The sequence below is a fragment of the Amphiprion ocellaris genome, chromosome 3 (assembly GCF_022539595.1).
Source record: "Amphiprion ocellaris isolate individual 3 ecotype Okinawa chromosome 3, ASM2253959v1, whole genome shotgun sequence".
Lineage (NCBI taxonomy): Eukaryota > Metazoa > Chordata > Actinopteri > Pomacentridae > Amphiprion > Amphiprion ocellaris.
In genome coordinates, this window is record NC_072768.1 from 30718520 (window position 1) to 30790608 (window position 72089).

The 72089-nt window shown below is 39.3% G+C and overlaps 3 protein-coding genes and 1 long non-coding RNA gene across 5 annotated transcripts; 2 read left to right on the forward strand and 2 right to left on the reverse strand.

Moving 5' to 3' along the window:
* Positions 1–3852: 3852 nt before the first annotated feature.
* On the forward strand, positions 3853–6032 carry LOC129347951 (uncharacterized). The gene is made up of 3 exons (XR_008600308.1): positions 3853–4014; positions 4100–4163; positions 4876–6032. It is a non-coding gene; the product is annotated as an uncharacterized LOC129347951 (long non-coding RNA).
* A 6848-nt stretch (positions 6033–12880) lies between these two features.
* Positions 12881–14641, forward strand: LOC111566193 (uncharacterized protein C14orf93 homolog). Its single transcript, XM_055009277.1, has 4 exons — positions 12881–13321; positions 13707–13803; positions 13937–14055; positions 14194–14641. The coding sequence occupies exons 3-4, from the start codon at positions 13996–13998 to the stop codon at positions 14380–14382; spliced, it is 249 nt and encodes an 82-aa protein (XP_054865252.1). The 5' UTR covers positions 12881–13321; positions 13707–13803; positions 13937–13995; the 3' UTR covers positions 14383–14641.
* A 14168-nt stretch (positions 14642–28809) lies between these two features.
* On the reverse strand, positions 28810–56397 carry LOC111566194 (ceramide kinase-like). 2 transcript variants are annotated; one of them, XM_035946586.2, is made up of 14 exons: positions 56041–56397; positions 50662–50700; positions 47976–48116; positions 43691–43813; positions 43477–43602; positions 43317–43383; positions 42945–43090; positions 41700–41774; positions 39538–39690; positions 39314–39419; positions 37665–37744; positions 36797–37002; positions 36463–36683; positions 28810–36358 (listed from the first exon to the last, which is right to left on the reverse strand). In XM_035946586.2, the coding sequence occupies exons 1-14, from the start codon at positions 56174–56176 to the stop codon at positions 36271–36273; spliced, it is 1707 nt and encodes a 568-aa protein (XP_035802479.2). In that variant the 5' UTR covers positions 56177–56397; the 3' UTR covers positions 28810–36270. The 2 variants fall into 2 exon arrangements, with proteins under 2 accessions (XP_035802479.2, XP_023122434.2); XM_023266666.3 differs by lacking the exon at positions 50662–50700 and having other exon boundaries at positions 56041–56396.
* An 8679-nt stretch (positions 56398–65076) lies between these two features.
* On the reverse strand, positions 65077–71275 carry LOC111566197 (zona pellucida sperm-binding protein 3-like). The gene is made up of 9 exons (XM_023266670.2): positions 71097–71275; positions 69360–69658; positions 68263–68381; positions 68048–68151; positions 67748–67925; positions 66237–66354; positions 66075–66154; positions 65692–65780; positions 65077–65217 (listed from the first exon to the last, which is right to left on the reverse strand). Exons 1-9 carry the CDS (start codon positions 71248–71250, stop codon positions 65141–65143), a joined length of 1218 nt encoding a protein of 405 aa, XP_023122438.2. The 5' UTR covers positions 71251–71275; the 3' UTR covers positions 65077–65140.
* Between the last annotated feature and the right edge of the window lie 814 nt (positions 71276–72089).

Below are 72089 nucleotides of genomic sequence, written 5' to 3' on the forward strand. Positions count from 1 at the left end.
TGATTAGAAATCACGGCAACAAAGAATGTGGCCATTTAATAAAGATGTACCCACAAACAAAATGACCTTGCACTGAGCACAGGCGTGTGTTATGCATTTTGATGTTATGTACAGATACTGAATCGTGTGACCTAAATAAGTAGCGGGTGGCAGGAATTGATGGGACTTGGAAATACCCCCACAGTTGAATCAATTGTTCATGGTATCATTTCCAACGGAAAAGTCCCGATAAGTCCGCAACGGTGGATTTGTAGAAAGATCGGTATCATGTGATCATCAGCAGGCAGCTGACGTAGTGTTCACTTGTTGTCATAGTTACAGTGACGTCGCGCCGCTATCTCGCAATTATACAGAAATCTTTAACAAATCGGTGGAACCAGACTACAAGTCGCATCACTGTCAAAATCTAATCAACTAGTCCTTGTGTCATTTCTGACCTTTCCTGAAAATCTCATCTAAATCTGTTTAGTCTAAGTGTGTTTTTGAGTAATGTTGCTAACAGACAGGCAAACACAAACCAGTGCCGATCGTCACATAACCTCCGCCGTGCTCCTTGGCACAGTAATAAAGCAAAGAAATCAGTTCTCGTTCTCCAGACGTCAGTGCCACATAACTCTCATTTAAACTAATTTTCAATGAATTTGAAGCACGAAGGAAAGAACACTGGTGTCATCCTTGGATGTAGTCTTTGAATAGCAGATGAGAAACATCACTAGAAATGTATTTTAGCATCTCAGAAATATCACCTGCATGCAACCATCCTGTCAAAGAACTACTCTGGAAGACTTTGAGATTCATGCTTTTGTTTCAACCAGACTTGTCTCTTATAATCCTCTTTTTTTTAGGCTTCCCACAGTAAGTTTAAATCAAATTGTGGTGTTCCAAAATGCAGCAGAACATCTCCCTAAAACTAAACTCAAACAGCTCATTATTACCAGTTTTACTCCAATTTATTCATTTTAAAACTCATTTTAAGATTTCTCCTGACTATTTATGTGATCCGTTGATCTGGTGTGCCCCTTCCTGATCTCTGAGCTCCTCTGGTATCCTAAATGTTGCCCAGAGTAGAACTAAGACGTTTTGGGATGTTGCCTTCTGTGTCTTGGGTCCTCTGGAGAGCTCAAGAAGAGGTCTGAGCATCTGACTCAGTAGATAGCTTCAAACAACACCTAATGAAAACTGATCTTGTTGCGATTGTCCTGATGCAGGTTCCTGTAATTTACTGACATCACACCTTATTATCTTTTATTATCTTAGGTTTATTCACTATTATTTTTAGTTTTTTCTGCTCTCTTATTGATGTGAAGTTCTTGCTGTATAAACTGGACTACAAATAGTAACTTTTATTATTATGATTGTTATGTAGGAAGTAGTTATTAAACGTTTCAAATTTCCAACAGCATAATAATAAAGAATCACTTATTAAACTATGACATGTATTGACATGCATCACTCTGATATTAATTGCCTGTAGTGTCTCCCACCTCTTCTTGACAGCCTGCATGCGGCGCAGGAAGGCGCAGACGGAGCTGTGTTTGGCTTTAGATCGCAGGAACTCTGCATATCTGTTGGAGAACTCAATATCTCCCAGCTGTCTCCTGCGGTCCAGACCTGCAGACAGAAGCTGACTGAAACACAGTCACACCAAAAGTCACATCAGTGGGAGTCAAGATCAGATTTCTGATGCACACTCACTCTTTCACATGTTGTTTAATGTTGAATTAATGCTAGTTTGTTTCATAGTTTTTCATAATCAAATTCTGACAGCTGTATATTTATGATCTAAATGGCAAAATAAGCAGTGCACTGTACACCAGTATCAGTTAAAGGGTAGTCCTAAATGTTAAACCCTACTGAACAAAAAGATTAAGTACAGTTACAATGTTTTGACATTAAATCTTTATCAGAAGATGTTTTTATCGTTTTGCTTATCCATCTGATAAACTCACCTGAGTCTGGCCTCGAGCAGAGCGTCTGCAGGGTTTCCTGACACAGACCACGGTGCGTTCGGGTGTCTGATCTGAGTCAGTAAGCTCTCCACCTCCACATCTTCATCGCTGATGTCACATGACGGGAAGACACATTTCAAGAAACACAAACAACAAAAAAAGAATCAGGGGAAAGCATAACAGTTTATTTTTTTAAAAGCATCACAGAGAAGTAAACGTTTTCATATTGCCACAACTGTAACAGTTTTTAACATCGCTTGTAATCTGAGATCTGTGGCTTGCTGATGTGAAGGTACCTGACAGGGAGCGCTGTGCTGAAGTGGAGAAGGGCCAACAGCAGGAACAGCTGAGAGACACTGATGGATGGCATCGTGTGGAGGATGAAGATGACAGTTTCCTGCGTAAACAAATACATTTTTAAACCTCTTTTAGTTTGCTTTTCAATAGTTTTTTATAGGTTGTTTTCACTGAATTCAATAATATACAATCAAGTGACAAATTAAAAGAAAAATCAACATAACGTGTCTTAGTGAGGTGTTGTTATGCGACTTGGCATTGGTTTTCCAAATCTCTGCCAGTTTATTGAAGATATGTGTAGTATGTTTGGGTACAATGTGCTAAAAGTAAAAGATGATATAATTATGGCAAATGCTATTACACTGAAGAATAGAGTTAAAACGTGTATAAAATACATAAGAATGAATATTCTAGTAATGACTGATGTTTTGATGGTATGGTGTGTGTCTGTGGAGGACACACACACACACACACACACACACAGCTGGACGATCATAAAATAAAACATGTATTTTTGGAGTGAAGACAAATCACATGCTTTTTAGAAAATGAAATATGGAGTACTCAAAACATTATGGTGTAAAGTTGATGCAAAAATGTTTTTAAAAGAGGTGTATAAGAATCTTAACAATGCATAATGGTGTATTTGCATGAAATCTGTCACAAAATAATAGGGGTAAAATGTGCAGGTGGAATAAGGCAGAGTGTGAACAAGTCTGGACATGTTTTCTGTCAAACATGACCTAATGTTAACCTAATGTCCTCTGTAGGGAGTGATCTAGTAGTGAAATATGGTAACCTGATGTCAAGATTTGACCAATGCATTTAGAAAAGTATAACGGTTTCAGAACTGTCTCTCTAAAAATACGCGCTTTAGATGTGGAGAAAATGACCAACTCTCACAGCATAAGAGACGATACGCAGCTCAGTATCTTCAGTTTTTCTTGGGGTGTTATCACTGTTAAGAACTGCTCCTGGATTTTCTGTCGACAATAAATCCTGCTGCTGACTTCTCCTGCTGATTTTTTTTGAAGATCTTTAAAGAAGCTTTTTAGCATTTGAACACGGGCCAGCCTTAGACTCTGCCCCATGATTTGAAATTAGTTTCCATGTCAGACGAAACGCCATTCTTCCTACACAGATTCCCTTACTTGGTGTTTCAATGGTGGTGATAAAGTGTGCTGTCAGACACGTAGGACCAAAATGTCACATAAATGTTCAGCTGAGTTGAGATGTGATGACTGTGAAGGCCCCAGTGTTCAGGTGTTGCCTTTAATATGTTACCCATCTATATTAGACAACAGTGTGCCCCAGTTTGTTGTGGGAGACCTTGAATGGTCTGCATGCACCCCTCACCTGACCCTAATCCAACATGTCAGACCTCATCACACAGCATCTGTGCAGAACTGCACAAAGACTTTTGCTTCTGAAAGGGAGCAAATGAGGATCAGCTGAACAGTGTTTTTAAGAACAGAGTTTTGGACCTGTCATCTTAGTTTTGTAAGCATATAATCTGTAACCCAGGCCATGTAGGGCTCCACTTCCTGTGCCGCTCTTATTTTCCCGGGCCAAGTTCCTTTTACATTGCCCGGTCCCATACGCCACTTCCTGTCTGTCACTGCTCTGCACTCAGCCCTGTCACAGCACCACGCTGTATCTGGCGTTTGTTTCCTTTCCAAAACTGCTCCGAACTCCGATTAAAAGTAGCAATTGGGCTAAAACAGCTCCACGAAACTCCTCATCCTCTCATCTACCTCTCTGGCGATCGGTGAGTGCGTGCGTCGCATAGTTGTTTACTTTAAATGATTTATCAATACAATACGTTGCGCTGACTTTAAACCTAACAATTGCAGATACATCTCCCCATATCCCGGCGGATCCTCGTATTAAACCCCCCCGTGTTCGCACTACTCACCGGTGAGTCCTCGATTCTTGCGGTTGTGTGATTCATGTTTGTTAATACCGCAAATCTTAATGCTGCTCTGCAGCTAGGTTAATGCAAACTTAGCATGTAGCTTCAGCCGGCTAGCGCGGCTATTTATGTGCATATTCTTTCAATCCTAGCCTTATTTGTTAATCTACTCCAGCCGAATCTTAGGCAACATTGTAGATACATTAAAGCGGTGCCTCACTTTCTATTAGTTTAGACTTTTAGGTCACTTTTCGTTACTTTTGAAACCGGGTGCCCCCGCAGCCATCTTTGTTTTGAATGGATGCAGATGCATTCACATGAATGAGATTCAGACCTGTTGCGCAACAATACTCCTAATACTTGAAATGAAGTATTTGTATATTTAATACAGTTTAACGCAAGGCTTGAGGCCTATTTGAACTTAAAGTGCACTTTTATACATTTGACTTTATACATTTGACTTTACACCTTTGAAATTAATTCGCATTTAGATATTAAACTTCTAATGAAGCTTCATATTAGATCAATGGATGTAATGTCTATTCACATTGAATAGAGTAACTAAATGCTGTGCATTATAGCATTTCAATGGTTCTGGTTATTTAAAACTGTATTTATTTTGGTTAATTATTTTGTAATTTACTTTTACTGATTTATTGTCTTGGTTTATTTTATTGCTTTACTAATTGGGATTTTTTCTCCTGACTCCTGTTTTAGGTCAGGTTGTTTTTTTTCCCCCCTTCCTTCTGATTAATTCTCTTCGATGGCGAGCTATCCCGTCCCCTACCTCCTGCTGCGGTAGGACACCTTTTGTTGTTTCATCGAACCTGGATCAAGGATTGTTTTGTTCATGGACACTGAACTGAAAAAAAGACTTTGAATTCCGAACCTCTCAAAAGGAGGCTTTGAACTGAACTTTGAACTGTAATTCCCGACCTGGTGATCTTTTGTTTGGTTTTGAACTTTCGAACTGTATTGGTTTTTGTTTTATAATTAATATACATAATATAATATTAATACCATAACTAATATTATATTATACTATATTAATTGATTATACCTGTTTATTATCTATATATTTATATTATACATACCTCATACTATTTCACCCTTACTATTGTTATTATTACTCTGGTTATTATACAATACCTTTTATTTATACGCAAATCCAATTACAAATTTTGAAAAAATACATCTACGAAACTTAAATCAACCGTGTCTGTCCATTTTTCATACCCTTTGGCTCCAGCAGACGAACCTGGTCTGATCACTCATTATAACATCTACTTGCAGTCAGTTCCCTAGCCCCTAGGGCATTACAAATCACATGTTTTTTTGTTTTTTGTTTTTGCCTCTAAACTCTCATTTGTACAATAGCACATTCTATGTTGCTGGCTTCATTTATTTCTTTTTTTTTAATTCAAAGTTTTATCTTTCAAAGCTTGATCAGATTTTCTGTTCAAAACAAAGAGGGAAGATCCACAAACATTTTTGAGAAAAGTATGAGAAACTAACAAAATTATATGACACAAAGAAGAAGGTGAATAAAAATGGCTAACGTGTAATGGGGAAAATAGTAACCATTATTAAATTATTGTGATTAAATAGTGACATAAAGGTTTGGTTAAGTTTTGGTGAGATTTGGTTTGTAATACACTGTAAAAAAAATACTACATCGTATGTTGTTCAGCATAAATATACATTACAAATTGTTAGGCCTTAAATGTAATTCATTCAGCATAAATATACATTACAAATTGTTAGGCCTTAAATGTAATTCATTCAAAAAAGCAAGTAAAAATGTAAGAAATCAAGCTTGTCTCTTGTTGTAGTGAATGTGACTCCTGATCTCTCTGAGTCTTTGTGACAATAAATGGAAATGAGAAAAGAAAAAAAAACAGACTCAGTGGTAATTTTGTCCGTTGTACTTTAAAATATCACAAGTTATATATTTGTAACTTTTTGTAATTGTATAAATGTATTGATTTAAATTATTAGTTTAATTCATTAGTATCACTTTTAAACTTAAGTCACTAAGTTATTTAGAAAAATTGTTGCTTTTAGGTAAAACATATCCTTCTCAACATGAATTGCATTCAGGGTTTTGTTCTTTTGTAAACTGAGAATTTAAAGTGGACACAGCAGACAGAGCTGAGTTACTTTAACTTCCAGTAAATTAAAGCAAAAATTCAGACTAGTGATAATGTAAAATTCTATGCTATTCTAACTTGGAATAAATGAAGCTTTTTAAACTGGATAAACAGAAAGTCTCAACTAAAGATTTTCAGTCAAAATGCCACACACAATTTTACAGATGTCTTCTCATTTTTTTCTCAACTTTTTTGCTGAGTACTTTTTACAGTGTATTAAAGATCAAAAGTTGCTGAACTGCTACCGATGGGTAAAAAATAATCAGATCATTTTTTTATAAAATGTCTTTTTTGATATACAGGACTCTACCTAGTGGATACCCAGTATTTGCAAAAAATATTACGTGTACTAGACTTTCTATTTTCAACTGTACTCATTAACGTGCTGTTACTTCCGTGTTCTTTGATCATGTTCTTTTTTCACTGTCCCTACATTCAAATATCTGTATTAAAATTAATAGGAATCTATTGGCCATATTGATTTCAGTTGCAGTGTTGCAACATGAACAAACTCAGATGAGCCTTTGAGAATAACTCTACCTGCAGTTTAATACTAAAACGAAGAATGTTCGTGAAAAAACAGGTGACTTATTCAGCATTAACCATGTGGCCAAAAAGATCCACACAATTCTCATCGAATTCGCACTGTCAGTTTTTAAAAACATACTCCACGGTTGGATATGGAGGTAAATATTCCCAATGTGAGCATTGTTGCTCACTGTGGGCTGAAATAGTTGTGTGGTAGACACACATCTCTTCATTGTACTTAATGCATCCTGTTTTTAAGAACACCTCCACAGTGTGTGGACATTCTTTAGGATGTGTAAGCAATACATTGCTGAAATAAAGAAAACAAAAAACAAAGACCGTTGACCTCTGCTTGCTTCAGTGAAATGAAAATTAACCTTGTAAAGCTTTAGTAGGCCACCAGTTAGAATTTTTTTTCTGCAGGCCTTTAGGAAAAAAAGGCATCTTAAATGAATACAAGATTGTCGTGATGAAGCAAAAGAACGTCAAAATGAACAAATGCTGTCAACAGTTAATGTATAAGGAGACTCACCTGGACCGATCCTGCTCAGAAACCAGATCAGACCTGCAGACTGGATGTCCACTCCACACTATCTCCTTTTGTACCCCCTCAGGTATCGACACCCTGTCAGACTGCACTCTGAATTATTGGTCTGGTTATTTATCGTGTCAACACTTTGAGTTTGGAGATCTTCCAGCTGCAGTGTTGGTTTGCTGACTTCCTGAGGTCTTGATGTAATTATTGGATCTGACTTCCCTAATGAGCTCTAATCACCTGTGAGAGCTGCATGGTGTTTGTTCACATTAAATCATCCACACGTCGGTACAGAGTATTGATCCACAACACACATTCAGATCTTTTTATTACTGTGGTTTGTGCTTTTGTTTGCTTAATCACCATTACGCTCAAGGGAAAATTTGACCTCAGGCCATTGGAAGGTTTTTTTCCATCTTTGTGAGTTTAGACTCAGCTAACTAGGTATTACCTAAATAAGTGTAATATGAGTAACTGTGACAACACCACACACCACTTGTTCTAATTTCTTTTTTTTTTCTGGTATTTTAAAAGGTGAAGTGTCTGTTGTGTTCCAAGGAGCTAGAGAAATATTGTCCAAAAAAAAGAAGCCGCCTGGATCCCAGCACTGTGGAAAAATTGATATTTTTGAATAAAAACAAATAAAATGTGGTCACTACTTTTGTTTTACAGGTTGTCACTGGTACCACACGCACAGTCACAAAACAACAAGTAGCAAAAGCACAATAAATTTTATTTATATAGCCCTTATTACAATTAAAAGTATCTAAGCACTTTACAGAAAGCCAGAACCTGACATCAATCAAGCAGTCAAGCTACAAATCTCAAATCTCTCTCCAATTTGTTTCCATTTCCCCCTCTGTCTCTGCTATCAGGAAAAGCAGACACTATATTAAATATATTACTTGTTTATTGGCATTATCATTTAAGCACAATTCAAAGCTTCACATAGCAAAGCTAGTGTGTCATTATAGGCACTCTGCCTGTTTTATTTGTCCAGTTGATGGCGCAGTAGAGCAAATGAAGCACCATGAAGCTTTGAACCATGAGTGAACCAGTTGGATGGAAAGCCTCAATGCTTCATGAAGCTTCATCTCGCCATCACTACCTGAAAAGAAAGAACTCAGTGTTAATCATAAGAGAGGCCTCACTGTCTCTGCCTCATTAAAACAGTGAAGCTGTGTTCGAACCGGGGCTTAGGGGCAAAACGAAGAAAGGAATGCATGTATGTGTGTGTTTGTCCTATACAGTAAGTCTAATTCATTGTGCCTGAATTGTAGTTTTGTAGCTGCTTTCTTTCTGACTTGAGGTTTCTACCCTGTGTGTGGTAGTGTGTGGTGTGACATGCAAACAGGGCTTTTTATACATCCATCAGCTGAAAGTTTCCCTCTGATCTCCCACACCACCCACCCTTTGTTCTTTTTCTAATTACTTTCTTCCTTGCATTTTTGACTATCTGAGGCCTTCATTGTCCCACTGCTCTCATTCTTTCCATCTCTTCTCAATCCATGCTTCTCTGCGCCATTTTCTAGCGGTTTGCTATTTTTCTTTGACTCGCTGTTTGCACACGCACACACTGACCCCGGCCTCTTTTTTTTAACATACTGGCGTGTCTCTCTAAAAGACTGTTAAAAAAAAAAAAAAAGCTCTGTCATAGGACGAAAGGGAGGGGTAGGGGGACACGTATTCCGGTACAAACATCTGTTGGGGGCATGATAAGGCGGGACTTCCGGTTGTGACATGCAGCTTCTGACTGGGACCTGTCAAAATTTGATGAAAAGTGGTTTATTACAGCTCGGACCTATGCATCACATCTTGTGACCTCCTGTTGTGCGTATTCTAATCATTAGTACTGACCTGTTACACTGTACTCTGACTTTTTTTGAATTCGAATACAGGAGAAGATCTTATGTAGACAGTTTTAATGTTTGCTCACAAACTGATGTTGCTGCAGATCTGATATGACCAGAACCAAGATATGATGAAATGTTGTTGAGTGACACTGGTGGACAGAAAGATGGATTGTATATACATTATCAGTCAAAAGTTTGGACACTCCTTCTCATTCAATGTTTTTTTCTTTATTTTTACTACTTTCTGCATTGTAGATTCTCACTGAAGGCATCAAAACTATGAAGCAAGATATAAAGAATTACATAGCAAACACATTATTGTGAAATAAGTCTAAATAGGTTTTACATTTTAGATTCTTCAAAGTAGTCACCCTTGCTACTTTGATGACAGTGTTGCAAACCCTTGGCATTCTCTCCATGAGCTTCATGAGGTAGTCACCTGAAATGGTTTTCACTTCACAGCTGTGCCTTGTCAAGGTTCATTTGTGGAATTTCTTGCCTTCTTAATGGGGTTTGGACCATGAGTTGTGTTGTGCAGAAGTCAGGTTGATACACAGTTGACAGCCCTATTTGACACCTGTTAGAATCCATATTATGGCAAGAACCAATCAGCTAAGTAAAAAGAAACAACAGTCCATCATTACTTCAGAACTGAAGGTTAGTCAGTCTGGAAAATTGCAAAAACTTTGAATGTATCCCCAAGTACAGATGCAAAAACCATCAAGTGCTACAACGAAACTGGCTCACGAGCCAGTTTGGTCTGATGAGTCCAAATTTGAGATCTTTGGTTCCACCCACCATGTCTTTGTGCGACACAGAAAAGATGAACGGATGGTCTCTACATGCATGGTTCCCACCGTGAAGCATGGAGTAGGAGGTGTGATGGTGTGTCGGAGCTTTGCTGGTGACACTGTTGGGGATTTATTCAAAATTGAAGACACACTGAACCAGCATGGCTACCACAGCATCCTGCAGCGACATGCCATCCCATCTGGTTTGCATTTAGTTGGACCATCATTTATTTTTCAACAGGACAATGACCCCAAACACACCTCCAGGCTGTGTAAGGGCTATTTGACCAAGAAGGAGAGTGACAGAGTGCAGAGTCTGATGTCCCGGGGGGGAGCTTTCCAGTGTCAGTGAAAATGCTGTGAGCTATACAAATGCAAATCAGAGTGGTGGGTGTGGAGGGTGTAAGGTAGGGGGGTTAGGGGTGGGGGTTGACTTTTCACACTTGCATTAGTTTTTTTAAGAGAAAAAGGACACACAAACAAAACTATACAGTTTATACTTTATTTGAATCAGGGTTCATACAGCTTTTATAAAAGTAAATAAAAGCACATCACAGGCACTTTTCAACACTGTCAAAATCCTAAATCTCAAACACCATGCAGAGCAGCATGACTACAGTCACCTTTTCTCTTATGTTGCTTTCCTGTACAGTGGATGTGTTTGCCACACATCTTCCAGCAATGCCCTCAACAGGTAGAAATGATGATGGACATGAGGTGTCTGTTCCCCTCAAGTTCCAAACTTCTACCGACTTTCCATAAAAATGTCTGTTGGGATGGTGATGAAGCCTGGAAACTCCTGCAATTACGCGTCTATATATAGTACTCTCTGACCTGACATTAATAGCTATGAACTGCTTCATAATGGCTGGTCTTGTTTCTGTCAGAGGTTCAAGGATGGATTCCTTAAAAAACACCATCTAGCAAATACAGACCTGATCAAAATCTTAAGACCAGTTGAAAAATAGCTAGAATTTACCTTTTGCACATTTGGATCTTACTGAGGTTTTAAGTAGAGCTACAATATGCAAAAGCAAGAAGGAGGAGTGAGACAAAAAGCACTTTGAAAAAGTAATTTATTGAAAACAACAAGTAAACTGAAATAGGCTGTTTATCAGCTGATCAAAAGTTTAAGACCACAGGCTATAAAAGCCCAAATCTGCTCAAAATTCTCATTTTCTGTCAGGCATTCACACAGTCATGCCCTCCTGATGGCTAAAGCTAAGAAGCTTTCTCCTCTTGAACATGGTCAGATCGTAGAGCTGCATAAGCGAGGCCTCTCGCAGCGTGCCATTGCTGCTGAGGTTGGACGCAGTAAGACAGTCACTCTAAATTTTTTGAAAGATCCTGAGCATTATGGAACAAAAAAGTCAAATGGTAGACCCAAAAAAATTACACCTGCGCTGAGCCGGAGGATCCGATTGGCTGTCCGTCAAGACACAGGGCGGTCCTCGACCCAAATTCAGGCCCTTACTGGTGCCGACTGCAGCGCAATAACCATCAGACGACATCTGTGGGAAAAGGGTTTCAAAAACAAAAAACGAATTCAAAGACCTCGTCTCCTACAACGCCACAAAACTGCCCGTTTAGACTTTGCCAGCGAGCATCAAACATGGGACACTGAAAGGTGGAAAAAAGTTTTATTCTCTGATGAGAAAAAAATGTAACCTTGACAGTCCAGATGGCTTCCAACGTTACTGGCATGACAAGGAGGTCCCACCTGAGATGTTTTCTACCCGGCACAGTGGAGGGGGGTCCATCATGATCTGGGTGCTTTTTCATTCAGTGGAACACTGGAGCTTCAGGTGGTGCAGGTCGTCAAACGGCGGCTGGTTACATGCAGATGTTGCAGCAGGCATCCCTCATGACTGAGGGCCCTCGTCTGTGTGGTAACAGCTGGGTTTTTCAACATGACAACGCTGCAGTTCACAATGCTCGCTTGACCAAGGACTTCTTCAGGGAGAATAACATCACTCTTTTGGACCATCCCGCATGTTCCCCTGATTTAAATCCCATAGAGAACATTTGGGGATGGATGGCAAGGGAAGTTTATAAAAATGGCCATCAGTTCCAGACAGTTGATGCCCTTCGTGAAGCCATCTTCACCACTTGGAGCAATGTTCCCACCAGCCTCCTGGAAACACTCGCATCAAGCATGCCCAAATGAATTTTTGAAGCGATTAACAAGAACGGTGGAGCTACTCATTGCTGAGTCCTACTGAGAACAGTTTTTGTTCTGGTTTGGAGAGTTTTTTGTAATTTTTTGAGCAATGGTCTTAAACTTTTGATCAGCTGATAAACAGCCTATTTCAGTTTACTTGTTTTCAATAAATTACTTTTTCAAAGTGCTTTTTGTCTCACTCCCCCTTCTTGCTTTTGCATATTGTAGCTCTACTTAAAACCTCATTAAGATCCAAATGTGCAAAAGGTAAATTCTAGCTATTTTTCAACTGGTCTTAAGATTTTGATCAGGTCTGTACATATGCTGACCTTTCTGCTCTAACTCTGTCATTCAAATATGTTACAAGTTTGCATGAAATGGCAAAATGATCAACTGTAGTTACAGTGTTCAGGGTTCATCTGATGATACATCATCAACACTGCATGCACACTACCAGACAAAAGTTTGGACACACCTCATTCAATGGTTTTTATTTATTTGTATTATTTATACATTGAGATTAATACTGAATATTAACTCTTTTTGTTTACAACATAATTCCATATGTATGTATGTACTGAATGAGAAGGTGTGTCCAAACTTTTGACTGGTTGTGTAGATCAAGCTCATCTAGGATGATATGACAGAGGCATCACTGTAAAGGGCAAAGCCTTTTTTTCTTTTGATTAAAGAAGTTCATCTTGCAGGCATAGAGAAAATCTGTTGACCTGGAGAAGTCGGCATGTTACTTTAAGGAATGCTGCGTCACTGACGTCATCACGTTAGAGTTGCTCGTCCAATCACACGCGTCGTCTCGCAAGAACCGCGCGATACACGAACAGACAAAGAAGTCGTCTTTGTGAGTTTCTACAATGGCGGCCCGGTATCGCCATTCCGACTCACCACAAACTCCTCGCATAGAACAGCCTGGACATGACCGACTGGTTCCAGTCAGACCCGCGACAGACACTGAGAAGAAACTATTGAGCGTTATCAGCCGGCTGTCTGGCCAGAGAGGACCGCTGGAGGAGAAGCTGGAGCAGAAGCTGGAGGAGAGGATAGCCGCCATGGAAGCCAAATTAAACACTTTCTCCAGCGGCGAGGAAATTCAGCGGAAAAGAGGAGAGCACAGTCCTAAAATTGCGGTAAGAATATATTCCATTTGTAGGATATTTTTAGTGAGTTTTAGCACAATGCTCTGAATTGGTAACGTTAAGCAGTGATAGCATGTAGTCCTCCATCTTTGTTAACAAACGTGACTTTATTTTTGCCTTTTTGTACTTTTAGGAACAAGGGTGAGACTGTTTATTCTTTTTCGTTTCTTTTTTGTGAGAAAAATGTTTACTGTAAGCATGTATAATAATTCTTTGTCAGCTGAATGCACACAAATTGTTGTACTGTAGATTGTAAACCATTCATGCATCCATTCAAATTGTGTCTGCTAATTTAAAACGGTTTTAAATGACTTTACAGTTGACTGCAGTTATTCTGCTGTGAGTAGTAAATGAATGTTCTGATTTATTTTCACAGACTGGGCTCACCTCACAATGAGACAGTCAGGACATATTTAGTTAAAACTTTGGCTTAAGTCCAGATGTGGAGGATGTGGAGACAGACGTCCTTCTATGTAAGTATCCTGTTTAAAATTGTTCTAAATTTTTCGATTTCATCAACAGAAACAAAAGCTAACAATAGCTGAAAATAGCAGCTAATAATAATAATAATAAAGCTAATAACGGCTTCATTTAACTGTTTTCCAGCTGATTGTAAAAAGCTTTTTGAAACTCTACGGAGGAACTACCGCTACAGTCAACCCAACATGGCGGATCAGGTGGAGGCCATGAAGTCTTCTGCCCCGAGTCGCCACAGAAGAAAGAGGGTAAGAGATATTAGTTTGATTCATTACATTGTGTGTTTTATACAAAATGTGGTTAGAATAGTATTGCTGGTCACTATGACATTATTTTTCTGTTAAATTATTAAATGTATTGATTTCCTGTACTGATTGTGTTCACAGCTGCTGGATGCCAGGAAGACAGTCCTTGCTCCAGATGAAGAGGACTTCTGGAAGGGCATCACAGCTGACATGATGTCAGATGAAGAGGACGGCAGCGTTGACGGGGTGCGTGGATGGATAGTACGGCCTCCATCCTTCCACAGCCAGGAGCTTGCCAACCTGTGTGCAGCCCTACAGGCTGGAGGCTGATGTAAAGTACACAGCACTACATCACAGGTGTTTTCACAATGGACAGCCGTCTGATAGACTGAAGCCACTGAAGTACAACACGGCAGCAGCCAGAAAACATTTTAAGCCAGAGCTGATGCCTGAGACCAGCCTGGAGTGAGAGATGAACTTGGTCAAAATTTTTTTTAAATTTTTTGTTTTTAAACACAGTTTATTTTAATTTTGATTTCGGATTTCTGGAACTCTAGACTGTTCAATAAAGCTCTTGTTTTTCAACATGTCTCAACATGTCATATTTTTTCCCTTCCAATAAATTAATGTCATTGATTGTAGGATAGCCCATTGGATAACAATATCAAGTATGCGGGTTAACTAATTATACACTATATGGCCCACATTTATTAATGTCTTATTAAAATATTAATAATAATAAGCATTATTATTGTGTGTGACTGGGGGTGAGGAGGTGGGGTGGGGGTGAGGAGGTGGGGTGGGGTGGGTGGGGAGCCGGCGGGGGGCGGGGATTTGACCAGTAGCAACAGATCTTTCAACCAATCATGACACAGTTTTTTTCTGCTGTCATGTCTTGTTTCATCCAATCGGTGTCCTGAGTCATGCTAGACAGGCAGGCTAGATGCTAATTAGTTTTCACACCTCTGCCATGCCCCAGGTGTGAAGTCTCACTCCCCCCTTGCCCCACACACCCACCCCCCAACTCCACAAACATGATTCATTCAAGGTATTTCTCCTCACCCGCCAACTAGTAGTTCATAGCCTGAGAACAACCAATAACTGTGGAGAACTTAGTAGGTTTTCAGTGATTCACAGGGTCGATAATCTGGCTTTTCATGCAGTATTCAAGTTACATGGTTTATTAAAAGAATCAAATTACAGCATTTACATTTCTGTTAAAACACTTTGTCAACAGGAGCCAGTTGAAGGCTGCAGTGATTTTAGTGACACTACAATGTATAAGAGTGAAGTTATTGAATATTTGTCTCTCTTTACTGTTGCAGCGTTTTGCAAATTGCAGACGGACCCTGTTCACTCCATAGACACCAATGTTATTCCTGTAGCTTGAAAGACAGCTACTTTTGATCAAACTGGGTTTGTAGCACATTGTCTGCCTTGCAACAATGGGAAAGAGGCACCGTTTATGTTTTGACAACCTATATCTAATGAGTTATTGATGCTGGAAGTCCGAATCTCTGAATATCTTTCCAACTTTACTGAACTTGGGGCCACTACCACCTAAGGAGTGATATATTTAATTTTGAAAAAAGCATTTGGCCATACTTAAAGCTTTAAGTGCTTTATTAACACAGAACTAAAAATTTTGTATTGTTTTATTATCACAGGTTCTGTCTGAAAAGAGGTGGCATCATTTTAAACAGTGAAATCAAACTAATAAAATGTAATGACCAACCAGTGAGCAATACTGGATTCTGCAAAAACATAAACAACTTTTTTTAAAAATCTAAATCTTAACAGTTAATGTATTAACTTATTTTTGTGTGTATGCATGTATTTATTGATTTATTTAGTACTGTTAACATAGAGTTCTGAGTGAATTTTTCTTAAGATAAGCAAAGGCCATTTATTGATTACATATAGGCTGTTAAATGTTTATTAAAAACTAAAAAGCATTTTTTTAAAAAACAACTTAGGCATTTATTGAGTCACTAAAATACTGTAGAGTACAGACCACATCAGCATGATTATAAGCATCCTCTGGTAAATGAACAACCAGATACTGATGTCTCTCACCATATGGACTTCAGGAGATGACTGGGGGATGATAAACTGTGACCTACTGGTTGGGTTCTCTCTGTTCTCATGTTTCTTACATGTTTGTCCCCTGACAGCCGGGTCCTAATGTTTTTTGAGCAACACACCATACTATGACGTTTTTACAATGATGGTTCTACTATGGAACCAGTTTGACATGTTCAGGTGTTCTTTGTGTGAAAACTCAGAGATTTCAGGTATCAGAAGGTGGTTTTCAACTTTCTTTGTTAACTTTCTGCTTCAACTTTAAACTAAATTTCCTTCACTAACCCAGCCCTCTGGACTTCCAGGAAGCTGTGTTCCTATTGGCTGTCCAGGTGGCTGCTTGGTGTTATCAGGAACACCTGAGCAGCTCAGTGTCTTCCTGCTTTATTTAGTTGCAGACAAACATTTCCTCTGCTTCTCTTCACCAGTGAACTGGGTTTGGCTCCATTACTTTAGTTTGTTCTTTAGGTGTTGGCTTGCAGCTTCCAGCAGTAAAATAGACTTTAATGTGATTCTTGGTGTGTTTTAGGGCTTTGTACTGGATGGTTGTCTTGGTAAATGTGGTTCTTTAGCCACAGTTAGCACATGGGGCTAATGTGTGCAGTGATTAGTGGATTTGCTGCAGCTGAGTTGTGTCTTTATCTTGGCTGTAGTGAGTCTTCAGAGGTTTTTGGTCAGACACATTCTGTATTCTTGTTTGAGAACCAACGTTGGTTGTCCAGAAGGTAAGAGTTCCTGTCCTGATTCTCTGTTCTCAGAGGTTCTCTGGTAGGCTGCAGGAGACTTTAGCGTTTGGGTTGTGCTAGTTTAGTTTTTGTATGGTTTCATTTGGACGACTATCTTGAGGTCCCTCCATGTGGTTCAGTGAGGTTTTCTGTAACAGTTCTACAAAGCAACCTGCAGCAGAAGAGACTTTGAGAGTTTTTAGGAAGTTCTGGAGACCAGACTTTAGAGCAGCAGAAACATTTGTCAGCAGTTTGAGCAGGAGAAGGTGAGGCTCAGAGTAGAAATGAGACAGAAACCTTCTTGATCCGTGTGGTGAGGTCCTGTACCAAGAGTTTGAGCAGGTTGTGAAGAGTCTGTAGTTCTTTGGTCTAAAAGCACAAGAAGAGTCGACTCATTAAAGGAGAAAACAGGAGATATTGTTGGTTCTTCTGTCGCTCTGCAGTTTCCTTAGACTGAATATCAAGTTTATATTTTAAATGATTTACCATGTGAGCCCAAGAAGACTTCAATAAACTCCCTCCATCCCCTGGACACAACGTATTTTATTACCATGTTAAATCTTTTTTTAATTTTTTAATTTTTTAAATGTTTTTGAGTTTTAATCATAGTTTTAGCATAGTTTTTTTTCTCTTTGCTTTTTTAGTTTTGTCATCTGTGTAAAAGGTGCTAAACAAATAAAGCTGAATTGATAAACTGAATAATTGACTAACTCATGATTGTGACAACAGAAGTATTTTCATTGTGATTTAAGGGTTTATTTCATTTTTAAGGTTGGGGTTAAAATCTTGACAGAAAAAGAAGATTAAAGAAATAAACTACATAACAAAAAGCAATAAAATCAAAGGAAATTTTTTTTAATACAATTAAACTTTTAAAAAGTTTTATTATTAAAAAGATGAAACGTAAGATGTAATTTTCTAATTAAACATTTAATTTTTTAATTAAATGTTTTGTCTTTTTAAAGGTTTAATAATCTAATTAAATGTTTTGCATTTTTAAAATGTTTAATATTCTTGTTTAATTGCATTTTTTAAATGTTTAATTATGGAAAATATTTTATCTGTAATTTTTAATATTTGTATTTTAAAAATTTTGTTTAATTTCATAATGACATGTATTGTATCTTGTTGAATTATCTAATTCAATATTTTGTCTGTTTAATATAATTTAATTGTATTTAATGTTTAACTCTATTAAACAGACAAAATATTGAATTAGATAATTCAACAAGATACAATACATGTCATTATGAAATTAAACAAAATTTTTAAAATACAAATATTAAAAATTACAGATAAAATATTTTCCATAATTAAACATTTAAAAAATACAATTAAACAAGAAGAATATTAAACATTTTAAAAAATGCAAAACATTTAATTAGATTATTAAACCTTTAAAAAGACAAAACATTTAATTAAAAAATTAAATGTTTAATTAGAAAATTACATCTTAAAGACAATAAAACTTCAAATAGGAATTAAACAGAAAATACAATGAAGCATTTAAAAAGAAAATTAAACATTAAAAGGTGGTAAAACATTTAAAAAGAAAAACCTTCAAGATTTAATCGAAACATTAAATATTGGGAAAGGAAAAAAAACTCAAGCCGATAAAACATTTGAAAAAAACAATTAAACATTAGAAAGACAAAACATTTGGAAATCAAATCAGACATTAGAAAAGAATAAAAGGTGAGAAAAGAGCAAAACTAAACGTTTAAAAAGAATCAGACTAAAGACAAAACATTTGAAAAGACACCAGTTAGACTTTAGAAGATCAAATTAAACAGAAGAGACAATAAAACGATCAAAAAAAGCAAAAACAGATAAAGCTCTTAAAGCATTTTCTAGTCTGAAATGAAAATATCAAGTTGTTTCTTCAAACATTTCCTCTTTCCATGTTCTTGGTTTGATTGTGGACAGATTTACTAAGAACTCATTTCAGAAAACCGATTTCCAGATAAAGTCTACTAGTAGTTGAAGGCATCGATCAAACTAATGTTACCTTCTGATCTCCACAAACTTTACTGTTCAGTGAAGAGAATCAAAGTTTGAGGATTTCTAAAAAACCCACAGGTGAAGGTCTGAGAAGAACTCAGATGGATGGTCTAAATGTGAAATCAAGACTCATGGTCACAAGTTTTAAGGCTTCTGTTAACCAGAAAGTTCAAACTAACAGAGAACTACAGAGAAACTTTTAAAATTTCAGTCCTCAGACTGTGGAAAGGTTCAAACTAACAGAGAACTACTCAGGAACTTAGAAGATATCAGTCCTTGGGCTGTCTGAAAGTTCAATCTAACAGAGAACTACTGTGGGACTTAGAAAATTTCAGCCCTCAGACTGTGTGAAAGCTCAGGTCCTGAGGACTCGGGAGGTGTGGAGGCTTTGGAAAGTCTTGGAACTGAGGGTTCAACCCTCCAGCACAAAGGCTGAAGTCCAACCTCCTGAGAAAAACGGTCGAGTCGAGACCCGAGTTGAAAAAAAACTCGAAAACGACAAAAAATAGATGATAAATGCGCAAAAAAAACAAGATTTAGTATCTGAGCCAGTAGCTCAGGGGATAAGAAGACAGACTACCAAGTGGAAGGTCGCAGGTTCAAGACCCACCACTGGCAATTTTCTTTCTTTGTCTTTGTCAAGATTTTGATAAAAATTTAAGAAGGGTCTGGTCTTGAACCAGCGACCTGCAGCTCCACAGGCAAATCCTTAACTCACTGAGCTACAGATCAGATGAAAATAAATAAATTCGTCGTCCCTTTGGCATCGTAGTTGCTGAAGTCACCACATAGGTGGAGCCAAGGCGGAGTCTGGGTGGAGTCAGGGCGGAGAGTGGGCGGGGAGGTGGGTGGCGGCCTCCCCCCTCTACTCCCCCACCACCCACCACACCTTCCCCCGCCCGACGAGTTCTTCGAGTCGCCACGAGTTCTTCGAGTCTCCATGGGTTTTCCCGAGTTTCTGGAGTTTCCATGAGGACGGAGGCAGAACAAGCTGTCATGAAGAGGTGTTGAAGTCGGCCAGGATGGACTGACTTTTTACAGCAACTAGAAGGAAGACGACTAGAAGAGCAGGTCTTTAACCACCATCCATAAAATCCATGGAGTCGCTCCAGAGAAATGAAAGAAGGTCAACTTTTATCAACCTCCATCCAGATGTTCAACTTGATATCTTTACTTTGACATTTTTAGCACCACAAACCTTTAGTATCACACTTTATTATCATTTATTAGGACTTTCATGGAATCCACCAGCAGATTTACTTTTTGTTGACAAACTTTATTCTTGTCATGGTGGGACTGCAGTATTTAAAACTGTTCCTTCTATTTGACCTCATGTTTATTAATTTTAGTGGAGAAAGTTATTTTAGTCTCTTAAAAACCAAGTAATAAATTGGATTAGTCAAGAGGTTTAAATTTCTTACTTTGTCATATTTTAAATATGACAAAAAATATAAAAATAAAGTGCCTTGAGACAATTTGACCTGTATTTGGCGTTATATAAATAAAATTGAATTAAAATTGTATGTATCTTGTAATGTTGGAGTAATTCAGCCATATATGTTGGAAAACACATTTTCTTTGTCCATTAATCTGTTGATTGTTTTCTCCAGTAATTCATTTCTTGTTTTGGTTTATAAAATGTCAAACCTAAATATATTCAGTTTACTGTCATAAAAATCTAAAAGATTTATATTCATGATGCAGGGATCAGGCAGTTTTTCACTTTTTATCTTAGTTTAGTCAGAAGGATAGTTGATAATGTGTGAATTGTTGCAGCTTGTGAGCCGTAAAAGGTTTTAATCTTTGGGGCCGAGTGTCAGAAAACATTTAGAAACCAACATCAACAAAACACTCAAAGATTTGAACATCATTAAAGGGAAATCCAACTTTTGCATGACAATGTCTAATTAAAGGACATTTATTTCCAACGTAAATGTGTGATATTCATCCTCTGGAGCTTTCTCTTCACATCGTCTTCCACCTGGACTGGTTTGGTCGGGAGCATGTGCAACAAACATTTGAAAAACTAGACTTTAACATCAATGAATGACACTGAAGTTTAATCTCTACATAAATGAGACTGAGTCTGGATGTGCTGCTCTTTCATTAACTCCTAAGTTTAGGGAAAGTTCAAACAAAAGAGGACAGTTCAGATAAGACTTGAGAATGAGCTTATTTTGAACAAACATCTCAGACTTTCTGAGCTTCAGCACCTACAGCAAGATATTTTAACAACAAGCAACTCAAGAGATCCAGAAGTTGGAGAGAGTTAGCTTTAGCTGAGCCAAAGAACATGTGGGACGCTAACCTAGCAAACATTTCAGACTTTTCTCTGTGAATTCTGAGAATAATTACTATTTAATGACAGAGCTACATATCTTAACTCAGTCTCATTAAAACAGACTCTAATTCAGTGTCATCCATCCATATTAAAGTGCAGTTACCCAAAATGTTTGTTGCATGAGCTCCAACAAAACCTGTCCAGGTAGAAGGCCACTTTGACAAACAGGAAGTGGAAGATTCCAAGCAGATTTATAGAAGGGGGAACCAGACTGTACTAAGTGTGGTCGAGTATAGAGGGGTGTTTTGTGGGTTTTTAAGGCTGATAATGATTATTAGTGAGACATTTGGAGTAGATATTCATTTGCAGTAAATGAAAGTATTTAAAATCTTGGAGTTAAACTTTGAAGAACACAAACTCTAACAGAAAACTTCGTTCATACGTTTTTGTTTTGTTTACAGATGTTAAGTTAAAGGAGTTTTATTCATGACGTATAACCAATCAAATCACTCCAGAAGACAGAGCCACCACAGGTAGATAAAGGTTCAGAGCCAAAGTAGCGCCATTTTTAAATTTATTTATTACCGTAAATCAGTAAAAAATAAAATACTGATAATCAGTAAATCAGTCAGCCCACAATTACTACAATTCTACAATGTATGTCTCTTTCCTTTGACTTGTTATTTGTACAATATACGATGTATATGATGGCGTTTTTTTCATCCCAAAGGCTGTACTATGATGTTTTCTAAGAGACATACGATGCTACTCTGTTTGTTCTGGCCCTGGGTCACTGCACTCCTCCTCTGTTGTTTTCTGGATTATACTCAGCTGCATGCCTTCGTCCACCCGGCCTCCGTTGACTCGTCCCGCCTGCCATCTCTGGAACTGAAGCTGGATTGGAACAGACCAAAGTACAGTCCAATCACGATGCCAGCTGCCTCTCAAAAGGCTCCTTCATCTGGCAGGTGGCGGCACTTCTGAGGGGAAGCTGAGCTGGCCCGGCAGAACTTTGGAGATGTGTTCCAGTGGTTGGTGGATGTGTAGGGAGATAGAGTTTGAATTGTTCAGAAAGGAGAACAGGGAACCCATTGGTAGTTTTAGTTTAGGATGCTAATGTGGTGTGTTTTTGGGTTTTAAGAGGTGGACAGGAAGAGTTTTTTTTTCGTATTGATTATCTTTTACTTTGTTCCTGGTTGGAATGCCCATCAATGTCAACATGAAGTTCACTTTTAGTTCTGTTTATTTATTTTTATTTTACTAACACCCATTTGTTTTTAACCCCCTCACATGTTGTGTTGTAAACTTCCTCTTTCAAATAAATAAACGTCTAACCCTCTGGAAACCAGCGTTTGGACTGTTTTTGTGTTGCTCCTCACCTACTGACAGCTGTGGACTAAAGGCTATACTGTGACGTTTTTAGAGCGACATGCTATACTATGATGTTTGTTGGGCGAAACGCTATACTATAGGCTTTTTTAATTGACATATTCTGTGACGTTTTTCTTGTGGGTTTTTTTTTTAGCAACATATAAGAATTCGAACAGTTTTAAAAGTTACTACGCTTGTGCAATGAAATTATTATTCTAAGGCATTTTTTAGATGACATATTATACTCTGATGTTTTCTTGAATTACATACTATTTTGACCCACATATCATACATGACAATTTTAGGCAACATCCTATCATTTTGCGCTTTTTGAACCACATAATAATCTATGTTTTGTTTTTTTTTTCTTGCCAACATGCTGTACTATGAACTACAGGCCATACTATGTTATTCTTGAGTAAAGCATACTATACTTTGACATTTTCTGAACTACATCCTATACTATGGCGTTATACACAGAGTGCTTTGGTTACATGTTGATTTATAATCTAGATATTTTTTCTGTTTTGTTTTTTGACAGGATTACCACAGACCTGACCGTCAACACCGTCGACACCCACCTGAGGGAGACGCTGCCTAAGATCTCAAGGCTGCTTGGTCGTGGTCTTTCTGGCACGTACTCTTCCAAGATGAGCCGGGAAGTTTAACACTGATGGAATGACACCAGGTCTAAGCCAACAAACTTCCAATTCCTCCTCAACCCATAGTCTCTGGGAAACCTACATGGAGTAAGAAAAGTAGACAGAGAAGTAATTAAGTCTGTACACAATATATTAAAAAGAAATCATGCTAATAAATTAAGTACAAAGAACCAAATTCGCCAATATACTGGAGACCAGAGCTATTTAATTTGATAAGTATAACCTTGTTTAGTAACATTTCAATTATTTGAGAGCAGTCCTAAAGAACTGCCTGTAATCCCAATCATAAAATGGGTTTGGAGGAAGAACATAGATGGTAATCTGGATATACATGAGTTAGGCTTTATAACTACTACTGGTAGTATTGGTGGTAGTAATAGCAATGTGACTACTACTAGTAGTAGTGGTAGTACACTAACTACTGCTGCTGATACTCGCACTGCTATTACAACTTGTAATACTATTACAAATGCTGATACTACTTCTATGACTCTAACAGCTGTTTATACTACTACTGCTGCTTGTACTTTTAGTATTACTACTACTGCTTGTACAACTATACTACAGCTACTATTAATTGTCTGGTGTTTGGTTGTCAAGCTGCTAGCTCGCCTTAGCGTTTTGCTAGTGGCTAACTAGTTAGCTCTCATAGACTGGAAGCTCTCAACAAGATTTCATAATGAAAAAAGAGCCAAAAACTATTCTTTAGTGATGTTACGCTCGAGCCAGTTTGCTCAACACAGTGCCGAGCTTTTGAAGCAAAAGTGTCCCGAGACAGTGTTTCGATCCCTGTTTCAGCACGCCCACAATCACGTGACTACCGAGAGCGAGGCCTCGTTACGTCACAGCGTGTGTCGCGGTGCTTCGCGGGAACTTTGAAGGGGTTGGACATTTCAGTCTCTCCAGGTCTTAAAAGGGGTCTGATTCACTCCTCAACGGTTTTTGAGAAGAGATTACGCTAGCGCATTTGTCATTTGTCATTCTGAAAGAGGTTAAGGAGAGTATACATTTAGGTAGAATTTAGTTTAGATATATTTAGTTGCATTTCATACATTAAATAACACAGATAGATACATACACAGAGATTCACACACACACACACACACACACACACACACACACACACACACACACACACACACACATTATCACATTATTTAGATAGATAGATAGATAGATAGATAGATAGATAGATATAGATAGATAGATATAGATATATATAGAGATATGAAGATATAGATATAGATATAGATATATAGATAGTTTGTGTGTATATACATACACACAAACATACATATATACCGTTTTAAAATATTTATTGCAAGTACAAAGCAGTGTCAGACAGGCAGTCCTGAGGCTTTTTCAGTTTTCTCCACTTAGATGCAGTTCTGACACGGAGCCAGCAGATGTCACTCTTCTGGCTGTGTCAAATGCTTCGAAGCAGTGTGTCGTTCTTGATGCAATTGTGTCAAAGTGGTTCATTGCTTCATGAAGCTTCGATTTCACCATCACTACTATTCTTACCTATGAAAAGTCATTCCAAGTTTCCTTGTCTCAGTCGTACGACGCAGTGTATAACTGTATGCAGCACAGTGAGCCGGCATACTTCTTGTTTCCGTTTTCACGCCGTCTACATCAACAGAATGCACTGAAACTTTGCCCCCACTAGCTTAGCCTCGCTGTAGCACGCAGCTCAAAGGGGCGTGTCCTATCTACTCATTCATATCTATGAGAACAACGGTGGCTGCACATAAGGACACCTGACGTTGATTAGCTGCATAAATACCATTATATACAGTCTATGGTAAATACGTATGTGAATCGCATCATTGGCTGCAGCAGCCAGTCACCGGTCACTCACTGACTCACATTGAAAAATAGCACAGAATGAATTGTTACGTGTTTATTTTATTTACAATTTAGGTTGGATTTTTTTTGTGCGCAGCGCAGATTTTCTGTGCGCGGAGACCGTGTCAGCAGTGCGCAATTGCGCACGCGCGCAGTTTAGAGGGAACAGTGCAGACAGGAGTACCTGTTTGATAGCAGATGTCACACTCGTCTTAACTGTATCGTCCGTTAAAACTTCATCCACGACAGCCAACATGCAGTCCTTCACAGTTTCTGAGTCTGTGAACAGCCTCTTTTTCGTGGCCCTTTCCTGAGCTGTGCAGGTCCGCTTCATTGTAGTACAGCTCCGGTTGTAAGATGCAGTCAAACTTTGAATTATAGCCGCTCTCTCATGACATCCCTCGGGAAAGTTTGTCCGAAACGCGGCACGTTTTTCCAACGTGGTGTCTTCGGACATTCTAATCTTTCAGCGCTGCAAAGCACTCGTTGCAGAGTAAACGCATTGGTTTGGCGTTCGGACTTGGTGGTAAATAAATAAATACTTGTCAGTCCACGCAGGATTAAACCGACGGTTTTCCTCGCCGATTTGTCGTTTCAGGATAGAAAAAGACATGCTGCCATTTTCGCCTGTATAGAACTGCTAATGTTAACTTTTCAAACGCGACTCCTCAACACAATGCATTGTGGGTTAGTTGCTAGGTTACGGCAAGTGTTGCATTCAATGTTTGCAATAATGTTGGAATTTTTGTAAGAACTTGTCAGTGTTACTGAAAGATGTTTTTCTGTTTTTCTCGGACCCAAGTCCCAATCACTCGGCAGTTGCTTTAGGGCCACTCGAGGGTTGCTTTCGGCCCGCATGTGGCCCGCGGGCCGCTAAATGAATAGGGCTGATCTATAGTAATGTAGAGTTGAAAGTGAGTTAAAAACCTACATAAATCTATTGATCAAAATGGATTACAGAATTAAATCAATGTGGATAGAGTAGCACGGGATGGCAGCAAAGCAGTGACTGCGTGTGAGCCCCCGAGCAGCTTAGACAGGACAAACAAATCACACATTAATATTCCTAAAACCGATGTTTTCCACCATTTCCATCATGTTAATTTGGTGTGGACTTAGTTTGAAACAGTGAGGCTGCAAGATGACACTGCAAGTGAGTTTTGTTTGGTCTGGATTTGTCAGAGTGGGAGATTATGTGCTGTTTTGTGATCACCCATCCATCCATCCTTCCATCCATTATCTATACACCACTTAATCCTCATTAGGGTCGTGGGGTCGGGGGGTGGGGGGAGGCTGGAGTCTATCCCAGCTGACTTAGGGTGAAGGCAGGGACTCCTTGGACAGGTCACCAGTCTATCACAGGGCTACACACAGAGACAATAACTCTCACACCTACAGACAATCTACAGTTTTTATGATCACAAGATGGTCAGTCACATTTTGAGATAGAATTTCTAATTCTTTCTAGATGTGGTAATGTGCTTATTTTGTTATATATTCATCCTGTGTGTGGGCACTGAAAGGAATGTACAGAATCTTTGTAAACAGTCATAACCTGTTCTCCTGCATCATTAGATGCACACCATCAGGACTGTGGAAGTGCTGTACAGACAGATGGACGCTAGATGGCAGAGCAGCCTCAGGGAGCAGAGGGAATGGAGGTTAATATGTAGAAAAACGGCAGAACCTCTATCAGAGATCATTTTATTATCAGATACAAAGGTAACTTTTAATCTCTAAAGACTAGTCAAATATATTAACTACAAATAGTACATACAGTGCAAATGTCCTAACCTCTGACAGTTTGTCTGCTCCAGGGACATTCAGAGTATAACACCTGTGAAAAACTTCAGACTGCAGGACGTCTTTTCCTTGCATCCAAGCATGTACCTGCTGTAAAACAGGTTACGGAGATTCCTTGAGAGATGCTTGCAGTCCAATCAAAGAGACGTTCTCCCTTAACCAGTCCAAGGGGGTTTCAGTGTCCAATGACTGAAAAAAAAATAAAATAAAATAAAATAAAATAAATAAATAAAAAAATATTGTGACCAAACCAGGTTAAGGAACCACTGGGCCAAACCAGCTAACTATACACAGCAGGTAAAGAGAGGACCTTAGGACATTACAGCACTGAAATTCTAAATAACAATTGAGGCATCTATGTAAATAATTTCATGTCAGACTGAATATGTCAGTCACCGGGGACAATGTTTAGTATTGTATAGTAGTAATGTATTAATGTATAGTAAAAGTAGGACTTTGACTTGATCTTTGCTATTTTTTCATTGCTGCGTTGGTACATTTATGAAAGTAAATGATCTCAGTCATGCAACTACACAGACATAAAGGACAATCCTGAATAAATGAGTGGAGAAACACAGCAAATGCACACACTTCCACATAGTTGTGTCATGCTCTGTGGCATGCATCATGATATTTAGCAGGCCCAGGTGATTCTGACATTGTATCAAGACGGCAGATGAAAAAGTCTAAGTGACTTTAAGAGAGGGTTAAATGTTGGGAACACATGGCTGGAGCTTCTGTCACTAAGACTGCTCAGCTGGCTGGTGTTTCAAGAAGAACAGTGACTGAAGGGCACTTAGATCCAAGAGAAAGACATCAGTGCATGAGGTATAACAGAGGAGCAACTTTTCCTCAGGTCACTAAGAATATCAGTACAGGATGTGATCAGACTATGACCATCCATACGTCATCTATACACCACTTTATCCTCTGTAGGGTCGTGGGCTGCCGGACCCTATCTCAGCAGACTTGGGACAAATTCAGTGCATAAATATGAATGCACAGTTGTTTAGTAGAGCAAAAACCACAGACAATGGTCGACAGAGATGTGATGTGGAAAAAGGAATACCATCAGAGTGAACAAGTGAAAATATAAGTTTCCATTAATTACTGCTGTGGAGACAGTATAGGAGTTATGTTCCAGAACAAAAACTGTTGGTGGTTAAAAGAGCGCCACTAAGCTTGAGGTGTAGTGGCACTCTTTTAGAGTAGAAACCTAATTGTTTGCTTCATGTATTTTGAGAAACATTACAACATTGATCTGTCCTTTTCAATCCCGTTGCATTTTGTCACATTTTCATTTCATTAATGCACTAAATATTTCCCTTTAGCTAAGTCTTTAAAAAAAAACAAAAAAAACCCATTTTAGTGTTTTTGGGGGGGTGAGGGTTAACTTATGCTTTTTAATGTGCATATTGAAAATCTGCATAAAAACCAGTGAAAAGGTTATTATCACACAGGAGACAGGAAGACCGTGTACAGTCCCTTCCAAAAGTATTCATCTTCTCTTTTTGCACCCTTTGTGAAAAAATGTAATGTTTGACCATCAGTCTAAACTCAGCGATGTATAATAACAAAGTGAAAACATGGTTTTAAATGTTTATGCAAAGTTAGTACAAAATAAAACTGAAATCTTTCAATTACAAGTAGTCAGACTTTCTGCAGTAGCTCCAAATTTGGATCAAGTGCCCCCTGTTCACTTTACATCTTTTAGCTGATTTGCTGATAGATTGCAGGAAAAAACACAAGAGCAAACCATTTTCAAACTTTTTTGAAAGTATCAGTTGCATTTCATATGATTGTTTTTTTTTTCCTGACATCAGTTTTATTTCTAATTTAGGTAATAGAATGCAACACAAGTCATGATGAGACGGTGTGCCTGTATTGTTTTTACTGATTACTATCATTATAGTTCATATAGCTTTTCACCAACTCTTAAGATACCAATTCCAGTCCCCCCACAAGCAAGAGAGCTACCATCCTCAAGTGTTGGAAATGTTTTTATTCCTAATAATGCAACAGCTACAGCAGAAGGTGATAGGTACAGCTCAGATTACAGCGAGAGGTCGACTGATTCTCTAGATCCAACTAGTTGTTAGTCAGATTACAGTAAAGTGTTGAAAATTTAAATATTTCCCATATGCATGAGAGGCTTTAACATCACAAAGTGATAACATTGTTTCTTCAGTAAAAATTGAAGAAAGAAGAATCACTCTGAACTTGAAAAGTTTTGAGAATGAAAGAGGGACATTTAGTTTTTAAATATATATGTAAATATAAAACCAAGATACTATTCGATTAACCAGAAAAATAAATCAGTGATTACTGATTAAGCAGTGCTAAAAATAATGATTACTAGCAGTTCATTTTACATATTCTACACAACACTAGAGATGATTTGGTTGTATCTGTACTTCTATAATCTAGGGTTTTACACATTTCATTCTTTCGCAGGTCCTTGTCATGCCAGCATCTGTATCAAAGACATTTTTTGACAGCATGATCATATTCAAACCATAATATCAGTGTTGACCTTTGGGGGAAGGAAGAGCCGCAAAGTTCAAATTTGAGGAAGCTACTTCATTAGCTGTGTGTCATCATTTACTTATACCTTGTTCTGTTAAGAGTATAAAGTCAAAAAATTGGATGTGAGCTGGTTCACAGTCAGATGTCCGTCTGCAGTTCATGACACCAAGTTCCCTTTGTTAACTGTAACTGTAGCTAGCTTGCTAACTGCTAGAATGCAGATCAGTAGAACGCCACTAGTTTTTGGATACACATGTAGTTCTTTTCATCAAGCGGGCGACAATATAGTACCATATTAATTCTTGATATTTGTGACTCAGAATCAACTAAGTCTGCCAGACACAAACCAGTTGGCTGCTTGTAAATACGGTCTGGTGGCATAGGGTTAAAAACGCAGAAATGTCATCGATAAATGAGAACTGTGACAATTGTCATGCCTAATTCAACTCTGATGACCTTTTACTGGCCAATGTATCCAACAACGAGCCACCCTGACATCCTTAGATTATTAGCAGTCACCTTCCAGTTTATAATCTCCTATGTTGAAGGGTGCACATCTTCATAAGAGAGACATGATATGGAGATGCTTGTGGTGCAGGAGTCTGTAGTATAAATATATATTTTTGGAGATGAATTCAGTTTTTATGCTAACATGACAATAAGCCATTTGCACTGGTAGGATGGGCGGGACATTTCAGGGTGGCTCAAACCTCTGTGTGTGGTTGAAAGGCTAGTTTAGGGGATGGTTTCTATAAATGTTTGCGCAATCTCACATCTGGCCTGAGTTCCTGCAGTTGAAAGCTGTCTAAAGGCACCAAAATGCCAGTAATAGAAGGGAACAAAAAGCACTGTACAAGTAAATTAGAAACAAGCTGTTGTCTTTGTGTAATGATAGCTTCCTAGCTACATCTGCTGTTAGCTTGCCAGATAGCGTGGTCACTTCCTTATCAAGATTTGATTAACAACACTAATGGTAAGACAGGCTCCTATTGTGCCTGTGTGACTGCAGCGTTATCTAGTCGCAAAGTTGGCAGCTAGCTAGTGTGACTGGATAGCTTAGCTATACCGCTAGTCAGCAACTGAGCTTGCTGGTGAGCTATGGCCGGCATTTTCTGGCCTACTTAGCATTTTAGCGGTGAGCGCACCAGTTATAGTAGCTCTGCATTTCCAATATTAGATGAGCACTGACTATTTCACAAAAGCATGCAAATTTATATGTCTCTGAGTTGACCAGCCGCTAAATCTTTGATAGTGCTAAAGCACAAACAGATTTCATTGAAAATTAGCGTCCACTGAATGGAAATGAAGATTTGTTAGCCTCTCCTAATTAAAAATCCACTTCAGTTATCTTTCATCAGTCGACCTCTGTGTGCACATTTGGTTTGTTGTTTGGGGGTTTACAGCAGATTCTGATTGTACATGAATACAGCTTCAGAACATGAATCAACAAGAGACAACGTGAGGCTCAGCTATAGCTCTTCACAGATCCACCTGGTCCCAATCACCATAGGCTCAACTTGTGGCCTTTGGTGGGCCCGGGTCACATTATAGTCACCGTAATAAGGATTTTGGATTACCAATGATCCTTGAGTAAATTTCGATCTGCTTTGTATTTGGTTAAACATTTGAAACCCGTGAAGACTTCTTGACTTAGCTACAACCATCACAGTATCAGCTACATTAGAAAACCCCAGCTAGTATTTGGTCAGGTCAAGATCAGGATAAAGCTGAAAGCTGATTGACTGGTGTTTTGGAACACCGTGAGCTGCTACTGGTTCCCTTATCTGTCAGTGTGAGTCCAGCTCGATGTCTGCAGAAAGGAAACAGGACTGCTGATCAACAAACAAACAACGGACAAAAAAACAGCATCCAGTACAGTCTGACAGTCCAGTGTTGATGCTCAACCTACTGTCCAAGTTTGAATTAATCTCCATTCAAAGAAACGACTCTGCAGAGAAGGACTGAGAGCTGAGCATTTTATATTATCAACAGATATGTGTGGAAAGTCCTTGGGGCAAAAAATCATATTACACATGATGTTGCTACATGTAGATTAAATTCTCGGCAAAAATGAACCTCTTGAGCACAATGAGCAGCAGCTACAGAGACTGTTAACGTCAGGCTACAACATGCTCAGAGCAGTCCACCATGAAGGTTTTCAACAATGAAAAAACTGTGTCTGTGTGAGCAGATGGTTGAATATCAACACTGGACTTTACAGAGACGCTTCCTTTAACACAATGCAAATTCACAAAATGACATCACTCACAGTGAGATGAATTCACTTGTTTTGTTTTTTCTATGTTTTTTGTTTGACGAAGCTGAGAAAATAAAGTGTCTGTTAATACACGGCCAGCCAAAAGTTTGTAGACGGACATTTACATTCTTATTTTCAGTGATCCCCGTAAAAAATGCTGCAGAGGGTTGCACATGTATATTGGTTGAGGAATATAGATCCGATTGTGTTCTTTAATTGTTTTTGAGGCCCAATTTTACCGTCAATTATGTAACTTCAGCCACTCTGTTAGCATGTATAACAAATGGTGTTGTAATCGTTCAAACTGTTCGAATAATTCAAATGTAACCAACACTTTTTAGTACAGGACATCTGTTGAGATGATATGAGACATCTGTTGGGTACAATCTGTGATCCAAACTGTTCAGGAGTCTTTTTCAGCTGACATATTTGCTCTTATAGAATGGAATTTCTACAGGAAAGTTCCATCTATCTGGAAAATTAAGGTCAGCACTGCTGATGGTAGAGCATGTATAAACAAGAACTCAGAGAGTGCAGTACTCTGCCAAGGCTGCTCAGTCGTTGTATCATTGCCGACTAATAAGTCTCGGTAAGTTCGCAGCGGCCGATTTGTAGTAGAATTGCAATCATGTGATCAGCAGCAGGCAGCTGACGTAGTGTTCACTTGTTGTCATAGTTACAGTGACGCTGTGCTGTTATCTCGCAATGATACAGAAATCTTTAACAAATCTGATGATGCAGACTAAAAGCCACATCACTGCCAAAATCTACTCAATTGGTCCTTGTGTCATTTCTGACCTTCTCTGAAAATTTCATCCAAATCCGTTAGTCTATTTTGGAGTAATGTTGCGAACAGACAGTCAGACACACTAAAGCTAATCGTCACAGAACTCCGCCACGTTCTTTGGTGGGCTAATAAATACAGGTGTAACTGTTAAGACAGTTTGAACTGTTTGTCATCATTTTTGTCTCTTTCCATTTTCAACAGCTCTCTGTGCATAAAGTAAGATGCATATAAAATGGTTTTCTCAGTTTAGTGGGGAAGAACTTGACCGGTCTGCACAAAGCCCTACATCTTCGGGAAGAACATGAACACCAACAGAGAGCTTGACCTTATCCCCCAATATCATGTCTGTTTGGCTTAGTGGGAGCAAATCATTGCATCCATGGAAGGCTGTTTTGTGGAATAAGCGGTTCACCGATCAAATATGGCTGCCTTGCCCAGCTGTCCACATACTTTTGGCCAAGAAGTGTATCTTACAACAGCTTTGAAAGATGGAATAAAATAAATTAAGAAGGCATTTGTTTACAAAAATAGATTTGTGTTGCCGGAAAAACTTAATTGAACTTTGAAAGGTTCAGATGACTACTCTAAGGTTTTATTGGACAAAATTAACCCTGACAGATGAGAATGTCATGTGATACTGAGAGTAAATTGAAGACACAGCTACAGCTCATTTTGAAGACAGAACAATCTCTGTGTTAAAGCAGTAATTCTTGATGTTTTCAGTTGTGTTATAGCTTTGCTCAGACTAAGTTCTTTTGCATATTGAGCAAAAATAGAAGATTAAAAACATTGTGTGTGCCATGACCAGCCTGACTGTCACAAAATCTTCTTAATTAAAATTAAAATTTGACATTTGTCTTTTTTCCTGAATTTCAGTGAATTCAAATGGGTAAGCATACAGCTTGGGAAGCTATGAGTTGGCTCAGGTCTTCCTGAGAAATGACCGTAATGTGGCAGAACCTGTCTGAGGAGCAGAAACCTTTGCAAGCCAAAGAACAAGGATGGTGTTTGTTAGAGAAAAGGTCAGCAGTGGAAAACAAACCTGTCAGCATCACAGGTACTGACCACCTACAAGGGATTTGCTTTCTACTTTTATGAATGTAAATCACCTCTGACCCCTAATGACCACATGATCCCCGGAATGACTGGCAGGTGTCTGGCATCGCTTAAACTTGTAACAGATAATTCCAAATCAAGGATATTATTTAAACTATACAAAAAGTGCAAATAAGCAAACATTTGTGTAAGAATTTCTAATCCACTAAAATGCTGAATAAATACAAAAGCTCTGTCTATTCTAACTTGCAGGGCTGACAGCTTAAGTTGAGTCCAAGCTGAATCCAAACCAACGTATTCATGAGGCAGAGAGTGACACAACAGAAAAAAAAAAGAAATCACACTCATGACTGAAACTCGCCATTAATCCACAATCTAGTTCAAGACCAGTCCAAGCCAAAGCAGTTTCCGTTTTGTTTTCAAATAAGGGTCCAGTTACAGGTAGAGAAACCAACGGCCAAGAACCAGATAAGTCCTCTGTAAGACCAGGAAAAATCCAAATCCAAAACAATCACAAAACTAAGACTAAATATTTGAGAAAACTTCTCCATGTAGTAAAGAAGGTGGAAAAATACTATGTAGTACCGACAGCAGGCTCTACAGACAACTTGATAAGATCTGGCATTGTTAAAGACAAAAGACAGTAACAGGTGAGGCTGGCTGCCAAAACACAAATAAATTTACATCAAGAGAACTCCGACCACAAGACTGAAACGAGTGCAATAGCAGGACCCTAAGAGACTATGAGTCAGAGTCACTACAAGTCCATGTCAATGCACTGAGACCAGACTGATGATGTCAGGTGTGACTCAATTCCCCCGAATGACTTGGAGAAGTCCAGACACATATGAAACTGAGTGATCGGACAGAGACTTCTGCTATAAACAATTAGGATGTGCATCTCTCCCCTCCTGTCTAAACACCAACAGAGCTAAGATAAATCAGTCTGGCTGAGACGCATCCCTGTCACCACACATCCACAAAAAGACAAATTAGTCATGACAAGCTGAGGTCAAACACTCACCAAAATGAGACAGGTTAGAACCTAGCAAGTCTGAATAGCAAGAGGACGGACTGAGAGAAATCAAAATGACCTTTGACAGTTTCTGTGTGGCCAGAAACAAATGAGTTACGAGAAGCATTGGACATCAGATTAAAACTGGATTTGTAATCTGCAGGCCATTCTATAGGCAGTGACCATTTTTTGAGCAACACAGACATGCAAAAGTCCATGTTGCTTTGACCTTTGGTATATGAAATACTGACAAATGGAGCTTGTCTCAGTTTCAGACCTGGGGGCTGTACTATGAAGCGAGATTAATGGGTTAGCAGGTATGTTGAGCCGAATGTCAGAGTTTTTAGTATCATGAAGGTGGCTCTGTTTTTACCGGGATAGATCTCCACAGTAACTGAAGCTGTGGAGCTAACCCGGTCCGGAGTAGGTTTTGTTCAGAGTTTCAGATTTAAATCGGCTGTAACAAGCGCCTCCCTTTAACCGAAGCATTTCCTGATGATTCTTTATGAACGGTACAGATTCTTAGCTGAGGGAAAACGGTTTATATGCAAACACCTTGAGTTGTGTAATACTACAACCACTGAATGAAACCATTTAGTTTCAGTATCACGCACTGTATGCATTGCGTTGTCATGGGAATTTACATGTATTTAGTTGGCGATGCAGACACTGTATAAACATGTTAAGTTTGGTCCTGATTTGCTGTCAAGTCTGTTTCACCGCTGATACTGCAGCACATTAACCCTTTGATGCGTAGACCACATCAGGAGATACCCATTTTCCATTGGATTTGGGTCACTTTTGACCCAGGTTATGCATTAAAGGGTTAAATACAGGTTAGAAAACTGATTATTCTACTGGTATTTACTACAGAGAAAATTAAATCAGCAACATTAATTTCACTTTGATTCGGTCACAAATTAAACTGATATCCTGCATTATGGAACAGTGTCAGACCGAAATGCACTTCAATACAATATCATGTTTCATTAAATGAAGTTTAAAGTTTAATGGTTGCATTGTGCAGTTGTCAGTCAGAAATAATCAGCTGCAGTGATCGTTAAAATAAATACATTAAAGCACGTTTAGCAGTTTTCTACCAGCATTCCCGTTTTGCATCATTTGCTGCAGCAGCTTTTTACCGTCATACATTTTTATATTCCACATTGTTCTCCATTAAAACAACACGTTGACTGAAGCAACTCCTCACAATCATTTTATTTTGTGAGGAAGAAGAGTCAAATGATGTGTTAAATGTGTGAATATGCACAAGTCTGAAGCAGAAAGCCTGAATTAACAAAAAAAAGTTGATAACCACCTTCATGATACTTGTTAATTCTGACTTGAGGCTTTAGTTTTCGTCAAGCTGACTTACACACAGAAAGCCCGACTATGTCAAACTTGCATCGTAGTACAGCCCTCTGGAGTTGAGTATTAAACAAAGCAGATACCAGACACCCAGCAACCATCCCAAACAAACACCAATAGACACACCTAAAACAAATCCAAAATCTGAGGGTCAAGCTTCACTCTTTGGGTCTACAATTTCCTGATTTCCAGCAGTTTCCTATTTTCCAGGGAATACATGTAAAGCCGTTCAGGACATTTTAAGAAAAGCAGATCAGGAAATCGCTTTGACCCAGGGAGTAAACTTTTGCTTCCGTTTGTACTCCTGACATCTGTTGAGTTACAGCATGACTAATCGCTGAGTCAGCAAATCTTATAATGTCTCCAAATGAAAAATGCGATGAGCATCAACAGAGAGACAGCTCCAGTGTCGGGCAGAGAATAATGGGGGGGGGGTTCATATTGCACATGGGTTGGTGAGATCCTCGAACACTGGCGGCTCTTCGATTCCTCGTGCGAACAGGTTGATCAACTGGCAATGCACTCTGAAAAAACGATGGAGAAGTTGTGTTTTTTAAAAAAAATTTTATGAGAAATTTAACCCGGTGTTAAATGTTTGAAAGTAAGAAACTCCCACAGGGTCTTGTACCTGACATCAATGGCCGTGTGGGTCAGGATCTCGCCATCGCAGTTCCAGCTGCTGTAGGCAGGTGCACAGCCACAAGCTGGGTGGTCTCGGCAGATCTGGCTGAAGATCTGGTGTTTGCTATTCTCTTGCAGATCCAGCTCCAGCTCTGAGTCACTCTGGCAGTGACGTGGCATGAAGCGGAAACGCCGCACCCGGTGGACCTCAACAAAAGTCAGGTCAAACTGAGGAAGAGAACAAGAAAATCAAACCATGACGTAAGATTCAGTCTTTTGTGGACGACCCATTATTATGTGCCGGGATCACAAACTACAATATGGATTTCACAGCATCATACTTGGTCATCTTTGCTGGTGTGTCGGAGGAGGTGTCTGAGAAAGTCAAAGCGGGAACATTTTCGGACCAGGATGAGGTCAGTGGTGCCATCGGCAAGGTGGGCAGCAGGTGAGAGGCCCTTAGGGCTGCGAGGACAAGCACAGCTCATACTGGCAGCGTTAATTGCTAGAAACTTCCCTCGGATCGTTCTCCACTCGCCATCACTCTCTGGAACAAAAACAAAGAGACAGACTTGACCTTCCCTGTTTCAGCTGCCAAACCTTTGTCACTCCAAAAAATGGTTTGATTTTTATCATAAAATAATGTATTGAATTAAAAAAGTCACATCTACTGAAGCATTGATACCAAAGCCCATGGACCCATGAGATACTTGGATAACATAACCAACTCAGTGACTTTAAAGCGCTGACATTTATTGTGACCTTGGAAATGGGATAGAATCTCCAGAACAGCGGCTAACTTGATCTAGAGGGAAGATTGTTTCGTCAAATGCTTTTTCCAAAATCAAGAATAAACTTGAAGAAGCTTTAGGTCAATGTGGCCATAAAGTTCTGCAGTGCTCAGAAACAAATTTTATACACCTCCTATTCCATTAAAACCTGACAAACCCCATCAGTTGATGAAGATGAGTGGATATGATTGACAACTCCAGCACAGTCATGTATGAATGGACACTGTTTTGCTAACTTTAAGAAGGCATTATATGCATAGTAGGTCTCCTCATATTGATTTAGTTTTGTTGTGTACAAGAGTATTCTATCACTTGACACTTTAATTTCCAAATCCAGTATAAATATTTCTGATATACAAAAAGATACAACATAATAAAGCCATGCTAAGCCAAGAACAATTCAGGTTGTTGGACTCACCACAGTTTGACATGTCATCCATCTCGTAGCTCTCAGCTCTCTCTGAATGTAGCTGTCCATTGTGCTGACAAACCACACAGCTAGATATTTATAGACACACCAATGTTATTTTTAAAATACTCAAAAATGATTGAATTACAAGAGCGTTTTAGCTATAATACGCACTGTTGCACACACAAACTGTTAGTTAAAGATGCAATACTTAATATTTTAAGCACAAATATAGCAAATAAATAGTAAATATAATAAATGTAGCAGTAAATAAGTATCTGCTATGTAAAGATATAGGTCGAGTAATCCATAGCAGAGAAGGAAGTCAGACAGTGGAATCAAACACACATAGAGAGTGAAGTGAAGATAATTTTCCTCAAGTTAACAACTTACTATAGTCCTTCAGTGTGTTTCACAATGCTAACGTAGGCTAATGGTTATGACTTTATTACTGCGCCAAGGAAAGCGGTGGAGTTATGTGATGATCCCCGTTGGTTTGTCTGTCTGTTTGTCTGTTAGCAACATTACTCAGAAATGACATTTTCAGGCAAGGTCAGAAATGACACAAGGACCAATTGATTAGATTTTGGCAGTGATGCGGCTTATGGTCTGGATTCACGGATTTGTTAAAGATTTCTGTATCATTGTGAGATAGCGACATGCCGTCACTGTAACTATGACTACAAGTGAACACTACATCAGCTGCCTGCTGACGATCACATTATTACGATCCAACTACAAATCAACCACTGCAGACTTAACGGGACTTATCCATCGGAAATGATACAAGGAACAATTGATTAAGTTGTGGGGGTGTTTCTGAGTCCCATCAATTCTCGCCGCCCGCTACATATTTAGGTCATGTGATTCGGTATTCGTACATAACGTACACATGCTGTGCGCAGTGCAAGGTCATTTTGTTTGTTGGTACATCTATATTAAAAGGCCACATTCTATGGTGCCGTGGTTTCTGATCATCAATAACTAATAAACAAATGCTTCATTTCTAAAAAATAATAAATAAATAAAAAAAATGCTGCATTTCTGATGATGCCATATAGGGGGGATGAACAGCTTTGGCGGAGTACTGCGATCTCTGAGTGTTTTTCTAGTTATTTTTGTCAGCTCTTGTGTTAACAACCTTTGTTGTTTTAACTGAAAGTACAGGTAGCAGGGAGGAGTGAACAACTTGCCTGTTTGTTTTGGTCTAAGATGTTGGTGCTCCAGCAAAAATAAGTGGCTATGAAAGGCTTTACACAGAACCTTTAATCTTAGATGAATTTGAGGTGCTAAACTAAGTTAATCAAATTAAGAAAAAGTGCTTTAGGTGAACCTTACAGAATCATTATTTATTCATGGTATTAAACTCAACGGTCAGCTGAACCAAACAGTTTTGGTTATTAAACCAAAAATTTTGCTCTGTTAAACTAACACTCTTAGTTGCCAAAGTGAAATGTTACCTTTAAACCAAACTGGAAATGCATCTCACCTAAAATAATAATGACCACTGAACACAAAATGAAACTCTAAACTATGCTAAATCAACCAGGTTTGGCTTCCGCACTCAAATATTAGCTAACTAGAACCAGATCAACATAACACAAGTGTCACAAGCTGGAAAACATACACCGAACACCTCACTTTCCCATTTCTCTCACCCAGATCGACACCTGGCAGCATCTCGTGGCGTTCCTATGATGCCTCTAGCTGGCAGGTAGGACACTGTTCCTTCATAGTAATGATGAGTCAGGAACATTTTCAGACCTGTAGGATACAGAACATCAACATAAAACCAGCTCACATGAAAAAATAGATAATCTGGGGTGGATGTAAGATTACTCATGGTCTCAGGTCTCAACACCTGACTGTGTTTTGCTTCTACCTGACAAGTCGTATCTGGCTGGTCCCATCCATCGCTTCCTTTCGCTGTCAGTTAGCACATCGCCATAGAAACCATATCCCAACAGGGAGACAGAGTATCGCAGGAACGTGTTGTTGTGATGAACCGAGCACACGTCCATTGGCTGAGAGTCTCCTGAACACACACAAACGCACATGATTAACACACAAACCTGGAATCATGGGTAAGACTGAAATCTTTGCATACAAAGAAACACAGCAGACTCGGGCCTATCATGACCCAACCACGCTTTGATTTAGGTCACATATGTTCGTATATAGCCTGCCTGGTGCCAGAATGATTTATGCAACAGAAAAGGTGGGCGATATGATGATCTTAATTTGGCCCTGATTTTGATAGTAATCCGACAGATCATATCATCAACATATAAGCAATTCATTTTCAAAGTTCAGTCGCTGATAACCAGCTAGTCCCATCTCATGTCTCCCACCTCTGGTGTTGTAGTGGCCCTCAACATCAGCTGTCTCTCCAGTGAGGCTCTCGTCCTGCGAACAGACTCTCACTCCACTCTCTTGGACTGCAGCTGGTATTGGTAGTCCTTGTTCTACTCACCAGGAGATCTACTGCAAGCTGAAAGGCCACTCCACCAGAACCTGCACCAGCAGGAGATATTACTGAGGCTACAGAGCAGAACAATGTTGCTATAAAGTCAGCCTGTGATGAGATGGCTGACATCTGTTGCCAGCTGCAGTTGACGATGGTGGAGTGGGAGTCTGTCAGCAGGATGAGAGACTCACTGGAAAAGGAGCCGAATGACACAGAGGATCACAACATTAGCATGACAGCACAACAGTAGACAGCACTGCAGAAAGGAAGCTGTGAGATGAAAGACATCCTAAAACTAAAGAGAGCGCAGTATTCTGCCAAGGCTGTTCATTCCCCCATATGACATTGTCAGAAATGCAGCATTTTTTTTTTTTTTTAAGAAATGCAGCATTTGTTTATTGATGATCAGAAATCACAGCAACACAGAATGTGGCCATTTAACACAGATGTATCCACAAACAAAATGACCTTGTGCTGAGCACAGGCATGTGTTATGCATATGTACATTACATACGGATATCGGATCGCGTGACCTAAATATGCAGCAGGTGGCGGGAATTGATGGGACTTGCAAACACCCCCACAATTTAATCAATTGTTCCTTGTATAATTTCTGACAGTTAAGTCCCAAGAAGTCCGCAGCGATCGATTTGTAGTGGGATCACAATCACGTGATCGTCAGCAGGCAGCTGAGATAGTGTTTACTTGTTGTCATAGTTACAGTGACGCCTTCCGCTACCTCGCAATGACAAAAAATCTTTAACAAATCAGTGGATCCAGACTATAACCTACATCACTGCCAAAATCTAATCAATTGGTCCTTGTATCATTTTTGACCTTCCCTGAAAATTTCACTCAAATCCATTAGTCTGTTTTTGAGTAATGTAACAGAGACAGACAGACAGACAAATGCCGATCGTCACATAACTCCACCGCATTCCTTGATGGAGTAACAAGCATTAAAGCGGTAGAGATACAATGATCAGATTTTTCAGAATAAAATCTGGTTTAAAACAGGATGCAGACTTGTGAGTTAAGCCTTTAGACTTGAGTTGAAGTGACATGCTTTATATTCAGGCAACCATATGCACAACTAATTATATGACCACCAGTTCGAATAAATCCATCCATTATCTATACACCACTTTATCCTCTGTAGGGTCATGAGGGCTGGAGTCTTAAGGGTGAAGGCAGGGGACACCCTGGACAGGTCACCAGTCTATCACAGGACTACACACAGAGACAATCACACTCACATTCACACCTACGGACAATTTAGAATCACCAATTAACCTTAGCATTTTTGGACTGTGGGAGGAAGCCAGAGTACCTGGAGAAAACCCACACATACACAGGGAGAACATGCAAATTCCACGCAGAAAGATCCTGGGCCCAGGCTGGGAATCAAAGCCAGGAGACGACAGTGTTAACCACCGCACCTCAGCTAAATCTGTGAGGAGAGTTGTGATTGAGTGCGGTTTGTAATTCTACCCACAGAAGATCATCATATGGTATTACAGCCACAACACCCATCCACTGTAACAGCTGCTGTAGAGGGAGACCCCATACATACTGACCCACTATGATGTGCAGTGCAGAGGTCACGGGGTCATTGGTGCCCACAGTGGCAAAGCAGATACAGTCTGTGGAACCTGAAAAAAAAAAAAAAAAGAAATATTATCTCAGGAAACACTGAGTTGACAGGACACAACTGTCAAACACTTCATGCTTTGCAATGAAAAATGCTCCAGTGAGGAAAAAGGAGGATTGATGGTAGAGACAACACACATACTCTGGTTTTATTAATATCATTTCATGCACACAAGCACCTGCACCAATCACAGCAGCCATTAAGTGCCCAGGTGTGCTGCTTCACTGCTGCACAGAGAAATAATGTCTCCCTGGTGACTCTGTGGGTATTTATAGAGTGCTTAAGCAGAACAACAGAAAACAAAAAGGACACAAACAAGGCAAATTAAAAAACGAGGTCACAATCAGTACCTGCATTAAATTATAGTGACAAAGACTCCTAATCTCTGATTTGCTGTTATCTGTCTAATAAAATCAGATCAGTTATTGCCTCTCACACTGTTCAGGTGAAAATTTTAACCTCTGTTCTAAATAAAGAGTGCATCTGTCAATTTATCCCTGAGCATGTCTTATTTACAGTAACATAGCTTGATTTATCTGACATGTGGAGGGGGAGCTGGAACAACCATTTCAAAATGCTGATGTTGGGGCTTTCATATGAAAGTACATCTTTTGGTGTAGAAACAATGAAGCAACAATTCTTACACAATAAAGTATTCTTCAATAATTACCCGAGTGAAAATCACAAAAGATTTGTAAATCTTCATGGGTGGCTGTGTCATTTTTTCATCTATTTTGGGCTCATGGCAGATTTCAGCTTTGTTAAATCAACAAAAGTGACTTTGTTCTGAAAAAAGGTGCCATGTATGTGGGGTAAGGACAGTTCAAAAGCTAAACAAGGAGAGAAATGAGAGCATGGTAAGTTGGCAAAAACTAACTCCAGACTCCAGAGAGCTTAACTGCAGGTCTCCACAGCGATACAACCAATGCTACGGGCTATGTTACTTTACTAAACAATCCCTAGAGGCTCCTCAAGGACCTACAACCCTCCCTGCAACCACAGAATCTATCTCATTGACTCTTTTAACCCGCTCAAAGACTTCTGCAACCTCTACACATTCTTACAACACCGAAAAATGGAGGACATACTGCTGAAATTTTAGCTGGATCAATACCCCCCTAAAAGAAAAGCTGTATTCTAAAATAGTACAAATTACATCAGTGTTTCTGACCTGCAGGGATGATCCCGATGCGAAGCGAGCAGCCAGACAATGTTTCATCTGGACAGTTTGGATCTACACCGTTGTCGATCTGTGTCCTCCAGATCAGCCCGTGGATGATTTCACTGAACATGCCGTCTCCTCCGACACAGACCACACTGAGAAGGAGTCACAGGCCAACAGGCACAGATTAGCCCAAGAATAGATCAGAAATAATCAAACATATAAATATTCTGCAGTAAAACTCAAGACAGCAGTCTGACATGTCTTCACTGTGGTGCTGTTATTTGGTGGTTCAATCACATTAGCGGTCTTGCTCTTTTGTAGTCTGCTGTAATTACACGATGGAATAATTAACCTACCAATCAGTGAAACAAAACTCACCCATCAAACTTCTCCAGCTCTGCCTCCGTCTTTAGGTGGTCCCTTGCGTGATTGGCATACTCCGTCACTATGACGATACGTACATAGACACATTGTATTTTAGATGTACAACGTGACGCAGGAGAGTTGGAGAACAGGATGTTAGTGATGCAGAACGTACCAATGACATGTGTGGAGACGCCAGCCTGGGCGAACAGCGGGGCGACCTTCTGCTCGTAGATGCGTTTGCCCTGGCGCTTCCCGCCATATGGGTTGATGTAGACCAGCAGGTGTTTGGGTCTGCTGGCTGTCAACACAAACAACAACTACGTTACAGACGGTTTCTGGCAACAGCGTGCATTACTCAGGCTGTGTGTGTGGATGGTGAGTCATACTGATAGTGGCGAGCTGTTCTCTGATGCTGCTGATCCAGTGTTGACACAGCGGCCCGTCTGAACATGTGAAGGTGACCTCAGCACACCGCCAACGATGCTGCCGACACCGCTCCACATACAGCACTGAAACAGACATTTCAGAATCATTTCATGGTATACAAACTGCACTGATTAGGTGCTGCGCATAAAAACGTTTCATTTGTAAGTCAATGGAAGGATTTCATTGTAAAAAAAAAAAAACACCAAAAACTACAGCTTGTGCAGATTTAGGAAGTTTAGATCCACAGAGTGAACATACAAGGGTATGTCAAAAAGATCTCAGCCTCACCTGGAAACAAGGGGTGTGTGATGATCCCTGCTCCAGCCCTTGTCTGGCTTTTTTTTTTTTTTTTTAAATCTTTCTCCTTCTTTTTTTTTTTTTTTTTTTTTTTTTTTTTTTTAAAATATTTTTTTTTGGCCTTTTTGTCGGCTTTTATTGGATAGGCACAGTGAGAGAGAGATAGGAAACAGGGGAGAAGAGTCGGGAAAGACATGCAGTAAAGGGCCGCGAGCAGGAATCGAACCCGGGCCAGCTGCATCGGGGACCAGCCCTGTACATGGGTCACCTGCTCAACGCGTTGAGCTATACGGGTGCCCAAATCTTTCTCCTTCTTGATCTGTCCCTTGCCCTCCCTCCTGATCTGTCTCTCACTCATCCTCTCTGTCCTTCTCCTGTCAGTTCTGTCCTGCCTGCAACCTCCTGATTGCAGAAACTGGAGACAACTGCGGTGATCAACCCACCTGCCCGTAATCACCTCACTCTATAAAAGCCCGGCTCATTCATCTACTCTCCACCAGACTGTAGATAGTCATACCCCTGCATTCCTGCCGGTCCCTGTGCTGGCTCTCGGCCTGCTGCTTCCTGGCGGCCCTGCATCGACACACTTGTCAGGCCCTGGATTCCCTGAGCCTGCTTTCCCCCTTCAGTTCAGTTTTTTCCTTTTTGTGAGTACCCCGTTTTGTTAGTTTAGTTTATTTCTGCTATAGTTTCTGTAAAATTACCTTTTGAGCTTAGCTGAGAGTTTTTGCAGATTTCCTTATTTTTTGTATTGGGTTTGTTTTAGTTTTCCCCAAAAGCTTAGTTTCCTGTTCTGAGTTTCTCGTTTAGTTCAGTTCAGTTCTGTAGTTGCCTGCCTTTTTGAATGGACATTGGTTTTGAAAGAGAAATAAATCCTTTTGAATGCTCCGCCTGTCAGCCTGTTCTGTCTAGACCTGGGTTCTCTGACCCCCCTCCCTGCCCGTAACAGTGTAACTCCCGTTGTGGTGCATAGCTGTATACTGAAGGTACTCATGTCACTGTCCGCAAAAACTCAAATGTTTGATGCAATAAAAGAAAACGGAGGAAAGTTTTGAGCAAGTGCGCTGTTCTTTCGTTGCAATGTGCATGCTGACACAGCACTGGTGGCAGCTAAATATGGCCCTGAAGGGTTGCTCTGTGAGCCTTGCTGACGCAACCTGACAATGTCTGACTTCTATCCATTTCACTAACTGAAAGCCCAACTTAAACATCAATGGACCAAGTGCATTGAAGATAAAGGAGACAATGTTGAAAAATAATGCAAGAACAATCTTCCTCCTGTGACGTTTTCTGGTGAGGTTGAGAACTTTGAAGTACCGTTGTACAGCTGTAGTCCTGGCATGTTCACTGGGTTATCAGAAAGCTTTACTGTCTTACAGAGGTACATGCACAGCAGTATAACTGTAGTTTTGCTTTTCTATGGTAGCTAATTGACGACAAACTTGATTCAAATGGCTCACATTTGACTCTGAGCATGAACTCACACCACAGACTGTATACAAAGATGGATGACACTTCTTCCCAGTGTACAAACGTGAAGTCAAAAAGAAGCCATGCTGTCTAGCACTACTGAAATTTTGGATACACGTCTAGAAACCTGTCAATGCGTTCAATTTTATTTACAGTCTGAGTATTGGAAGCTGTGTTAATCTGTAATAGCTGACAGCTTGTCTATCTGTACACCAAAAACATTCTGACCTCTCAAAGTGTAAGTATGACATATCTGTAAATCAGTTCTGCTGAAGTCTAAATAATAGCTGCAAATATCTCTAAATACAATCTGAGTCGCTGTGTCATTGGCTCTTTGTCAAAGCATGTGAACAGAGTTAGCAGAAATGTGGCTGCTGTGGTGGATAAGATAAAATGCTATGAAAAAGGAAGAGCTTATAAGTAAAGTGTTTGAGGAAAACAATTTGACATTTAAAATTCAAGATGTCTTAAAAGGACAGTGTAGAAATCTTAAATGAAGGTGAAATGAAAATTATCTCAACTAGAATAATGAACAGTCAGACCTAAACTATAATAATCTGAAACTGGGATTACCAGTCATAATTCAGTTGCAGATATCAGCAGTGTGAATTGTGAATATCTGCAGCTATAATGAAGTATCTGTTGAACGAATGGGAACAGTGATGTCATTTGTAATGGAAGAATGACATTGTAAAAAAGTTCTGAAATGTTCTTTAAGACAAGAAAGAACTAAATTACAGATGCATTGTTTCTAAGGGGTCCTTGGTTTACAACGTCCTCGACCTACGGCAACTGGTACTGGTAATACTTGGAACTGGTAATGTGGGACTACTTGGCGAGTGGAGTGGACAAATACGTCATCATGCGGCGCTATAAGAGGAAGATGGCTTTGTTTTCATTCACCGGTTGTACACCACGTTGGATTTAGTGTAAAGTGTTTCTATGATTTTACCACTGTGTTATATACAGGGGGAGGAGAGCGTGAGTTCCGACTTACGGCAAAAATCGACTCACATTGCACCGTAGGAACGGAATTCCGACGCAGGTCGAGGACCCCCTGTATTAAATCTAGCTGATAAATGTTAAAATGCCTGCCATGTGTTAGTGAATGTATACTACATACCACAACCTAGTAGTATACAGTGAAGTATGTGAAAATCACTCTGCTTTTAAGATGGCTAGGGCAACATTTATTTGGCAGCTGACAATAATTTCATGAACATAATAGTTTTATATTAAACTCTATGTGACATCGTTTAGTGGTTATGAGATTGTTCAAATGAACTGCCAGCTTTGGTTGCTTATTTAGCTCATTTCAACGTTTAAAACAAGAGTGTGTTAGTTTTTGGCACAAATCATTACTAGTATGAAACTGTTGTAGAAAAAGGGACTTTATTTCATGTACTTACTCTTGCAGCCATTCAGCTTACAAACCTTTTGAGGTTTCTGCCATTTTTCTTAACTTTCCAAAGCTGGGGCATGTCCCACTGCATTGTGGGATGCAGTGCATCATGCAGATAGTTTAAGTGGTATACTTGTATTTTGGATCAGTGTATTACTTATCTTGGTATTTGAAAATGCTGGAAATTTCCTAGTACATTGTACACTTCTCACCATTTGTGGTCAGAATAAAGATGCCAGTAAAGCTAGGATATGCGATTTTGAAAGTAGAGCACAAGTGAAGGGTCATCCTATTAAAAACACTCCTCTTTAAAAAAAACAAACAAAACTAAGCAAAAAACCTAGAGCAGTGATGTTCTTAAGACAACACAATGGCAAAGAGCTTTATTTGATTCCTTTATTAGTTCATAAATTAAGATATAATCACATTGAATTTGTTGTCAAAGGATATATTGTTTGAGTAATTTTGATACTTCTATACTAACTATATATAAAATAATAAAAAACTAATTTCAGGAGTGATTTTCTGAACTAGACATATGGTTTTATTTTCTGTTGTTCTGTTTCTGCAAGTATATTTAACAGAGAAAATGATTAGAAACTATCAGGAAGACAGCGTAGTTCCAATGAGCTTGATTTAAGCTCATTGAGTTTACTGTGATTGGATCTGACTAATGGTAAAAACAAAAAAAATGAAAACCAGTCAACAGTAAGAGGATCTGGTGGACTGACAAAATTTGGCTGAATATTTGGAGCACAGATCCACAAACGGAACAGAAACATAAAATATCTAAATCACATCATATCCCAAATAGTCATGCAGTCAGGCACTTTATGTGAGTAACATATTAAAAAGTAGATTTTTTTTCTGTGAGTTAATATGATTTGTGTATTTGGATGCAGATGTCCGGTTGAGAAAGTAAGAATGAGTGCAATCATAATGGGATTTCCTTCTAAAGTCTCATTGTGTTCTTCGTGTTCTCAAATGCTGATTAACAGACTGCTTAAATTTTTGGCTTGTGCTCACTCAAAACCTTTGTCGTCCACATCCATCCGTACGCATCAAGTTGCATTTACCTGTGAAGGCCTGCCTGCAGTCCTTTTCTTCCCTCTCTTTGATCTTTTTCCAGCTGCCATCCTCTCTTCTTCTGCTGCCATTTTCCTCCTCTTCCTCTCTGACAGAGATGATCTCTGATACTGACACACTGTGACACACACCTGGACAACACACACATATATACAAAGTTTGTTAGACACTGTGTAGTCAAAGAATCTCACAAATTATCTGTGATAGAGCAAGTTCACATATTAGTTAAAGAAATTAACTGAAGCCAGTGGTATCCTGGAAAACAAGAAATAAATCTGGAAATGCCCAGAGTATAACCTAACGCTAACTTGCACTTTCTAAGTCAGCAAATGGGAGCGTGCCACTAGTGTGACATTTAAATAAAGACTTTACAAGCAAATCACCTGAGGTTTTTAGTTTCCAGTCAACTCTATATCTGTGTCATACATTTACCACTTGTGCATGACTTTACATAATGATAAGCCTGTGGATGGGCTGGAATCTCAGATGCACAGATGCAGCTTTCAGGAGTAAAATTACACAACTGTGTCCACGGAGATGACTGAGGAAAAACTGAGAAACATGAGACGTAGCATGGTGTCATCAACCACTTTTCTGTTATTCTGTTTCCACCTTGAGGCAACACAGCAACTGGTCACACAATGGCATTTGGGGTTTTCATTTACAATATCCAAATGAGGTCAAAGTGAGAGCAAACCCTTTGTGTCTGGGTTGCATTTTTATGCAACACCATCGCCTTGCTTAAGGCTGTGATTGTTTTCCATGTTGATTATTGCATTATCAATTGACCTACAAAACATAAAACTATAAGAAAGACCATCACAAAATTGTCTTGCCTCAGCAGCAATTCAAAATTCAAATATACACAGTTGTTCAAAAGCTTGGAGTCACCCAGACAATTTCATGTTTTCCATGAAAACTCCCACTTTTATTCATGTGCTAACATAATAGCACAAGGGTTTTCTAATCATCAATTAGCCTTTCAACACCATTAGCTAACACAATGTAGCATTAGAACACAGGAGTGATGGTTGCTGGAAATGGGCCTCTGTACCCCTATGGAGATATTCCATTAAAAATCAGTCATTTCTAGTCATTTACCACATTAACAATGTATAAGCTGTATTTCTGATTAATTTAATGTTATCTTCATTAAAAAAAATGCTTTTCTTTCAAAAATAAGGGCATTTGTATGTGACCCCGAACTTTTGAACGGTAGTGTATTTAATTTCTTTTTATATAAAATACGGAAAAGCCACAATTTAAGACAAAACCTTGGAAAACCTACCTGAAAAATGACTGATTTGCATAAAGATGGAAAGGGTTGTAAAGTAATTTCAATGAGTTAATATGTTAATCAATCTTCAGTTAGATAAATGGTCTATAAATAAAGAATATTTAGTTCTGTGGCTACTCCTTGCTAAGAGAACTCTAACAAGAGGCTCGATGAAGTAAAAAGAGAAACTGCTATTAACACCACTGTTCATGAGTCTACCATTTACAAATCATTAAACAGGCATGGTGTTGTATGGTAAAACACCACAGTCACTGCTTTTCAAAAAAAAACTAACATCACTGTCCACTTAAAGGTTGCTGAACAGTTAAACGGTACTGGAAAAATGTTTTGTGGACTTAGGCAAGTCAGGTTGAACTGTTTGTAAAGAATAGGCTGTGCTGCACATGGTGTAAAAAAGTCACATAAAATGGTGAAACATGGTGGTGGCAACATCATGATCTGAGACTGCCTTGCTGCCTCTGGGCCTGGACAGCTCACCATCATTGTGGGTAAAATAGTTCTCAACTTTATCAAAGTTTATTTTAGGACAATGTGACGTTACAGAGTTACATAAGTTCCAGGGTAATGCAGCAGGACAATGACCCTAAACATCAAGGGCTTCCAACTGAAAAAAGTCTGACTTATGCAGTGGCCAAGTCAGAGACCAGACCCTAACCCAACAGAGATGCAGAATATTCTGAAACTGGAACAGTTCTAATTGTTTGTGTGCTATTATCTTAACCACATTGTGTCTGTCCAGTTAAATTTAATCATAATCAGGTAGTTACAAAGGCTTCAGATACTGTCCATCTGAGTATGTTGCTTTCTGAAAGACAAGGAACAGCAAAGAACAGGAAATACTATTCCTTTACAAAACTTTTGATGAAGCGTTTTTTTTCTTTGTAAGCAGCAGCATGTTGATCTACAAACTGAACAATCTACAGAAGGCCAGCAGGGTTACTAGAACTACTCAGCCCAACTACACATCAAACACTGAACCATCACTACAGGGAGGACAGCATGTTTCTGCTGGATCTGATACCGATGAATGCGCCATCAAAACTCACATTTTCTACTTGTCTGAAAACACACAGTTTATTCCAAAATGTGATTTTTAGTCATTAATTCAGGCTTATGATTTCAGCTATATTTACAGTAGTTTGGCGGATCAGACAATGATTCCAGTCAATTGTCTTCATAAGTATTTTGCTGAAAGTTAGGATTCTATTCACTTTTTCATCATTTTGGAACAAAACCGTTGAGTTTGGGGAGCACACTAACAGAGTTCAGAATTCATCCATCAGACACAGAAACATGTTCTAACAGCGGTACAACAATCACTACACCTCTGGTCGGCAGGTGGAGATGACCTACTACATTGTGGGAACTAAATCTCCTACCTGAGTCTGGTCGACGAGGGAATGAAGGAACACAAAACCCTGCAGGAGAACCACAGAGTTATCAAACACTCCTCAGAGCAGCGTTTGACCAAGAGAAAGTGAAACTATGCAACCGTCCAAAAACGTAATTTTCCCAACAGCTGGTTAACTGAGGTGTACTGCAGGAATGCAACTAGCAAATCATCTTGTATATAGAATGTCAGAAAAAAGGCCTGTTTCCACAGATCACATTAAGCAGCCTTGATTTTTCTGACCAACCATCCAAAACTATCAAATGTGAAAAAGAACAGCATCAAATCCTAAAATTTGAAATTGAGAAGAGCAAGTATTTCAGACTTCATCCATCCATTGATTATCAATACACTACTTAATCCTCATCAGGGTCATGAGGGCTGGAGTCTATCCCAGCTGTCTGAAGTCGATATTTAACATAAAAACATTATTTTACGTTCCTTTGCTTTTGCCCATTTCCTAATGTAGTCTAGAATTGTCAACGTGTGCTGGTATATTCTGCCTTACATATGGCTACAATAAACAAAGTACAACAAGCAGGAAGGAAAAACTTGACCAACAAAAAGCCTCAAAGAAGAAGAGCAAACATACAAAACTTTGGCATCTGAGAGACAAATGAATCGTTTTCAAGTAGGAAATTTGTAATTATTCTTTAACGTTAGTTGGCATTGTTCATGTTTTTTGCCGTCTGGAGGCAAAAGCTATGAAAGAAATGGAAACAGCTGAGTGAGTTAAATGTTTACTATGTCAGAAATACTGAAAAAAGGAGTTTTCATCACTCATGATGCCCAAAACTCCGGTTTTCAGCAAAACTGTTTTTATTTTTCGATTTGTCATTTCAAAATGTAATCTTTTATTCCATGTATTATTCTTCTTTGTCAAAACCTGGCGCCTACACTACCCATGATGCAACTTGTCTGCCCACAACAGCTCGTGCAGCCTCGAGGGACTAGCTTCAAGTAGAGATCTCAAAGCCAAGTCTAAGAATTCTGTATCCTGTCATTGACACGGTGGTATTAATATCACACTATATAATTGTCAGTACATGTTGTACAAATAACAGCAGCTGCTCTCAGCAGCAACGGCAGCACACAGGAATCAGGCCACACATTAAAGATTCACAAGTGACATACAATCGCAGCTCAACACACGCTGCTGTCTGTATCAGGTTTACACACACACACCAGGGAACACAAATCTAAGTGGATGATAAACAGCTGGACTGTGATCAGCTCAGGTTCTGACTCAGTATTAACCTGCTGACAACAAATGGGATCATGCTCACAAAAACAGCAGCAGGTAGATCACCTGTGCTGAAGATGGTCCACAAATCTACAGGCATGTAGACCTAAAAATGTTAACTACAACTCCCAAGGTGCATTTCAGGGAGAAACATCCAGCGTAGCTTTGTAAATATTCAATAAGTCGTGAGCAGGTTACACTGAACTCGAAAGCTGCCTCAACCATCTTGTTCTGCTGATTTGAATACTCAAATGGTCAGTTTGCATTGCTTGACGGCAGCTCACATTTCTGGCTGAGGACACACCTGCAGGTAAAGGACTGTTCCATCAGCAGACCTGTAAGTAAACTCTGAAATATAGAGAAGCTGGAAAAGCACTCAGACAGCGCAATACTCCACCAAGTCTGTTCATTCTCCCATACGGCATTGTCAGAAATGCAGCATTTGTTTATCAGAAATGCAGCATTTGTTTATTAGTTATTGATGATCAGAAATCATGGCAACATAGAATGTGGCCATTGAATACAGATGTACCCACGTGACCTAAATATGTAGCAGGTGGCGGGAATTGATGGGACTTGGAAACATTCCCACAACTCAATCAATTGTTCCTTGTATCATTTCCGATAAGTCCGCAGTGGTCGATTTGTAGTAGGATCGCAACCATGTAATCGTCAGGAGGCTGCTGACGTAGTCTTTACTTGTTGTCATAAATACAGTGATGCCTTGCCGCTATCTCGCAGTGATACAGAAATCTTTAACAAATTTGTGGATCCAGACTATATACTGCATCACTTCCAAAATGTAATCACTTGGTCCTTGTGTCATTTCTGACATTCCCTGAAAATATCTTTGAAATCTGTTTGTCCGTTTTTGAGTAATGTTGCTAACAGACAGACAGACAGACAGACAGACAGACAGACCAATGCCGATCTTCACATAACTCTGCTGCATTCCTTGGCGGAGTAATAACAAGTTCACTGTACTCTACATGTTATTTTTTGCAAAGTGCTCCACCCAAATAGTGAAGCCACGAAGCTGATCAACATCAATCAGTCATTTTCAACATTGGATACACCTACAGCAGCATAAAGCTGCCATGGAGTCAGTGAGTTAGCAGTGGGCTACAACTTTAGCCCCATTTTTCTCTTATATTTGAATGCATATTTTGCTAATTCACATTATATTAAAAGTTTGCAGAATTACCTATCAGTAGTTTCTTTTAGTAATGTACCCATGAATGTACAGACAACTATCACCAGACTACTTAATGCTATGAAAAATTTAAAAAGGTGATTCACAGGTTGGGTCTGATGTAAGATGTAGGAATCTTGGTTTCTACGATTTCAAAGCAGGTACTTGTACCTGAATATTTGTTAAGATACAGATATATTCCACGAGTATAAGTCAAACTGAATCTAAAACAATGTGTGGCACATCTGTGTGTAAAGATTAACAGGCTAATCTTACTGGGTTTTTTGTAGGTAAAATGAGAATTTACATAGCAACCAAACAAATCAGTCGATGCTGATCATTAGACACTGAGTGGGACCAAAGAAGTCATGATATCACTATGAGTAGTTACAATGAGCGCAGGGTTATTAAATAGTCACCTGTAAATGTGTCTGCTTTTTGACTGACAATACAATGAAGAGCTGGATGATTCAAGAAAACACAATGTAGTCATAAATTAACAGCAGACTGTTTTTACAAGGGAAGTGAGTGCATGAAAATCAGGTTATCCAGTACACTCCAGGTCAGATGTGTCAATCAGCAGCAGCGGAAACACACTGATTTATATTTAACATGTGCACATTGTGATCATGGGACTCAAATAGAAAGCTGGTGTGAGCAAAACTGGGGAAATGTATTTTCTTTCATCATTTTGAAATTTGATGATGCATCTGATCAGTTCTGACTAATGAGGGGGGCAATTTTCTATACTGTATTTAATATGTTAGGGGAAACAACTTAAGTGTTTGATTGTAGTGCGTAGAAACTACAGCATTTCCTTTAAAACATAGCAGCGTGGGCGTTATAAACCAGTACAAGCAGAGTACATGTACCTCAAAATAACTCTCACGCCAGCGTTAACAGATGATTTTGGGTACCTATGAGCAACAAGCTTTGGATGCGTACATCTTTCAGCCTCTCAGAATTTTATGCTAGTCTCTGCAATATGTAAGTCTTTGAAGATTAATGTAGCATCACCACAGAGCAAACAGCTAGCTTGTATGTAAAGACGTAGTGCAGTAATGGCATCCTTAGCTAAGAGTCAAGTCACACTCCCTGTGTTTGTGTGTTGTAAGACGAGCTTCTATATTCTTCTATAAGAGGAAGTGTAGATAAGGTGGGGGAGTGTCCTGTTAGAGTCTCTTTGGGACCATGGGACAGTGGCTGTGTCTTTGTTTTGTTTTTGTTTTTCATTTTAGATAGCAATAGCAATTAGTAGTTAGCAGTTGGTAGTTGCATCTTAGATGAAGTCTGCTTGTATAGTCTCTGTTGTGAGCTTGGCTTAGGTAGTGAAGCATTTTAGCAAAAATTAGCGGTTAGCATGTAGTACTAGCAAGTTTGGTGAGCTGGCTTGTATAGTTTCCTTGTCAGTGGTATGTTTGCTTTGGACATTGTAGTAGTCTTTCAGCTAGCTTTAGCATTTAGAGTTAGCACTAGCAGGTTTGGAGAGTCTACATGTATCATTTACATGTCACTTTCTAGCAGTCGGCACTAGATATTCAGCATCTTGCACTAGCTAACTGTTAGCATCGGCACTGGTCATTACCTGTAGCATCTCCTAAATGCGCCTGGGTAAGTTTAACGTGGCATGTGGATTGTGTAGGAGCAGTGTAAACTGGCACTAGGGGCGTGAATCTGGAATGCCACAGTTCACCGCCGAGCCTCCTGGAGGTGTTGTGGGACTAAATAGGCGAAACACCATTGAAGGGAGGTTTCCACCTGATGACCCCTAGAGATGTGTTAGGAGTCACTGCTCACTGGTGTGTATAGTAATTGGTCAGGGATCCTAGGTCCTTCATTGAGTACGCATCTTTCTTGTTTGGAGCACAAGTGCCTTGTGTTTAAATTAACTATGCTTTATGTAATGTTAGTGCATTAGTGCAGGCTGGTGCACGTGAGTCCCTCCCACTGAAACTATTTATAAGCAGACTGAGAGTGACCTCCCACATTGCACTGTGGAAGTGCAGTCCAGTGTTTAGTAACTCAGTGGCCCAAACAATGAACTTTTACAGCTGCACTCGATTCATATTAGCTCATGTTGAGAGACTTCCCTGCTGTTTTGCTGCTCTCCTTCTCTGATATGTGTGTCTGTTGCCAAACTACATGGTCTTTGTTCCAGATCGATCCTCCTCCATAGACTGGTTAGTGTGGACACACAAACACACAGTGAAGCGAAGGCCAGATATGTCGGTGAAGATAGCATCAAAAGAGTTGTCAAATACTCATTACGGCTGCAGCTCAGCGCGGCTGTAAGCAGCTTTACAGTGAGTTTCAGCTCATTTTTTTACCTAGCCATCTGCAACTTCACATACAACTTCATGTCCTTCCTGTGGAGCATTTAGCAGCTAAAAGACAGATATTTCCCTCAGGAGTTTGTAGACGCAAAAATAAATGAATAAATAAATAAAATCCAGTTATAAGAATGAATATTGGACTTAAATTCATCAGATGGAACGAAGCAACAGAGTAAATATATGGTTGTGTAATTATGCATCTAAGCCACTGAGTCCTGCCCTGCTGTGAGGCTACAGTCTACTGTTCAGTCATTTAAACACACATACTGTTTGTGTGTCTAGAATAATGCAGAAAATGTGTGATGTTTGTACAGTTCCTCCTCTGCCTGCAGCCTCCCTGTGACCTCCACATATTGTGTGTCACACTGGATGTTGCGTTATGTAAGCGGATATATCATGTCTCATGTGTTGCTCCAGTCCAGTACCACTGCTGCTAACTGTATTATCAACGGGTCCAAACCCGGTCTGTGTCCACCAATGGGTCCTCCGTGTTCCCCAGTAGGTTCTCTGTGTCCCCACTGCCCTTTGTTTATCACACAGGATGTTACGGTGCGTTAAAGGCCGACAGAGTTACACGGACACACAGGCAGGATATCTTACTGGGTCTGAACGGGTGGTACACCGGGCTGGAGACGCGTCTCTTCCAGGTGAGCTGGGACCGGCTCAGGCTCACATCGTACGTCGTGTTTCTGACGCGGAGCTCGGACAGCAGTACCAGCCTGCTCGGCCTCTCCATCTGCGTCTGCCCGTCCTGCTCCGTCCTTCAGCCGGCTGAGGAGGCAGCAGCAGTCCGGGTACGGTTAACTCTCCCCGGGCATGTTCTCTTTGAGTCTCCAGAGAAGCTCCAGACACCGACAGCAAGCGTTTCTGAAGCAGCGGAAGAATCAGGCTGTGTCCGTGTAGCGGATTCCTGCTCGGGATGTTTTTCTCTGACAGATAGCGGTTCTCAGCGGATGTAGGAGGAGCTTTGTGCTGCGTTCATGTGATACACGAAAACTTGGACTAAATTTCTTAATAGCAGTGTTTTTCATTGTGCTGTTATTCAAAAGTTTTGGCAGGATGTCAGTTTCTTGACAGAAAATCAGTTGCACAATTTAACGTAAGAGATTTTGACGTTTTTTTGGCAGTAATCTTACACAACCTATTCGATTATCGTGTATTATTAAAATTCTTACTTTCTGCACGAAATCAAAAGAATAGAAACTGAATGCTTTCCCATTGAATTCTACATGTAACTTTTTTTTATAATTTATTTATTTTCTATCTTAATCTATTATCATGCATTTTATTTCATACATGTAATTCTTCACATTTTTATTTTATATTATACTATTTCATTTCTACCTTAAGCATATGAAAATTTAAAATATACTTGCAGTTTTTAAAAATATTTAAATAAGGTCTGATACATGACTTTTTCATATATTATATGATATTTTAAAACTCCGTTTGGTTAATTTAAAAGGTGGTTTGATGTTAATACAGTCAGTATGTTTTTGCAATTTGTTTTTAGATTGATATTTAAACAAACAAACAATAAACTACATGACTTCAGTCATCTGTCTTCAGAAAAGTTATCGATGTCACACTCGTTAGTGTTCTCCTGAATGACAGTAATTATCTAAAGTGATTCTATATTTTACATCTTTTCCTAAAGAAAGCTGTTCCGGCCGCATTACCACCAGTAGATTATTGGAGAATGGCATATTGGTGGTCAGTTAACTTTACTTTAAGACTGTCGGATAAAGATGTCAGATTGAATCACACCATAGCTTCTTCTTCTCTAAACCTTCTTTCCATCAAACAACTGCCCCAGTTTTAGAATGTTACAAAAGCATGTCAACTATCGCTTTGTTGGGTTGTCTCTGAATTGTCCAAATTCCATCTCTAAACATAGCCAATGAAAGCATCACAAAACTGTTGCGTGTGTCGTCATCACGTCCTCTGACTGTCATGCAGCTGAAACAAAGCTCCTCACTGCTGGACTTTACAGGCTTTTGTTGCGTCTCAGGTCTTGTGGTTTATGTTGTCAGTGTTATTATGATGAAGACTCGGACATCAACACCGATCTGATCACATCTGATGACATGTTTCATTTAACTTTTTACAGTTACAGTTTACAGTCATAGTCCTCAGGGTTACTTTTATCACCAAGTTCAATTCAATTCAATTCAATTCAATTCAATTCAATTCAATTCAATTCAATTCAATTCAATTCAATTCAATTCAATTCAATTCAATTCAATTCAATTCAATTCAATTCATCTGGAAGAGAACAATACAAACTTGGAAATCACACATTTTACTATTCAGTATCAGGTCTTCCATCTTGCCTTTGTACTGTTTTTTCAAACCAACATAAATAGATAGATAGATAGATAGATAGATAGATAGATAGATAGATAGATAGATAGATAGATAGATAGATAGATAGATAGATAGATAGATAGATAGATAGATAGATAGATAGATAGATAGATAGATAGATACTTTATTAACCCCGAGGGAAATTCATGTAGGATTGAATAAAACTGATCCAGATACAAACTTTTCAAGATGCCGTCACTTTACATGTTTTTTTTGAAGCAACAGAAAGCTGCACAATAAAACAAGACAAACATCCCTTTCAATTTACAATTTCTTTTAAACAGTCAGACCCCTCCTCTGACCCACATAAAACAAATACAAAAGAAATACATAATTCACAAGTAGATTGTGGATATTTTGAACGTGTTTTAAATCATAAAGGAAATAAATGTAAAATTTTTGAAAATAGTCAACAAAATAAAAACAATGTCAAAGTTTTGCCATTAGTGAAGAGACCAGTTTTTGAAGCTCTGCTCTTAGAAAGCACAATGACACAATTCAGTGATGAATAACAATTAAAGTTAAATGGAATATTTGTGTTTTATGAAACGTGAAAGGCTTGATGTTTTGTTCCTGAAAATCTTCTGCTGTAACCAGGTTTTACTGTATGTTTTGGACCCAGTGGATATTGTCATATTTCTGAAGGACCTGTAATAAATCGCGCTTGCGTGCACACACACACACACACACACACACACACACACACACACACACACACACACACACACACACACACACACACACACACACACACACACGCACACACACACACACACACACACACGTTCATTCTATAGTAAATACAATGTATTATGTAATAACATGCAGAGCATTTCATCAGTCAATGCTTCAAAGACAATTTATGAACTATAAACATTCAGACTGTCCATTTCTGCATTGTGAGGTGTTAATGTAATAATGGAAATAATGGAATGACAACAGTTTGGATAGTTACTGTTCTGCTCCTCTGCTGAGGAGGACTATGTGATACATGGTGAACTGTAAGTGGAGATGCTCAGCTGTTCACCATCAACTGTCTCGTTCACTGTTTCTGCATGTGCTTCTGTTTCCTTTCAGGAGGTCAGTTCGTTCAACGCAGCTGTTCTGTCCTGTTAAAGCTCTCACCAGCCACAGCTCATTAGTCTGGGGGAAGTTTTATGGGGGATTTCGTGACACTAACAAAACCACAGAGTGCATTTTGACCAGTACAGCATCCTCAGATGTTCGGATCAGTTCCCACTTTGATGTCAGGTCTTCACCGTCTATCACCATCAATAGGGGAAGGAGAGCTCAGATCTATTCTTAAGCAGAGTAGTAATCAAATTACGGGAAAAAAAATCAACAACTATTTGACACTTTGATTTATTTATTTATTTTGCTTTATTCTATCTATCTATCTATCTCTCTATCTATCTATCTATCTATCTATCTATCTATCTATCTATCTATCTATCTATCTATCTATCTATCTATCTATCTATCTATCTATCTATCTATCTATCTATCTATCTATCTATCCATCTATCCATCTATCTGTCTGTCTATCTAGCTATCTACATATATATGTCTTGTGTGTTTTTATTCTTTGTTCTTATTATTACACCACCAAGGAACGCTTTTCAGCAGAAATGATACAAGGAATGAGCAGCCTTGGTGGAGTACTGCGCTCCATAATTGTGTTTGTGACAAATAAAGGTCTGGAATCTTGAATCTTGAATCTTGAATCTGAAATTTACAAGTAAAAGTTTAGGCTATTATCGGTAAAATGTGCTTAAAGGATGAAAGTAAATACGTTGTTGTGACTGATATATTATTATATATCATAAGTCAAAGTATTTCCATCTGAAATACAGTGGAGTACAAGTGTAGCAAAGTACAAAATGGAATTATTCAAATAAAAGAGTTCAATACCTAAATGAGGTGCTTTAGAAACTGCTGTGGCAGTCTTTTACAGTCTTATATATCCATTTGATTTGTAAAACCAGTTCAGCCAGGCATTTAGAACACGTGCATATACAATAAACAGATGAAGGACGAGCTATTTATATCAAAACACATCTTAAGTTGATGCTCTGTGTTCGATGTGAATAGAAGCTTCCTCCAAAGATCCTTTCAGTGGCGAGGTCAGAGTAATCCTAATTATCACAGAGATGCAGCAGTAAATACAACCATTTGTTCATATGAGAATGTAACTATTGTTTTAAGACAGATTTTCTTTTAAAGCTGTCTCAAGATGCATTTTTTTACAGCTACAGTTGAGTGTCTTTCTTCAATAATGTGAATATAAAATTACTTTAGTGACCGTAACAGCAGCAGTATGTGTTGGACAATAAAAATCTCAATCTTTTCAAAGGCACTATAGTTCATTCAGACATTTCCAGAAGAGTTTCCATGATCACAAAAACATTTCCAGGTTTTCCAGAATGTGTCCTCTTCCAGTTTTCCAGCTTTTATTCAGAGACAGCAGGGGGAGCTGCTGCTACACTCACTGAGTAGCTGTCCCCACTTTCAGACGCTAGTTGTGCTTTTTAATATGAGCATAATTTGAACAAATAAAATTTCAAGCAGTCATAAATCTGAGCTCAACCATCTTCATTCTTCAGCTGAATCTGAAGTGAACAACTCAAGAAAATCCAGTTTTTAAATTCCTGAATAACACTTGAAAGCCTCTTTGCAGCAGCCCTTTTACCAGTTTAATTTCCAAGTGCACTTGGTGATGCTCACCCTCGTCTTTATTCCTGTTAGTTATTTAAGCTCAACATTTTCAATTAAACCAGCGTACTCATAATTCCAGGAGGCAGTGAATGGGGGTTTATATGTTGCACTACAATCTAGGTTCTCAAATAAAAGCAGGTGGATGTTTTTCTTTTAAATCTCTAATTAAGTCATGTGTTGCAGATGATTGGAGGGATGGATTTTCTCCGAATGACAATAATTTAACTTAATAAATTAAACTCTGGTCTATTTATTTATGCTTTGTATTTCAATGTCCTGATCAAACACAAACATGGACTATGTTAACTGGAGCTGATCAGGTTGAAAATGTACATTTGATAACCGGTGGTGAAAAACTGATCACATAAAAACCTAAAAACCAAATGCCTAAAGGACAGTACCGAAACAAAACTCAGGAAGGACACACAGCAATGCACAAACCCAGCCGATGATAAAGTGAAATATGTTCAAAATGACAAGCACCAAATCATTCACGACAACTCAACTGACCCCTTTTTAAAAGGTGTGTAAGCTTAAAATGATCCCAGGTTTTACTTGTGTTGATAAAAAGGAGGACTCATATGCAGGCACCTTGCAATTACTAAAAACAATCCTGTCAGTTTCTGCACTCATTTATAGATCAGTTAAGATGAGCAAATTTAATGGAATGGTCCCAACTTATCATTGTAACGGTCTGTTCTCATTGACTGCCTGTTTAAAATCTGAATTGCATGATTGCATGTCATTGTAAGAAGGTGATTGCTGTAAGATTGCAAATGTACATAAGGATGACAAATTAAAGGAAAAACATCTAAGCCCTTGAGCCCTATGGTGAGGTGGCTGTGTTATACTGTGGGGGACAGTCTGCTGTCATGATTTGTGTGTCTCTAGAGGAAGGTTCACCACAAATCAATATCAAGTTGTTCTGAATAATTATCTGTGTCCTGTGATGAAATATTTCCATCCTGATAGAAGTGGTCTCTTCCAGAATGACAATGGTTCAATCCTCAGGGCGCAGGGGGTCACTGAATGGTTGGATGAAAATACTATGAATTACGTTATGGCCTTCACAGTCACCAGAACTCACCCCACATCTATGACAGACTTGGGAATGATGGAACATCATCATAAAACATTAGATGAGGGAAGATGCTCTGTAAGAATGGTGTTTCATTCCTCCAGTAGAGGTCACACACTCCCACACTGAGACAGTGTGTTACAGGACCTCCTTACTAAGATAATTTACGCTGGGTTTTCTTTTAATTTGTCACCAGTGTATGTAAAGTTGCTTTGGACTACCATTCAAAAGTTTGGGGTCACCCAGACAATTTCACGTTTTCCATGAAAACTCACACTTTTATTCATGTGCTAACATAATTGCACAAGGGTTTTCTAATCATCAATTAGCCTTTCAACACCATTAGCTAACACAATGTAGCATTAGAACACAGGAGTGATGGTTGTTGGAAATGTTCCTCTGTACCCCTATGGAGATATTCCATTAAAAATCAGCTGTTTCCAGCTAGAATAGTCATTTACCACATTAACAATTTCTAGACAGTATTTCTGATTCATTTAATGCTGTCTTCATTGAAAAAAATGTTTTTCTTTCAAAATTCAGCACCTTTCTGTGTAACCACAAATTTTTTGAACGGTATTGTATATAAATGAAAAAAGAGAGGAGGTCAAGCAAGTTGAAACCCAAACACCTGAGTCTGATTGTGAAAACACTGATGTGAATCAGAGTCCTGGCCAAGCTGGACAACCATTAATTCACCTGACTGTGTAAATGTCATTAAGCTGGTTGAGTTTTATTCACCTGAGCACTATAATCACTAACATCTACCTGTCAGCATCCAAATCCCTCTAAAGAGCCAGTCCATCTGATCCATGGGATCCACATCATGAACCTTACACTATTCCTGTTTAAAGCTTGTTACACTGATTCTGAAGTAAAATGAAGGCCTCAAAAGTGATCAAAGTACAGCTCAGACTCATTGTATCATGTTTTTTTTCTCATTGTTACTCCCCTTGGATTTTTAAGCTTCGCTGTATAGAATTTTAAACTTTTCTTAACCTCACTGAGTAAACTGCAGCCATGATCTAGTGTTTATGAGTAGATTCATCCTGGCGCTCAGAGAAGTGTGCTTTACATTTTAAAGAAGGAAAGGACACGTTTAAAAAGTTTGCCATGAGTTTTCTGAATTGCATTTGAGTTTATTTCTTAAGGCTAATTCATCAGTGTAACACAGGCTGATTTCATAACTGTGTTCTGACTGAGGGGTACTGAAGACTTTCATTTGAAGACTTTGTTGTTTGGCCCTATGACCTCCGTTTGAGGTCGTCCAGCCAGCAGTCGTCCTCTCCTCCCCTGAGAGACGAGGAGCAGAGACGGATGAGTCCGTCAGGAAGCCCCTCTCCGGCCCGTGATGGATGCTGATGCCTCTGAAGCTTAGAGCGTTGTGAAAGAACAAGGCGGCCCGATGCTGAGGAGGGTGTAGGTCAGGATTATATATAGAAAACAGCCTCTCTATGATACATGGTGACACGGCCTGCCCAGCTGTGTCCACTCAGGTGATGTCATCTGAAATGGACGATGGTGGAGGAGCAGAGCAGCTGGCCCTGCACAGCTGATTGATCCCAGATAAACTGCGAGGCTGAAACTGCACCATGCAAGTCAAAGGTCATATGTGCCAGTACACAGAGAGCAGCAGCAAGCTAACCTCCAGAGGTCAGCAGGACTGATGCTAATAGAGGAACAAAATACAAAATGAAAAGCAGGAGTCCATGTGGATTTCAGCAGATGACAAAATGTATGTCATGTGAACGGCAGATACATGGAAAGCATTGAATGGGCTTCAAGATTTAATCGTTTTGTGGATTTTAGCCAACATGGCAGAAATCTGCCTGCCATTGCTTAATATTAAGACCAGCTCTTGTCTGCTAAAAGGCTAATGCAGAGTTCAGACAAGTCAACAGTTTTGTGACCCCAGAGCTGGTTGTACGGGGTTTGAATTACTTTAACAGAGCATCAAGTCAGTTGTCACTGTAAATATTTCACCTCCATTAGCCCATAAGCCTCCTGGTTTCTGCTAGGTTTGCATGTTAGCAGGCTGGTTTCTGCTCAGTTCACCTGCAAGCCATTAGCCACTTCAAAGACTTTTCCCTTTGCCTTCTTATTTCTGCTTTGCTGGGACACTTCTCAGTTGACTAATATACAAAATGCACGCACACACGCAAGCACGCACACAAAAGGTAAGTTTCCCTCAAAAAAAGGTAAGGTTACCCAAAACTGAAAAATAATGTACATTTCAGAATTATACAAAAAGGTCTTCTTCAAGGAACATGAAATAGGTTAACAACTTAAAGCTGTTCTGCAGCAATGGAGGTTGATCAAGCCTTGAAAGTTGGTGCTACTAAATCCTACATGTGTCCCAACTTTTCTTAATTACTTCCAACCCCCTCTGTCTGCATAAAAGTAGTGTTGGAACACACCGTGGCACCATATCCTCAAGAGTGTTATTTGAACAGTATTGTACTGCAGAAAGTAGTGTGTTGCTATAAAATGGTGAGGAAAAGGCAATTAACAATAGAAGAGAGACAGACCATCACAAAACTTAAAAATAAAAGTCTTTCATAACAAGAAATTGCCAAGAAAGCCAAGGTGTCAGTGCGTACAGTTTTTTTTACCATCAGAAGGCACTCTGAAGACCCAAAGCCATAACAGAAACAGAAGACAAGTTTCTGAGAGTCAACAGCTTAGTGATAGGCGGCTCACAGGACAACAGCTTCAAGTTGCAGCTTAATAGCAGTCATAGTAAGAAGTCTCAGGTTCAACTGTGAAGAGAAGACTTCCAGTTGCAGGTTTGACGGGTGGAGTTGCAGCAAGAAAGCCATTGCTAAGATGTCAGAATAAGAAAAAGAGGCTTGCCTGGGTCATGAAACACCACCAGTGCTACTGAAGACTGGAAGAATGTATTATGGACTGATGTATCAAAATTTTAAATCTTTGGTTCATTACGCCAGATTATTGTATGTGGTCGAATAGGAGAAAGGATGGTTCCTCAGTGTGTGACATCAGCTGTCAAACATGGAGGAGGAAGCATGATGGTCTGAGACCATTTTGCTGGATCCAGGGTCAGTGACTTGTACAGACTGAGAGGTACCCTGAACCAAAACGACTACCACAGCATTCTGCAGTGCCTCTGTACCACTGGCCTAAAAATCAGCTGTTTCCAGCTAGAGTACACATTTACTACATTAACAACATCTAGACTGGATGTCTGATTAATTTAATGTTGACTTCAATGAAAAAAAAAAGAACTGCTTGTCGTGACCCCAAACTTTAACGGTAGCGTAGGTAAAAAAAATACATTTAAAAAAAAAAACAAAAAAAACAAAAAAAACTGCATTCATGGAATGAAAGTGAAACACATCATTAACTATATTTCTCAGCTTGTTACCATCAGTCAGTGATTATCTCAATACTTGGAGCTCTGTATCATCAACATTTTGGAAACTTCAAATCTTTTTCCAATTTAACCACATGAACAAACCACATAAACACACCAGTGATCACTGTGTAAGAGCTTTATTATAAGTTAAAATATTAAAGTTCTTATTTTTCCCCCCGGCTTAGAGGTTTCTCCTTCACTGTGATTGGTCCAACAGCTGTTTCATGTTCCCACTGAGCACCTGCAACAAAGAAGCAGCATGACACCAAGCTTGATGTTCATTAATAAAAACTTTGTGTAGCCCTGTGATAGACCGTCTCCTGCCTTCACCCTAAGTCACCTGGGATAGACTCCAGCACCTCTATGACCCTAATGATGATTAAGCAGTGTATAGATAATGGATGGATGGAACTATGAGATTTTGAAGTCTATCCTGCCACATGGTATATAGGGCAAATGTTTAAACAAAAACACCTTCATAGGCCAAACCCAATGCAGGAAGTGGAGTCTGATCTGTTTTTTAAGATACCGACTGTGCTACTTTTGTTGTTTTAACATGTTGGCAAGATGAAATGGGTCTATTTGAATGTATACTGTTGGCATGTGGTATTTTGTCTCCAGTTATTCACAGTTTGCATGTGGTTTGTATAGTGGGTTCAAATGGAATAAGAACTGCATCCAACCAGCACAAACCAGTCAGCTGTCAGCTGCCTACCTGCTCCAGTCAGGTCACTCTTGATACTTGTGCCACAGCTTGTGTCACAGCAGGAACAGGCGTGATGGCTGCCACTGGCCTCCTTCCACCTGCCAATCAAAAGCTCCTGTTATAGCACCAATAAAAGGTCAGCTCAACACAGACATTTAATTTAAACTGTACTTGTTTCCTACCATACCCAGTTATTTCTGAAATGACAGAAGTTTTACAAATTGTTGATGTTACAAATACTATTGATTCAGTGAAATGTAACAAATGCATTCACATGGTTAAACAGGGACCTCAGTAATTCCAAATATCAACTACAATATATAAACTAAAAAGGCCATTTGTGATTTCTACAGGAGAGGATGATGGGAATGGTAGTGCTGGTGGTGTCTCACCCGTTGGAGAATGAACAGGCCTTGTTTATGGTGTCAACAGCTGCTGCTGCGGTGGCTCTCAAACTGCAGGTGATGTACATCTGAAGACACAAAGAAGCAGAATTAGGGCAATGGTGTGAACCCAGCAGCTGCCTAGTAGGAAATCAGTTCCATTTGTCTCACCACGCCGCTGTTGTCCTGCTGGAACTTGAACGCCTCCATCTCAAACTGCAGTTTGTCATCCTGAGATCGAGGCAAGAACTGAGAACTGGAGCCTGTCAGCTGACTGTCGAACAGACACCTGAACACAACACAGAGGACCAGCAGAATACCTTCAAGGGACCAAAATAAACGATTTAAAGTTTAAAGATCCAGACCAGCTTCAAGACATACAGTGGGGTTCTAAAGTGAGAGACTACATCAAAATATCAGTGCTTTTTATCCAACCCTGAGAAAAAGTAGGCAATTTGAGGATTTAGAAACAACTGTGAGAAGGAGCAGAAATATTTCAGGCCCTTCTCTATTGGAGCAGATTAACGCACCGATCATGTTAACTCCTTTGTACAAAGGTCAGATTTCCACGAGTTGTATCCTTCCTTTGAAGCAGAGTTTAGGTAACACTCAGCTGGATATAATCGACTCAGAGTCTTGTTCAACCAAATCAATCAGCATCTATTATTCACCTGTTAGAAATAGGACTGTGCCTCAAATCTTCAGCAGAACGTTGCTCACCAAATATAATGGTGATAGCGAGAAACATGACATCAGAACTAAGTCAAAGTGTCAGAAGATGGATTGTTGTTTTAAAACAAAGATTCTTTCTCGGCATCAAGCCATGACTGGACTGAATACTTCTATGGGGGCAGTGCATGGAGCTCTAAACACTTTGAATACAACTCATCCAGTCTTCACAAAGGAAAATCACAGACCCCAAGTAAGCAAACCATCAGAAAAAAAATAAAAAAAAACTCAATCCATCAAGCTTTGCTCACAGAGACAGAAAAACACCTGTGTTACAGATACAAGATTTCAAAAATAACGAAAACTCCAATCAGCAAATATTCTGTCAAAAGAAAGCTGTATAGTCATGGTCTCAGGAAGAGAAGCACCTCTAAGCCACTTCTCAGAAGGGGAAATAAGGACAAATGCTTTGGGTGGGCTAAGACAGAGCAGCATTTCACAGTGGATAATGGGAAATTACTGATGAATCCCAGTTAGCGATTAGTGGCTGTGAACAGGTACCAGGAGTGTGTATGTAGGGAGACCAACAGGAGAGGGAGGGTGACACCACAGTGGATCAGCCCCACAGGAAAACATGGTGTTCAGAAAATTCAGTATAGTGGATATCAAACGGACACCGCTCTGACCATGAAGAAGCAGCACTCCTTCAGAGACATGCTCTAGCCTCTGGTTTGCATATTTGAGGCCAAGGATCCATACTCCAGCAGGACAGTGAGTGTAAACACACCCAAAAGCCTGATAACCAAAGAAGATCAAGGAGTGTTGGCTGTCATGGGCTTTCCTCATTTTAACTGGTTGTGATGCATGCAGATACACATCTTAAACTGAGAGAAACTTTCTCTCTTCAACAGATGAAAATGCAAACCATCCTCCAGAATCAAACTGCACATAAATCATTCAGCGCAAGGGTTAAAAATAAAAACAAACAGGCATCATCACTATTAAAAACTAACCCGTTGTTTCCCAGGAAGGCATATCGAGGGACGGTGTCAATGTTTGGGACCACTGTCGCCACACAGCTGTCCACAGTCACTCTGAGAGGGACGTGATGAAATTGTTTGACTGAAGCTTCAAACCTCATCTTGTCTCCCAGGAGGAACTGAGCAGATGGACGAGGGAACTGCCAATCATCTGAGAAACACAGGACAAAAAGAAAACCGTAATCAGCAGTTGTAATTTGACCACTGTACTGCTTCAAAAGAAGCTGGCTTGAGGAAAGCTTTTATAATGGATGAACTGGAACAACAACCCACCAGTCATGAGTGTGAGGGAAAAGTAGAGATTCTCTTCTGAAGCTTTGGTGCCACTGAATGGAGTCCAGGTCGGCTTGAGCTCTCCGCTGCTCACGTCATGCTTCCTAAAGAAAAAGAAAATACTGAGAAAAAAAAAATACCTAAAGAGCAAACTTCCTTGGATAGCATGTTGACAGTTGGTAATCATCATGACTAAAAGAAAAGCTAAATCTGACCTCTGGTAGTGGCACTGAATGCTGATTGAGAAGTCTACGGTTCGGATGATGGGACTGTCTCCCAGAGGGCTGGGAGTGTAGAACAGTGTGAAGATGTAGATGAACGAGTCCTCAGACATCTGAAACACATTTTACTGATATGTATCATTCAATTGTTCTGTATTTTTCTCTAATGAACCCGCAGAAATCCCCTTTGCAGGTCTACTGAATCTTTTTTACTTCTAGTTTTGGTTTTCTGGCACATTTGCTGTCTGGCTTGGTCTCAGTGTTTGCAGCAGCAGGCCATCATTCTTGGCAAATGGCCTCTATGAACCCATTTTACCTGTCCAGCATTAAATTAAGTTGGAGAGCACTACAGGTGGATAAAGCCAAGGGGGCAGTGACATAGTACTTTCCATTAACCACTCAGCACAGCCACAAAATCCTGCGTGTAGACGACCAAACCTCTGCAGCGCCTTGCATGCAGACCAAATCAAAGCCACAAAAGAGACCGTATATTGGATTAACATTCATCAAGTGGACACAACCACCATTCCAATGGGATGATCAGATTTCTCTACATTTGCTGGATGTGGAAATAACCTGCCATTTTTTGCCAGTAGTGATAAAATAAATAAATTAGCCACTAGCAACTGCAGCTCGGTACAACAGGCCTGTCCATCTTTATATTTCTTCACATGTTGAAATGATAAACAGACATCTACAACAAGAGAAACTGTGGATGTAAAGTCTTTGGAAAGAGTTGTCGAAAACTAAAAAGGGTGACAACTGTTTTTTAACAACACAAGCAAAACAAAAACCTGACCACTGCGCCATAATGCTAAGACAGGCTAGCTCTGCAGTACCATTAATAGACTACATGGATCGACTAGTCATCATTTCAGTATAACTGATGATCATCTGGTAAAAATTATTTGTCAACATGCTGAAATGGAAACAAAAGAAAGTAACTAAACTGGACAGGACTTAGTGGTTTGATTTGGCTGCATACTTACAATGGTCAGATTATAAAAGCTGTGATCTAACAAATCAACTACAGTTTCAAATCAGCCAGATGTTACTGAAAACGTGCTTTCATCTGAACATTAGGGCCTCACCATCAGCTGGCTGCCACAACTGTGCAGCTCGGATTCAAAGACCAGGACCTCTGGATCCTCCCATGTGGAAGCACATCCTCCCAGTGTGAGGTCTGCAGCCTGGACTGGTTTACCAATCCCCAGCAGGTCTCTCTTGGCCTCCACTCGGACGGAGCTCTCCCCGCAGACGGCCGTGACGCTGTCAGCTGCTGCCGGTGGCTTCAGTTCAAAATTTGGAGGGAACTGAGGCTCCTCTTCAGCCGGTGGTTCTGGGAACCTCCAAGACAACGGTTCTTGAAAAGATTGCTTCTGTTGGACAGCTGAGATGGAAGTTTGTTAACTCTCAGTATAACCAGGTCTGACAGATATGTATTAATCAGGCAACAACAACCCATAAAACCTCTTTGTGGCAAAAAGTTAGAAATATACCATTTAAAAACACTTCCGCACTTCAGCGTCACCTGACACCAATGTGGCAACAACACTGGTAAACAATGTTTTCTGCCACCCTTCACAGTGCAGTAATGAGCGCTTGATGTACCAAAATAAGAAGAAAAACACAAAAATATTTTCTACTAACGTTAGGTGTACATTTATTTAGAAATCTTGTTATGACGTTTCAGTTTCATGAGAGAGAAGCTTTAAGGATGCAGACTGGTTGACATCCTGATCTCCAGTAAACTACAACACACAACTCCATCTCAAAGCTTTTCTCTACCACACACAGTTCTCAGACTGCATACTGTCTACTGTTAATATGACCCCATGGGGCAATGTTCTGTTTATTAGAAATCAGAAAGATGTACACATGTAAACAGCACATAGCTACAAATTTGGTTTAATTTAGTTGAAAAACGAAAGTAATAATAATTTAACACTCTGCTGTATGTATATTGGTGGTGATGTCAGCGTCACATGGTTTATCCCTGCCTGGGGCTGTTGTTTGTCTTGTTGCTTTTATTTGTTATTTTAGCATGTTTAAAGGTGTAGCTATTGGAATGGCATCAAAACAACAGTAAGTGTGATCTAGTTGCTACAAAACTGTAAAGCTCAGACATTTACAGTTGTGTGTGTAATGTATGAATTAAATTATGTGATAAATAAGTAAAGGAGTGGGCCAAATGTGATCTATTTTTCTCGAGAAATAGTCAGGGCTACATGGGAGTTAAACAGCTGCAATGATGAAATCAGGTCTGATCCTCAATGGAGAAGATCAATCTTCAATATGAAATTACTGAAAAATCAGGATGTGAGGATTCTTAAAATAACATCTATCAGTCTAAATTATTTTGACAAATAATGAGAATTACTGGATCTTTCTCTGCTGGAGTAATAGTTCCAGTCTTCAGGTGTCCTCTGGCTTTAGAGGCCCTGCAAATGCCTCCAAAAGTTTGTGTAGACAGTTTATACACAGCAGTGAATTGATATGATGCCTCATTTACATGACACAAGTCAATCTAAATTTGCACGTGAAACAGTTGAGTAACATAGAGGTCAACCATAAATGTTGCCATAAAGATAATAATAGGCTGTACTGTCATACAGAAGAACCCTGAAGGTGAAGCGCTATTCAGTTGAGTCACTGATCTATTTTTGGATGTTAGACATTTGCTCTTCTAATCTCTACTGAAACTCTAATATGACAGTTAATTCTGTTTCTGTGAATGCTGACTCCGATCATTTCAGTAGAGTCTCAGTGTTATACTTGAGCACTTCTCATAAGACAAGAAAAGGATCCATGTTGTGGACCAGATGTACCTGCTGGTTCTTGGACTACAGGCCGCTCTGGTCTCAGGCCTGTAAACCTGTGGTCTGCAGGGTGGACATTCCGGTAGAAGTCCTGAGCTGCTGCTGCTAAAGCTCCACAGAATAGGCAGAGAGGGATCCTGATTGTCAGCATCATGTCGATCATGTGTTTATGCTGTGTTTCATTTGTTTGAAACACACTCACCTGTGCAGCATGTGGCTTTGTAGAAGGGCACCTTAGCCCCGCCTACCATCTGATTGACCTGACGGCTCTCCGGCCGTGCCTCGTTCACCCACTCTTACAGCAGATTCACCCAAATTCAAACACTGGGATTCTAAATTTTAAATTCAAAAAATGTGTTCAAAGATGCAAAGGAAAATCTGCCAGACTGCATTTCGAGGAAATGGGTGTAAAATTATATTTTTGTCCACCTGTACGATATATTGGTTAGTTGCACAATAAAACAAAGCAACAGAGACACAACAACAAAAGCAAATTGTGCAAGTGATATTAAAAACCCTACAGGCTTGCAGAGCAGGTCTAGCAAATGTAATGATTCCACAAAAATAAGCAAAAATAAGCCACAAAAATAACAAACGTAAATAGGATCAAATGCAAATAATTGTATAATAATCTAAGAAACTTTTACCCTGTGTGCACATATAACATTTGTGAAACTATAAATAAACCTGTACGTGAAGGTTCAGTTTGACCTTGGAAACACATACACTACCACTCAAAAGTTTGGACACACCTTCTTATTTAATGATTTTCTTTATTTTCATGACTATTGACATTGCAGATTCTCACTGAAGGCTTCAAAACTATGAATGAACACATATGGAATTATGTTGTAAACAAAAAAAAAGTGAAATAAATCAAAACATGTTTTATATTTTAGACCATAGCTATAACTTAAAGAGACTGTGTTTGAACACAGAAAATGACAAGGATGGATGCTGTGCCAGCATATTCTACCACTGTACAACAGTGAAGCTAAAATA

What these genes read in the sequence shown, in the direction of transcription:
- LOC111566194 (XM_035946586.2), bottom strand. Translation starts at nt 56,176, where the DNA reads ATGGAGAGGCCGAGCAGGCTGGTACTGCTGTCCGAGCTCCGCGTCAGA. An exon ending in AGCCAGATACGACTTGTCAG is followed by an intron (nt 39,420 to 39,537) that starts GTAGAAGCAAAA and finishes TGTATCCTACAG; the next exon opens with GTCTGAAAATGTTCCTGACT. An exon ending in ACACCAGCAAAGATGACCAA is followed by an intron (nt 36,684 to 36,796) that starts GTATGATGCTGT and finishes TCTCTTCCTCAG; the next exon opens with TTTGACCTGACTTTTGTTGA.
- LOC111566197 (XM_023266670.2), bottom strand. Translation starts at nt 71,250, where the DNA reads ATGATCGACATGATGCTGACAATCAGGATCCCTCTCTGCCTATTCTGT. An exon ending in GTTGTGGCAGCCAGCTGATG is followed by an intron (nt 68,382 to 69,359) that starts GTGAGGCCCTAA and finishes AATGTGTTTCAG; the next exon opens with ATGTCTGAGGACTCGTTCAT. An exon ending in TTCCCTCACACTCATGACTG is followed by an intron (nt 67,926 to 68,047) that starts GTGGGTTGTTGT and finishes TGTGTTTCTCAG; the next exon opens with ATGATTGGCAGTTCCCTCGT.
- LOC111566193 (XM_055009277.1), top strand. Translation starts at nt 13,996, where the DNA reads ATGGCGGATCAGGTGGAGGCCATGAAGTCTTCTGCCCCGAGTCGCCAC. An exon ending in GTCGCCACAGAAGAAAGAGG is followed by an intron (nt 14,056 to 14,193) that starts GTAAGAGATATT and finishes TTGTGTTCACAG; the next exon opens with CTGCTGGATGCCAGGAAGAC.